This window comes from Coturnix japonica, chromosome 17 (assembly GCF_054131305.1).
Source record: "Coturnix japonica strain WE chromosome 17, WE-NBRP24, whole genome shotgun sequence".
NCBI classification, from domain to species: Eukaryota; Metazoa; Chordata; class Aves; order Galliformes; family Phasianidae; genus Coturnix; species Coturnix japonica.
Window position 1 is genome coordinate 5,567,230 of NC_140679.1, and position 72,089 is coordinate 5,639,318.

At 48.2% G+C, this 72,089-nt stretch overlaps 2 long non-coding RNA genes and 1 pseudogene across 4 annotated transcripts; 1 reads left to right on the forward strand and 2 right to left on the reverse strand.

Moving 5' to 3' along the window:
- Positions 1-31,799: 31,799 nt before the first annotated feature.
- Positions 31,800-32,739, forward strand: LOC146758096 (olfactory receptor 5AP2-like; annotated as a pseudogene).
- Positions 32,740-35,394: 2,655 nt separating this feature from the next.
- Positions 35,395-37,152, reverse strand: LOC146758097 (uncharacterized). 3 transcript variants are annotated; one of them, XR_014935121.1, is made up of 5 exons: positions 37,034-37,152; positions 36,897-36,932; positions 36,298-36,333; positions 35,910-35,978; positions 35,395-35,750 (listed from the first exon to the last, which is right to left on the reverse strand). It is a non-coding gene; the product is annotated as an uncharacterized LOC146758097 (long non-coding RNA). The 3 variants fall into 3 exon arrangements; XR_014935122.1 differs by having other exon boundaries at positions 35,395-35,783; XR_014935120.1 differs by having other exon boundaries at positions 35,395-35,736; positions 37,034-37,151.
- A 1,062-nt stretch (positions 37,153-38,214) lies between these two features.
- LOC146758098 (uncharacterized) lies at positions 38,215-53,808 on the reverse strand. Its single transcript, XR_014935123.1, has 3 exons — positions 52,118-53,808; positions 41,482-41,783; positions 38,215-40,765 (listed from the first exon to the last, which is right to left on the reverse strand). It is a non-coding gene; the product is annotated as an uncharacterized LOC146758098 (long non-coding RNA).
- Positions 53,809-72,089: the final 18,281 nt, after the last annotated feature.

The window sequence follows — 72,089 nt, forward strand, 5'->3', positions numbered from 1 at the left end:
TTGACGTGATCCCTAACTCCAGTGTTTGGTTTGCACAGAAACAGCAAGCAAGGGAACAAGTAAAGGAGTCAGTGAGGATTTTAAAACACAATGGGAAGCGATAAGGCACAGTTAATAAGATTCTGGAGTTAGGCTGGAGGTAGGCAGAGGTTGAAAGGTACCGAAAGAAATTCAATCTTACTGTGTTGGACAAAAAAATCCACTGTGATATTATTCAAATTTTTAACTAAACCAAGTGATAATTCATATTTATGTTTAGATAAGCTGGTGAGGGTTAATCCTCAATGGAGAATTGAGATGAACAAATCAAAAAATGGCGTTTGACAGTCTATAAGAAACGAACTTATTCTAGGAGAGAATCAGAGTTTTCAACTGTTTTGTTCAATAACCAAATAATGTATGATATTTTTATAAGCATTGTGCCTGACCTTCTCAGCTGTTAGAATTTCTTTGACAGTAACTTCTCTGGCTGTGATCAGAAAACCTTTTGTTCTGTCTCTGGCACCATTCGAGGCATGATACTCAACTGGGTGATATGGAATTCACACTGTCAACTCAAGTGACAAGAAAAGTGGCATCTAAGAAGCGTGCAAACACAGAGAATGTTGATGCAGAGTTAAGAAATGAGCTGCCCTTTGCATTTCCTGCTCCAAAGGCCTTTTCGAAGAGCCAGACAGAGAAGCAAGTAGAAGGCATATCCTTTCAGGCGCCTACTTCCAAAGGTATGTTGTATCTAACAAATGGAAACCTAGAACATGTGTAGGTTAGGAATTTTTTACTTTAAATATGAATGCAATACTTGTAGATCCTAAAATTCTGAAAGGTTTCAGTGTGGGGTTTATTTGGTCACAGCACATACAGCTGCCAGCCTGTACATCTGACAGTGCACTGCAAGCGGTTTAACCATATATCAGGGCACGGTACATGTCTGTTAATGATAGAAGTTCTCACAGTTTCACAAGGAGCATGCCTTGAGATGCAGTCAGATAATGAGATAAGCGCTGTGTTCCTAAAACTAGCATGTGTCTCCACTCTCCATCGAGATCTAGTAGATAATTTCTTTAACAATTATGATGAGGGTTTTGTTTTGTTTTTATTTTTTTCTGGGCTATTATTTTGAGTGAAAAAAAAGGGTATGCTTTTATTTAAGCGAGCTTTTGATTGCATCATGCTTCTAAATTAAATGTAACCTACTGGATTCCTCATGATAGCATACGAGTACTTGCGTGTATCTGTTCTCCCTAATAGAGGGAGAAGAGACTCAGTGAACCTGGACAGTGTTACCCAGGGTTGTGAGAACAGCTGAATGATTGTTGAGAACTGGTCAACTCGTGAGCCTGAGACCTGGGATCCTCCATCCTAGGGTGGAACTTTACTGGAGCACGTGGGTGCCACAGCAACAAAAGGACTGTGTACAATAGACTGAGAGTTTGCTGAGTTTCTTGGTTTACAGAAAGCACAACTAACTCAGCAGCAAGTGACGTATTTGGGATAGGAGATGACAGCTGGACTTTGAACCTTAAGGACTGCCAAGAAGGAAGCCATCTGCTCAACCCCTGAGCTGCAAACTGCCAAGGAACTCCATACGTTGCCAGGAATGACAGGAGGGTGCCGACCATGGATACACAGCTACGGACTGATGGTAAACTTTAAACAGCTTGAAGTGAGTAAGGGATATCCAGGGTGCACTGGTGCTCAATATTCAAGAAGCCCATCAATCTACACTGGGCCAAAGGATACCAGTTTTAATATCTCATGCAGTGTTTACTGTATTGGAGGCAAAAAGGGGACATTGGCTTTCACCCCAAAGATTCCCGAAATACCAGGCCATCCTGGTAGAGCAGGGTGATATAGAAATAATTGTAACTACTATTGCCAACCCAGTATCTTTCCTTAGCAGAACTCCCCTGGTGGAGAACCAGGATGACATCACTGCTTTGAAACAACTGATGCTGCACATTACATCCAGTCGGTCGGAGCTGAAGGACGAACCCTTAGAAGATGCAGAAGACGCCTGGTTTACCAGCAGCTGCAGTTTTGTGAGACAAGGAGGCTGTAAGGCAGGACATGCAGTAACTGCTACTGAGCAGGGAATGGAAGCACAACCATCAGCCGTGGGGACTACCCCTCAGAAGGCTGAAATAACTGCCTTGACGAGAGCCTTAATGATATGGACAGATGCTAACTATGTGTTTGGGGTGTCACACGCTCATAGTACCATCTGAAAAGAGCAAGGATTGCTCACACACAAGGAAAAGAGCATGATGTAAATGTACCTATGTTGTAGGGCACAGTTCTCTATCCAGGCCCAAGTCTGTGTGGGTGTCTCCTCTATCCACAAAGCTGCTCACACTGCAGGAGGCACAGGCTGAGAGGAGAGGCCAGAGCAGCTCTCCCACTGTGACATGGAGCAGCAGGATACAAGTAAAGGAAGGCCCTGCAGCTGTACTGGGAAGATTCCACACAGTCATCAATTTTTCATCTGAAAGGTAAAGAGGAATTCCCTTTTCTGCCCCTATCATCATTGGTCGGGTAGGTAGCAATGATGCCCGGTGTGCTTCCATCAATGGAGCAGAATAGGCGGAAGGCTGGGGTGCAGGCTGACCTCTGCTGAGGTGAGTGGGGGCTCAGGGTGTTGCTCAGTGGTAGATTTGTTCACACTGAGCTCTAACAGGAAACTTGCTCAACATCGAAGGCCTTGCAAAAGTCTGGCTGAGTGATGTCAGTTGCTTTTCCTTTCCCTACTGATGCTGTCACTCCACTGTAGAAGGCCACCAAAGCGACCAGGCTGCATGTCTCCGTTTCTGCTGTTTCTCCATTTCCTTCTTGTTGCTCCCTGTAACCAGCAGGTTCAGCCATGCTGCTTTCCTGCCTCCTCTGCTGTGTTTCGTGTGGTCGGGATGGAGCTCAGAGCTCCAGCTCTGAGAAAGGTTTTCTGAGAAAGTTACCATCTCTTTTCCATTCCTTTACCCCTAAAAACAGTTTTCCAGTGTCTCTCATGCAAGAATTCTTTGAACAGCCTGCAGCTGACTCTCCTGAAGCTCAGGGTCCTGACTTTGCTTTTTGCCAGGCCCGCATTCCTTGAGATGAGGAACTCTAGGAGGGCATGGTCACTACAGCCCTGACCACCTCCAGTCTTAACCCCTGCTGTGCAGCATGTCCAGTAATGCTTCCCTTCTGCTTGGTGTGCTTAATGCTTGGCCCACAAAGTTATTGTCAGTGCACTCCAGCAGGCTCTCAGACAGCTTGCAGCAACTGGGATTGGTGCTGGGTGGTTGCTGGGAGGTGTCTCAGCAGAAAAGCTGGGCTGGGGTGGGCGTGCTGTGTTAGTCCTCATCGCAGCTGGCAGAGAGAGTTAGAGGAGGGTGATGGGTGCTGCCTGCTCTCAGTGCTGCTGCACTGAATTTGGGGCACAGCAGCACACTGGTGAGTGAACTGGGAGGGAGACGGACTGCTGCTGTGCATGGCTAGGCCAGAGCTGGAGGATTGTCAAACACGTGAGTCATGCTGGTGCAGCCATTGCAGCTGCAGCAGGAGTAGAAGACAAAGAGGTTTTGTAGAGGACAGAGGGTGGTGATTCATGGTTTGATGTCCAGGTGGAGGCCGATAACAAGTGGTGTCATCCAGGAGTCTGTCTTGGGACCAGTGCTTTTTTACATGGTTATCAGAGACACCAATGATGCAATGGAGTGCACCCTCTGCTGTTTGCTGAGTGGTGCGGCTGACGCAGTGGAAGGAAGGGATGCCATTCAGAGGGAGCTCAACCGAGAGGTTGGCCTACGTGAATCTAATGAGGTTGAACACAGCAAAGTGCAAGGTTTTGCACTTGGGCTGGAGGAATCCCAGGCATTTCTACAGACTGGGAGGAGCAGTCCTTAAGAGAAGCCCCGCAGAGAAGGACCTGGGGGTCCTGGTGGATGAAAAACAGAATGTGAGCCATCAGCGTGCTCTTGCAGCTCAGAGAGCAAATGGTCCCCTGGGCTCCATCAGAAGAGGGGATGGCCAGCAGGGACAGGGAGGTGATTGATCTTCATGATCCTTGAGGTCCCTTCCAACCCGGGCCATTCTATGATTCTGTGATTACATTCGCTGTCAGAAATAACAGCAGCTGTACAGAAGCTGGATATATTTTGGGACAGTTCTTGTAACCAGCTGATTTTAAGACCTTGCCTGAGTCAAGAGTCTAAATTGAGTGTCAGAAGAAAGCTGGTAAAGTGGCTATTGCTCATTCTTTTTCATTTGCTGATTCTTTCATTCGGGTTCTTTTTCCAAAGGAGATTCTGGTGATGGAAGCAATTGAAGAAAGAACCAAAGCAGCTCTTGCCAAGAGTGCTTGAAGTCCCTGTGGAGAGAAGCAAAGAACTTGGGCTTCCTCTGGGATGCTCCCCACCATGTCTCAGGAAGGAGACAACTGCTGTTCCACTTTCTGCTCTGTGTGTGGAAAGGTACGTCTGGGTTTCTTCTGCTTGTTTTTTCTTTTTCTGGCTTTGAAGGAGAAGGGGTGGAGCAAGAGGAGACCCACTGGTCATTTGTTACCTCAAGACAGGATGGATTCTGCATTGACTGTGAAAAACCTGGGCTAGTAGCATGGGCATGTTTCAGGCTGGACTTTTCCTTCTTGGTTTCCTTTTGGCTACAGGGAGACAGCTGTCTAGAGGTGTGTTTTCAGACCCACTCTCCAAAACCATGTTGCATTGTTGCAGGTGGTTCAGTGTGCTCTTGGCAGGGTAGATGCTGTAGTTTGCTGTAGAATCTGAATGGTTTCTGTTCCTAGGGGAGGACTGGGAGGAGGTATGAGAAGAGAATTCAATGCCTGAGGTGTATCTTAGTGAGAAATGTTGGCATGAGGTGCTGAAAGTCTTGAGCTGTCAAAGGCCAGTGAGGCTCAGACTCCTTAACCTGCTGGAGCAGGGTGGAAGCAAGGAGTGGGCACTGCCGTCCCACAAGCTGCACTTGGTTCTGGTCTGCCAGGTCTGTGCTGGCCTGGATTTCTTCTGAGAAGTTTGTTGGAGCTGCTTGGAGTAGTGAAGGGTGGGTAAGAAGTGCTGCTCCAGAGCTATGAGACGTGCAGCTCCTTCTGAAGTGCTCCTGAGAAGGACGGAGCGCATTTGCTGCAGCTTTCTCTGCAGATGTGCTCCTCACCTTGAAATCCTCCTGGTTTGTCCTCAGCTCCTGACCACGGCCTGTTCTCTGTTCTGCAGGCTGATAACATGCAGAAGCCGCAGCTGGTGCGTGCTATGTCATCTTTAAACGTACCAGCGATTGCGGCAGCCCATGTTATTAAGAGCCACGTCACCCAGGGGCCAGATGAGCTCTCTCTGGAGGTAAGCAGTTCCAGGCATTCCTTGTTGTCATGCATAGAAGAGGGCAGTCCTTTCTGCTTTGTTTTCCTACCAGATTTGCTGAATCTGGGATTGATGTTTCAATCTCTTGCAGGTCGGAGATCTGGTGAGCATTGTTGATATGAGGACATATCAACAGGCTGAGCCCCTGGTGGAGAGGCAAGCGTGGCTTTGAGGTAGGCACACGTTTTTGACTAGAGAGCACAACTTCAGTAGAGTTGGGAATCTCAGCTTGGAGCTGCTCTGCCTGCACAGGATGGCTGCTGGATGCAAACAGTTGCCCTGTGTCACTGTCAGTGGACCTTCCCTTTGGCTCTGGGCTCAGGCTAATGCTCACCTGTCTTTTTGTTCTACTTACAGGTTGGGCTTTTCCCTGGTGAGTGCATGGAACTCATCAGCGGAAAAGTTCCCGATTCCCTCCTCAATTCATTGCCAAAGCCAGGTGCGTAATTTACATTTGACAACGCGAGTTAGTCAAATAGGGTCAGAACGTTACTTTCAGGGGGTTTGTTTATGCCCAAGTTCAGCAAGCTTAGAAAGAGAACTACAGTAATCTCCTTGGGCACCTCCAGGGATGGGGAAAATCCATTCTTGCGTGTCCTTGTTGGGAATGTTCTTCCCGTTGTTACATGCTCTGTCGAATGCATTGCGCTCAGCTTCGTCCAACCGAGCCAGGCCTGAAATGAACTGGTTTCTTTGTTTTGTTGCGCAGAGCCAAAGAAATGGGGCAAGCTCATCAACCGCCTTCGTTCTCTGGTGAAGGCCAGCCCCGGGAGAGCGAAGCAGCCTGAGCCTCCAACATTCTCTGGATCCATGTCCTTGCTTGACATCGTTGAGAGGTATTTAGCCTTCAGGACTTGAGGGCTGAGCTGTAGGAATGGAAGCATCCTCTGCTGTTTGAAACAGAGGGCGTTTCTAAGCTGTGTTTCAGCAGAAAGCAGGCAGTGCCCGGAACAGGCAACTTTTGGCCAGGGCTCGGTGCAGCTCTTCCCTCACCCTGCACCACGTCTGACAGCATGCTCTGTTTTCTCTGCAGACTGAGTTCTCCCAGTAAGAGGGCAGAGTCAGCAGCTGGCAGTTGGTGTTCCTGCTTCTGCCTGGGCAAACCATCCCCTGTGGCCAAACGCCAACTGCAGAGCAGTGCCAGGGAGCCCTCTGAAGCAGAAGTCTTGGTCCTGGCAGGTAAGGGTGCAAATCCAGCTTTCAAAACACTGCTTGTCAGCAACACAGGTAGAATTCATGCTTTCAGTGGGCTTGTACCTCCTTCTGGCGTTCAAGCCTGTGCCTGACATCTTCAGTTGACCCCTGTCTTTCCCAAAAGTAGTCTCTTGTCAACACAAGAGCTGGACCTGCACGAGGATCACTTTCAAGACAGTGGCTCTGTTGCTTGAAGCCTATTTGCTTCTTCCTGCCGCCACTCTATTACCAAGTATCAACAACCACTTTCATGATTCAACTTGCAAACGTTTGACACTAACCCTTGTGTTTCTATGCCTTCCTAGGTGATTCGAGCCCTTGTCAACCCCAAACATCCAAACCAAGTAGTGATGTGCAGTGTGTTTCCATCAATGGAGAGTTCTTATTAAGCATGAATCGCTGCAATTCGGATGACAGCCTTCCACATGGTAACAGTGATGGACACAAGGGGCTCATCCACATTCATGATCTCATATCTCCTGGCTCTGCTGAAGATGCTGACCTGAGCCTGCCAGACACAGCAGTCACCTGCCTGGATTGTGACCCAGCGCCTTTGCAGTGCTGCCCATCCCAAGCACAGCCCGAGTGCCCCAGCAGCAGCACCACCATGCAGGAGCAGGTCAGCATCAGTGAGGTGAAGCTGAGCATCTTAGATGGGGACTTAGAGTCAGGCTGCCAGTCCCAGGCACCAGGCAGCAGCACAAGCTCTGAGCCACTCTCATCTTGACAAGAGGAGTCCCATCTTCACCCTTGACCTCTCAAGCCCTCCTGTCTTTTATTGAATAAAGTCACTCTCATGCTCAGTCATCGCCTTGACTGCATTCCGAGTCTTCAATCACAGGGATTGGGATGAATGCAACAAACAGCAAGGCAGCTCAGCTTGCAACACTCTGGCTGTGGGGTTCGTGCAGGCAGAGCTCTGGGTTCCCATTTTGCCTGGCTTTGGGATGTCTGCAGCAAGATCTCTACCATTTTGTATGGGAGCAAATAATCTCTAGCATCCAGGTTGCTGCTCATGATAATCCCAGTCTTCCTGGCTGTTGCTTTGTGATACCTTTCAAAGCCTTTTGATACTCTTTGATGCCTTGGCTGCTCCCTAACACCTCTGTCCTCCTGCCATGTTGACACATGTCTCCCACTTTGAAGCTGGCTTTGCAGATCATCTCCAGCCCTGTCATCATCACGCTGCAGCAGGAGGTGCTCATCTGGCCCAATGTCTGGCAGTACTGATTGTTCTGCAGATGAGCAGCTGCCTCCTCATCTCTTCAGCAACAGTAGTTTTTCTCAGGGAAGTTAGATGCAGTCACGCTCCTCTGGATTTGGTGTGTTAAATCCATGCTGCATGGCAGCAGTCAGTGCAATACAAAGGTGTTCTGTGTGCCACAGCATTTCTCCAGGGGCTGCCAAAGGTAGAAGCACAACACAGCACCATCCTTCTGACAGTAATGTCTGTGAGTGTTAGTCATGTGAGCACTGCATCATCCCCAGCGTGTCAGTGCTTTTCCACACCAACCTGACTCTCACACTCTGCACTGAATGTAACTATGCTCTTGTGGAGACAAATGCTTTCTGTCACATCCTCCATCCCTGCAACCATTTGCCGGTAGGCAGCTCTTGCAGAAGGATCAAGCAGCAGAACCTTTTGCTCACCCTACAGCACGCAAATGGTATGAACGCAGAAATAACCTGGCATGCTCGGGGTCTGCAAGGCTGCACAGATGGGAGAGGTAGATTATGTTTTTGCAGTGGAAGTTTCCAGTATTTTCAGTACATAGTGTAGGCCCTAACTGAATGTATAACCCTCTTGTAAAACAGCTGTATAAGTAGTTTTTCCACCAAGAAAGTTGCTGAACAGAGTTAAGTTCAGACTGGGGGCATTCTGACATGGGTAGAATTGAGACAAGCACAAGATAAATACGCAGGGTGGGTAGAGCCCAGCACAGGACAGAATGAATGTACTGACTTTTGGAAACATTGCCCTTCTCTCTCCGCAGAAAAGTACAAGGCAGACCTAAAAACAAGAGGTTGGTAATTGACCTTATATGGAAATGAATCCTAGCAACAGTCTCGAGGAGTCTGTGAGCCTGAGATGCTCAACCAATGAGAGCCATGAGAGCATCACCTGCATTGGGTTTAGGGCATAGAACAGAATTGATTTCACTGACTGGTGTGCAGTTTCTCCCTTGCCAACAGGGGATGTGCGTGCAGTATTGCAGTAATGAATAAGCACTGCTGCTATCGCTGCCAGCTTTGCCTAACTAGAAATCTTTGACTTTGAGAGTTTCTCACACAAGGGGAGAGGGTAAGAAAGTAAAGAGGCACAGAAAACTAAGGGAAACTGCTATTCTTTATCTTATCTATAAAAATTGATACAATTGATGCTGTCGTGATTTTTTTAAATTATTTTTAATTTTTACCCAATGTCGGTTAGATTGTTTTAAAAAATCCACACACCAAAATCTGACTACCAAGCAAATTTAATGAAAATGAAATGAAGGTGAGTTAGTGGAAAGCACAAGGCCATATTATATTAGGCTCTAGCAAATTTACAGGCAGTCACTGCACAAAGAGGTAGATCTGAGTTGCACATTATATGATTTCCACAAAGACTAAGGAAATCTGAAGCTTTCAATATATTTTTTTTATTCTTTTCTCATTTCATTTTTTAAACACCTGACCCAGACCCCAACTCTCTCAGGAGCTGTAAAGATAACAGCATTAACCCGCAATGTAACTCTAATCCTAACCCTTACCCTGATTCTAAAATCGTCCCTACTCCAAATGTAACAACAAAAATGATGCTAGAAGTTTGTAGCAAAAGGAACCTTAACCCTGATCATAATCCAAAAAACAATCATTAAGGTAACAATAATCTTTACCTTAAGAGTAATATTAATCAGAGCCCAGATGATGCCTGCATCCAATCAGAAGCATGCTTTGTATTATTTAAGAGTTGTATTTTTTCCAATGAACTCTCTCTATTATCACGTCTATAAAGTAACAGAGTCTGTTCTTTTTCTCCTGACACTATGCCTTACTCCTGACATCCCCTGGAAATGACCCAGATAGGGCACCATCAAAGTAATGCTAATAGTAATGTCAATCCTAAGGGTATCTATAGCCTCAGTGTTAATGGGACGCTAACAACAATCCCAACAGCCTTAAACATTCTGGTGGTGTGAAAGAGGTGCTGCCTTGCACATGCTGGGCAGTCCCATTGCCTGTTAAATGCAGGCGGCAGCGTAGAAACATGATGCCCGTGGTCAGAATGCCCTGTGGCAGATCCTGGCACCGGAGAACTGACCGGAGAACCATGAGAGAACTGACAACAAATCACTCGACATCAGAAGCGACCCAGTGGTTATTTACAAGCCTTGGGTGACCCAGACAGGATCTCAGAGTGGTGAATGTAGGTACAGAAGTTGTTACTACTCTGTTTTCTTCTAAAAGCTGCTCAGCTGCTTTGCGTTTCAGACCATCCCTGGCTTCACTGTGTGCATCTGTCCAATTGATACCAGGTGTTTTTTTTTCATCTCAGATGTTGGGGGGAGGGGGGGCGGGGGGGGCGGGGAGATGGTGGGAAAGGGACATCAATTCAATTACTCATTTATTTATTGACAGAGATTCACGTTTGCTACGTTTGGAGAAGTTTTTATTTGTTTGCTGTGGTTTGGTTTTTTCTTTTTTTCTTTTTTTTCCCCCTTCCCTCCTCTTCCATCTTTGTGTTCTTCCCCTATAATCAAAAGAGAACGGATTCCCAGGGTTTGTCCCGCAGACGTTCTTTCCGTGGTCTCTGCTGCCACCTGCTGGCCAATACACGGAACTGCCACTGTTGGGCGTTTGGTGCCGCAGGAAGCACAACACAGATCTGAGTTCTGACCGGTCTACGCAGCAAATCCGCCAATCTTTATTGTGATAAGCCCTCCACATGGCATTGCGCACGCACTCGAACACGCAGCAGGCACAGATTTCTCCTAACTCCTTGAGGAGCAGGCAAGCAGAACAACTGAGCGCAGCACTGCTTGTGATTGGGCCACCCCCATCATAGAGATGTGTGTTAGATCTTTTACCCACCCCTGGACTGGCCTTGTTGTTTAACGATAACCTCTGAAATCTGAGTTACTGGTTCTACCACCTGTAGTGTAGAATAGGTAGCCAATAAATGCTTTTCAACTGTGATATATCTTTATTCTGCTCCATGCCAAACCTGTGACCAAAACCTCATAGGGGTTCACAAAGAACTCTGGCTCTGCCAGAGCCCCCATCCAGACCCTTCTTGAGTTACATTCACATCTAGTTTGGCTGAAAAGGTTGGACTATAAATACTCAGTGCTTGGGCCTGTTTAACAGATATTTTTTCCTGATTATGCTGTCCATTGATCTTTTTAAACTGAACTCCTGCTCTAATCTGGTGTTTAAACATTTGTTGTCTCAAGACCCTAATGGGTCCAGACTGGATTACCTTAGGGGCTGGACGCCTAAGTCATGGCAGCAGATGGTTCTCTGACCTTTCCACCACCATTCAGAGCCTGCATCTGGCCATAGGCACTCTTGTCTCCTCATCAATTGGGCAGCCTGTTGTATTACAGCACCTGAGGGCCACTGGGGGGTTCAGTATGGATAACATAGACCCATACTGATGTAAAGGCGATGGCTGTAGGATGAGATCCCTCGTTCCTGATGAAAAATTTATTGACTGGGCTCTCAAAATCATCTTCATAGATTCCCTCTTTCATGCCTAATTCTCTAATATAATTTTGTTAGTCCTCCATAGAGGACCACAGGCTGATATTTAATGGTATGTCATTCTTATTTGGCCATGTTATATGACACACAGCCATAAATCATTCACTGATCAAATGGCTATCCTCATTATGTTGGACAGAGCATACAGTCTTTGCCTGAGGGCAGGGTGAGTAGTAATGGATGTCAGTTTTGAAATTTCCAGTCCATTCACCACAGCGCTTTCTGCCTCCATGTCCCATAACCAGAGCAGCTATGCTGGCATGCTCTCTTGGTTTCTGTCTAAACCATTGTACTATATCCAACAGTTCAGCTGCTGTATTATGGGCAGCAGGGTTTGGGGGGTTGGACACTGGTCAGGGCACTCCCACCAGCCTATCCTGCATTATTGTTTTTTTTTCATTTTTGGGTTACAATCAGTCAGATCTCAAATAGATATAGTCCAAATGGAACCTCAAAATCTGACCTTTTAGTGCCTTCATTTACAGAGTCCATTTTATACAGATTCCCTGTACAGGTTCCCCATGGTCTTCCAGAGAGATGTTCCTGATCTTCCATAGGAGAATGATTGAATTAGGTTTTTTCCCCATCAAATCTTCCACCTGTCTTTCCAGTTTTTCAACACTGTCATTCAATAGCTGATTTGCATGAGCCTGAGCCTCTTCAGTTATGTTTAGACAGTTCAAGGCCATCAGCAGTGGCCATGCCACCATGAACGCAGCTAACTGTCATTCTCAAGTTGTAAGTATGTCTTTGCTAAGACCATGGAAATACTCAGTCAGGTGGGCCAGGGACTCATGGACCCTCCCTCCGTCCCACACAGGGCCCCATTTTTCAGTGACAGAAGCAGTGCTGCATTTTGAGGATCCTAGGAATCCCAGGACATGCCCTGACAAAAGGTCATTCAAAGGGGTAGTCTTTCCCCATCCAAACCACCCCATTGATATTCACAGAATCACAGAATTGTAGGGGTTGGAAGGGACCTCCAGAGACCATTGAGTCCAGTCCCCCTGCCAAAGCAGGTTCCCTACACCACGTCGCACAGCTCGGCATCCAGGCAGGTCTTGAATATCTCCAGAGAAGGAGATTCCACAACCACCCTGGGCAGCCTGTTCCAGTGCTCCGTCACTCTCACCATAAAGAAGTTCTTGCACACATTAGTGCAGAACTTCCTATGCTGTACTTTCATCCCATTACCCCTAATCCTGTCCCCACGCATTACTGAAAAGACACCAGCCTCACCACTATGACCCCCACACCTCAGGTATTTATTAACCTGGATCCTGTCCCCTCTCAGCCTTCTTTTCTCAAGGCTAAACAGACCCAGTTCACTTAGTCTCTCCTCATAGGGGAGATGCTCCAGGCCCTTCACCATCTTTGTGGCCCTCCGCTGGACTCTTTCCAAGAGATCCCTGTCTTTTTTTGTACTGGGGAGCCCAGAACTGGACACAGTATTCCAGATGAGGCCTCACCAGGGCAGAGTAGAGGGGGAGGATCACCTCCTTCGGCCTGCTGGACACGCTCTTTTTAATGCACCCCAGGATGCCATTGGCTTTTTGGCTACAAGGGCACACTGCTGGCTCATGGTCAATCTGTCATCCACCAGGACGCCCAGGTCCCTCTCAGCAGAGCTCCTCTCCAGCAGCTCTTCCCCCAGCCTGTACTGGTGCATGCAATTATTTCTACCCAGGTGCAAGACTCTTCACTTGCTTCTGTTAAACCTCATCCGGTGTCTTACTGCCCAGCTCTCCAGCCTGTCCAGGTCTCGCTGAATGGCAGCACAGCCTTCAGGTGTGTCAGCCAATCCTCCCAACTTCGTGTCTTCAGCAAACTTGCTGCGGGTGGTCATTGATGAAGATGTTGAACAAGACTGGACCCAGCACAGACCCCTGGGGGACGCCGCTAGTTACAGGCCTCCAGCCAGACACTGCACCGCCAACGACAACCCTCTGCACTCTGCCAGTCAGCCAATTCTCGACCCACTTCACTGTCCGCTCATCTATCCCATACTTCCTCAACTTTGGTATAAGTATGTCATGGGAGACTGTATCAGTTATAGAGGTTATAGAGTTCAATTCCTGTAGTCAATTTGGCGGCCCAGGTGGGACCAGCTCTGTTTGCTGCAGGACCATCTGAGAGGGAGACACTTTTGGCGCACCCTGAGATTTCTCTGAAGGACTCCCTTCCTCACCTGATCACTGCAGAGACAGACAAGGACCACCCGTAGGTGGACCAGGTATGTGTATGGTAAGTGGAGCCCATATGTCTTGAGGAGACATCCTACACAGTTTACAGCCATACGTGCTGCTCCCAGGGAGGTGAGCTCATGGCTTTGGTTGCCAGCTGGGGTAGGAAGACTCCTTGGGTGAGTTCCTATGAAAGGGAACTGTATGTCATATGAATGGAAACAAGAGCAAATACTCTCTCCCAGGTGGTTGGCAATAGGAGGGACCTAGGTTGGTGTCTCCTACAGGTATGGGATATAGTGGATAGCCTGTCAAATGGTAGCCTGGGTTCTCCAAGTTGTAATCATGGGGCTTATAGGTTGTATGTTCAATATTATCATCTGCTTTAAGTGTTTGGTACTGTGTGTCAAGCCGACTCTGGGAAAAACATTAACGTTTGCAACTGGTCGACCAGAGTATGAGTGTTATTAAGATTCCAGCTGGAAAATGTTGTCAGCATTGTGTAGTATGAATTAACCATGGTTTTTGATCTAAATGTCAGAGTGAGTGTGCTGTGAGTGAGACACAGAACAGCTGCAGGGTGAGTGCCGAGTCCCGATCCATGTTTCCTTCCTCCTGTGAGGGAAATGGCCAGACACGGACAAAGTGAAAGACTGTTGTCTGTCCACTCATATGCAGTTTCTGCTTGTATGTAAAAAGACGGGAGTTTGTACTCTGTAGATTAGTAAGATTGCCCTGAGGAGAGGTGTACATTCCACCCGACCAATGAATGTCAACCCATTTATGTAATACTATGTACTGCTTGCGAGGAAGTGTGTGAGGGAGGTGATTCAGTCAGTGCTGGTTCTGTGGCACAGTGTTTATAACTGAAGAATACAGACTGTATTAAGGGAGTTTATGTGAACTGAAGAACTGTACTGTTTGACAAACTGTTTTGATGGTATAAGAAAGTGTAATTGTTAATTATTTATGAAAGTGTACTTGAGGGAATGTGGAAGTGTATCTGAGCATAGAAACAGAGGAAGCATTTACAGAGGAAAAAGGGTTAAAGTGAGTTTACCTGCACTGACATGAGAGCAACACCCTGAACCTCTGCCCTGTGAGCTGAGCAGAGCAGAGCAGAGACACAGTCCCCATGTATCAGGTAGTGTTATTCTGCTTACCAAATGAATGAGTTCACTACAGAAGAGGCAAATCTTCCCCTCTGCTCCATTTGTGGCATACTCTGGAGTTCAAGGCATTGCAAAGCTATGGCACATCTACTTTCTTTCAATGATGACACCTTAGTGTGCTCTGGGCTCTCATTTCAATTGCATCTATAGAAGTCTAGGGTCATGCCAGCTGACAGGAAGCTGGCAAATGTTGTCTCGTTGTAAGGAAGAGCAAGAAAGATGACATGGGCAATTATGGACCTGTCAGTCCAGAGCCTGGTAAAATTATGGAGAAAATGATGGTGGAAGTTATGGAAAAACAGCTGAAGGACAATTCTGTCATTGGTCGCAGCCAACACAAGTTTGTGAGGCGAAGGTCCTGTTTAATTTAAGCTCATTTTGTGACACAGTTATCCATTTAGTTGACCAAGGGAAGCCAGTTGATGTAATCCTTGAGGATTTCAGTGGAAATTTTGATACTGTTTCTCACAACAACCTTCTGGACAGAATGTTCTGCATACGGCTAGACAGAAACACAATGTGGTGGGTGAGCAGTTGGCCAGTAGGTCAGTCCCAAAGGATTATAGTCAGTGGGTTCCATCAGGCTGGTAGATGGTAACTATCAGGGGTCCCCAGGGTTCCATTTGGGGGCCACTTTCCTTTCGTGTTTATGCAGATGACTTGAATGCAGGACTAGAAGACGTTCTGAGCAAGTTTGCTGATGAGACCAGATGAGGAGGTGCTGTTGCCTCCACTGAGGGTGGAGAGGACTTGCAGAGAGATGTGGACAAGTCAGAGAAGTGGGTACCAGTTGGTACTAAGCACCAAGTGCATAAAGTATAACAAGAACAAGTGCCTGATTGTGCACCTGGGTAGGGGCAACACTGGACATACACACTGACTGGATATGGGACACTGGAGAGGAGTCTGACTGGAAAGGATTGGGGTGCTGGTCAGCATCACACTGAATGTGAGTCAGCAGTGTGCCAAGGCAGCCAGGAAAGCCAACAGTCCCCTGGAGTGCATGAAGCAACTTATTGCCAGCTGGGTGAGGGAAAGGATCATCCCTCTCTGCTCTGCATTGCTACTGCCTCACTAGCAGCACTAGGTGCACTTCTGGGCACCACAGAACATAAAGGACATCAAACTCTGGGAGAATGTGCAAAGGAGGGCACTGGAACTGAGAGATGTGAAGTTCAGAGTTTCACAGGGATTGACTGCTTGTTCAGACTGGGCCCTTCTCAAATCCCTTCTCACATCCTGCAATGAAACATAGGTCTCATATGGGACATGAACCTCACAGCGTCCTTGCACCACATGTAGAGCCTGGGATCTTCTGTCCCCATGTCTTTCATTTAACATCATACAAAATTCCAACCCATTGCCCCAGGAAATGCCCGGAGCCAACATGAGAGACAGGATCTCTCTACCACTGGTCTTGTAATCAGGGCTTGTCCTGTTTGCTTCGTAAGGCAAAGGAGAGGTTTCTTAGCATGCCAGTGCCTTTGCCTGCCTGTAGTCATGGCTTCCAGTTATCTTCTCTAACAAGTCCCTTGGGAAGCTTACTTGGTAATGGCCCTCACTGGGCCCATTAATACTCCAAGAAACTTCACTGTTACTTCTGACTTTGTCTTGTTGAGCACTTTGTGCAAACTTCTCTCTGCACTGGAGGCTGATGAACTCAGCATCAAATGCACCCTGGGACCATTATAACCTAAAGAATCTCCTGTGCCTTATGCCATCTTGTTATCTTCTTCAGGTTATCAGAACTTGTTCAGCAAAAAGGAGGGATATCTGGAGAGAGATTAAAGAGATAGAATCCATTATAAATTTATTTTCTCTTTATTTATATCTGGTTTTAAAGCAGCACTGTGCAACTGATACCAATCCAGGATGTCCCAATGAGTTCTGTACTGTTACTGTGTTGACAAAGGTCCTTCTCAACCTCCCCACACGATTTCTGCTCACATTGGACCTATGGGACTTGCATCACTTTTCTTCACATCACTCTTCTCCTCTGCATTCATCCGCTCAGTGTTAAAACTGCTTTGCACCAACTCTCTCTGGCTTTCCTTAGAGAACCAGCTGCACATGGAAAAGGAAAGATTTCTCTTTTTTATCTGGCCAGCAAATGGAAGGAAAGGTGATGCAATTGAATGAACAGTAAAACACAGTGATCAACTGCATGCCATGTTCAAGCTGCATCTACTGAAGTTTGTCTTTCATATGGAATATTTTTAAAAGAAATGATTTATACTGAGGTAGCATAGGATAGATTGAATCACAGTGAAGTAGTTGACAACAGAGGCCATCAAACTCTGGGAGATGGAGCAAATTCCAGTAATCTCCCTGGGATAGATCAGCCAGGTAGTTGAGAGGTATCAACTTAAAATTGATCAGGACTTGTGAGTATTTCACACATTGAGATGGGTTAACACATTCTCATTGATTTCTATCTTTGTCTCCAACTCTGCTTTTCACTTTTACTGACATTAATGAACATCTTTCAGACTTCGTGCCTTAATAAAAAAGAGACAGTGATTGAGAAAAAAAGTATAAGAAGAAAAAGAAAAAGAATAGATAGGAAGGGATAGATCAAATCACAGCGAAGGAGTTGACAACACATTCCATCAGACTCTGGGGAGATGGAACAAATTCCAGTAATCCCCCTGAAAGTCAGAAATCAGACAGATAATTGGGAGGTATCTGATTGAACAAAGAGCAAGGGATGGAGAAATCTGGAGGGCAGTGGGAGTAGTGTGTATCCCCTCTCTGGCCCTCGGCTAATGCCCAGGAAGGAGGTGTCTGTCTCAGGGATTTCCCACACGGTTTACAAGCACTGGCACACATCAGGAGCAGCCCAGGCACCTTGGGCATCACCCAGTGTCTGTGTGTGAGCAACTGCCTCCCAGCTGAAGAACCGAGGACTCAAAGCAGGAGCTCACATGCAGGCAACTCCTTGTGCACTTCTGAACTGAACCAGAGGAATCCCAGCTCCTGTGGGTGTGTAAGGAGCCGAATCCCATTTCAGCTCCAGGATTTCTGTCAAGGGATGAGACTCCTGCACTGCCTCAGCTGGATCACTGCCCTGCACAGGGAAAGTCCAAACCTCGCCTTCCTTGTCTGGGTGCCCTTATTGTTTCATCAAACGAACTCTGGGAGCACTCCCCATATGTCTCCAATCAGTCACTGACCACTGGACATGTGGTGGTTAATTGAGTGGATTTCAAAGCACAGTCATGATGCTGTTGTCTTTCAGGAGCTGTTGGCCATGAAGACCCAGGGATGTGTCAGGGGACATGAGTGGGAAGGATAAAAATGACATCATCTGCTGCTTGCTTGTCCAGGCTCCTGGGACACAGGGAGCTCATAAAAGTGGGCAGAGCTGCAGAGAGACAGCTGTGCCCAGGAGCAGCTCTTGTGCACAGCACAGCCTGCAGGTGACAGAAGGAGAGGAGAGAAATTGGAGAGAGCTTGCAGGATGTGTGTGGTGTGAGCGGGCTGTGAGCTCTCTGCAGGAGCATTGCTCACAGACCATGACAAGGTAAGTCTCACAGCTGACCATGAGCTGCTTTTCATAATTTTTTTAAAATAAATTTTAAAATAAATTTTTTTAAAATAAAAGAAAATAAATTTTCTTAATTTGGGATATTTCATAGCAGATCTGGATGCAGGCACTGCAAGTTTCTTCACTGTGGAAAAAGCCTTCTGCTCCAGCTGAGGGCTTCCATACTGCAGTGTCAGAGCACAGCCCTGAGGGCTGCGTGTCCCAGCACGGCTGCAGGCTGTGCAGCCGGGGCTGCAGGCGGGTGCCCAGGGCTGTCCTGCAGAGCAGGGTCCCTGCTGTGCCCCAGGGGCTGTGTGCCGGGTATGGGACTCTGCCGCCTGCCAGGCTCAGCACTCAGCCTGTCCAGGGAGCTGCCCAGGGCGCTGCGGGGAGACGGGTGGGGGGAAGGAGCCCCCCGGCAGGGCTTGTGCTGCCACAGCTGCTGCCTGGGGCAGGGGATCACAGCTACACTGCACAACAGTATGTTTATGAGGGCACTTTGCAAGAGGAGAGCCAAGGCAGGGGGTTTCCATTTCCTGTTCTGAGGCAAAGAGAATTGGAGTCAGAAATCTAAAAGGGACAATAAGAGTTATGAGAATTTTTTGTCAATCAATTGCTTGTTTTGTGAACAGTCACACATGATGTGCTTTCAGTCTCCCCTTTCTCAAAGGATGGAATTATCATCATTTTCTGTAGGCATGAATAATTCACTTATCCTACAAACAGGCAGCATTTTCTAACTGAAACTGAATGCCACAGAAGCTCGGGTAGGGGGCTCTAAGAGCACTTGGGGTAAAGATATGAGACTTGAATCAGATGAAAATATCCAGGGAGAAGGCATAAGAAAATAAGAGGAAGGTTAGAGCTCCATATGCTGCTTCTGCTTAAGGAATGTTGAAATACATGAAATTAAATGCAAGAAATGGTGCTAAATGTACACTGTTGTAAGAGAATAAAAACATTTCATAATATAGCAGGAGTAGTGTCTCTAAGAATGGTCTGGACTTGTCATTATCTTCTGCACTCTGAGCAGGACTCCAAGCCCAACAACAGCAGATGCCCAACAGCAGCTCCATCAGCGAGTTCCTCCTGCTGCCGTTGGCAGACACATGGCAGCTGCAGCTCCTGCACTTCTGGCTCTTCCTGGGCATCTACCTGGCTGCCCTCCTGGGCAACGGCCTCATCAGCACAGCCGTAGCCTGCGACCGCCGCCTGCACACCCCCATGTACTTCTTCCTCCTCAACCTGGCCCTCCTTGACCTGAGCTGCATCTCCACCACTCTCCCCAAAGCCATGGCCAACGCCCTCTGGGACACCAGGGCCATCTCCTACACAGGATGTGCTGCACAGCTCTTTTTCCTTCTCCTCTTCATGTCAGCAGAGTTGTCCCTTCTCACCATCATGTCCTATGACCGCTACGTTGCCATCTGCAAGCCCCTGCACTACGGGACCTTGATGGACAGCAGAGCTTGTGCCACCATGGCAGCAGCTGCCTGGGGCACTGGGGTTCTCCATTCCCTGCTGCACACTGCCAGTACGTTTTCACTGCCTCTCTGCCAAGGCAATGTTGTCAACCAGTTTTTCTGTGAAATCCCCCAGATCCTCAAGCTCTCCTGCTCAGAATCAAATCTCAGGGAAGTTGTGTTTCTCATTTTTACTATCAGTTTAGACGTAGGCTGCTATGTTTTCATAGTTGTGTCCTATGTGCAGATCTTCGTGGCTGTGCTGAGGATGCCCTCTGAGCAGGGACGGCGCAAAGCCTTCTCCACGTGCCTCCCTCACCTGGCCATGGTCTCCCTATTTGTCAGCACTGCCTTTTTTGCCTACCTGAAGCCCCCCTCCATTTCCTCCCCACTCCTGGATCTGACAGTGGCACTTCTGTATGCAGTGGTTCCTCCAACACTGAACCCTATTATCTACAGCATGAGGAACAGGGAGATCAAGCACGGTCTCAGGAAGGTGTTGCAGTGAGCACTATTCCAGCTTCCATAAAATGGACAACTTCCTCATAGGATTCCCAGTGATGGTTCTTCATGTTTTATTTATCTTTTATTGTTTGATAATGTGAAATATAGCAACGTGCAAAAAAATGTTATTGAACTTATAAATAAAAATGTATTACACTTATTTCCTACCTAATTTCCTTTTTTTCACTCCAAGAGCTCATTTAAACATGTATCCAGATTCCCCGAATACGTTAAAATATACCTAAAAAGGTTTCAAAATAGACTTTTACTTAGCTTTTCTTTTTTCCTACTTTGTCTGGATTTGGGGAGGTACAGCCACAGACAGCAGCTCAACGTGCTCTTTTCATTTCTGATCTCTTTACACCACCACAGTGCTCTCAAGTCCTCTCATTTGTGCAGTCCTGATGGTCTTGTGTGTCTCACGACCGTCCTGTTGCCTCTACAGCAGCAATCCAGGGCTGCAGTCAGTAGCCAGCAATACGAACAGCTGTGTCAGAGCTGGTCTCCTTGCTGGCACTGCCATAACAAGAGGGCCCCTTTAGAGCAGGACCAGAGAACTGGAGGGAGGCCTCTTCCAAAGCTGGTGTAAGGAATATACCTCAGGAGCTGCTCCCTGAGAAAACCTTGAGATCTTCAGGTGCTCTTCACTGTGTGACCAGATCAGAATGAATAGTCCCAAGGAGATCTGTAAGTGCCTCGGGGCAGTGCTGTGGTTTAAGGTTTATGGGTTGAGACAAAGAGAAAAAGAAAAGGACAAATGTATTTATACACATATAATATATTTAGTATATTTTCACACATATACAACATATGCAGTTGCAAACATATATGAACTAATCCCTATGCGCATCTGTTTGCAAGTCCAGGACTAGTTGCAGGGGTTTTAACAGCCACAGGGTTCACTGTAGGAGCTGAAGTGGCTGTCAGGCTGTTGCAGGAGTTGAAGTGACCTCAGAGTTCATTGCCAGAGCTGGAACCACCACAGGACCTGTGACTATGTTGGAGCAGCCACTGGGCTCATTGGAGGGGTTGGAGCCACCGCAGGGCTGTACTTCCTCCCTTGGGAGGAATTTGTAGCATTTTCTTATTACCATACTTGGAACAGCTACAGGACCCGTAGCAGGAGTGACTGCAGAGCTCATTATGAGGGATGGAGTGACAGCGGGATCTGTCCCAGAGCTTGGAGCAAACGCAGGACATGTGGCAAAACCTTAGAGCTGCTGCAGGGTCTGTGCCAGGAGTTGCAGAGGCTGCAGCACTGTCAGCATTTCCAGCTCTCTGGATCTGGCACACTGCAGTCATGTGTGTTTCTTGGGGGATACCAGAGCCACAGCAGACCTGCCCCCAATATTCTACCAGTTTCTCAGAATCCTGCAGTTGCTCAGAGATGAAGTTCCAAAGCCCTGGGGGTGCCCACCACTCCAGGCAGCTGCCCAGACCATCCCACACCCCCTGCCATGCAGAGCCTTCTCACCTTGGGGCAGATCTCTCACTGATATTTCTGAATAACTGTTTAATCTGAAACATAAGCTGAAACACATTAATGACACGTAACAGTGGGAGTGTGCTGGTGTGAGCACCCCACGGATAGTGAAAATTTTCAAGAGCTATTGGAACTAGCTGTCAATCTCCAGGACAAAACGAAGTGAGAGTGAGTCTGAGGGACTACTGGAAAGTGTCATCCCTTCTCTCCTCCATAGCAAGACTCCCTGAGGAGTCCAAGTCAAGGGTGTAATTACTAATCTTATCAACAGTATAACTTCCATAACTCAAAGATGACATCAGAGATGAATGTGCACAAAGCTTCATTTTGTCAGCTGCCAATTTTATCATGATATAAACCAGAGTCAAACAGCATACCAAAATAAATACCCTAATCCAGCATCCCGAGTTGACAAATGATGCAGCAGGGAAAACAAGCAGCAAGCAAGGAGCTGTGCAATGCAGCTTCATGAGAAGACTCATCAGTCTCCACAAATAGGGAAACTATCAGCATCATGGCCTGCAGTTTTCCAGCTCCCACAAAGCCCTGTGTTATCTCGCTCTGGACAGATGTGCTGTTATCTCAATCGTTGGAGTCTCACATCGGGCACCAAAATGATGGTGGTTGTTGAATCCAGCATGTGGCTCAGCAGCTCACAGTGCTTTGTGCACTGCCCCATTCCCAGTGGGATGGGGAAGAGAATTGGGGAAAAAAAGTACAACTTGTGGGTTGTAACAAAGCAATTTGAAAAAAGAGATAAAAGCAGTGGTGTAATAGTTATCACTATATATCTATTTATACGGAGTAGTATGTAACAACTGATGCACAAGCGCTTGCTCAGTATCACCAGACTGATGCTCAGTTGGGCACTGGGAAGAGAAGAGAGTGAGATAAACTGCCACCCCTTTCAATACAATTTCTGCTTGCTGTCAGGTGCTACAAAACGTCCCTTTGACCACTTCCAGTCAGCTGTGCATAGTCTGTTCCCTCCCAGCTCCTTGAGCCCTCCACTGACCATGGCCTTGGCTCTGTACAATGCTGCTTAGCAGCAGCTGTAAACATCAGAGTGTTATCACCGTTGTTTTTCTCTTATAAACAAAAAACTGCACCATAGTAGGCAGCCTGAAGAAAACAATTCCATCCCAGCTGTAACTCAGATACCTGCTTGTTCCCCTCCTCCTCTTGTCCTTCCTGATCAGGAAGCAAGGAACAGAATCTGCTGCTCTCCTCTCTGAGCCCTTTCCATCAGTTCTCAGCTGGCTCCTCTGCCATCCCCAGGCAGAGCTCAGTGCACTCTCACAGATGGCAGCAGCCTTTCCTAATTGTCCTTGGCCATCCGTCATAAAGAATTGGTATCTGCTCTGCTACAGTTCAGAGGTGAGAACCATTCCACCATGTCTCTGTGAGACAAACAAGACCCTAGGCCTGCAAAGGCACAGAGATTTGGAGTTCGCTGAGTGAATGTTTGTGGTTGTCTCATTAGTGTAAAGACCCTTCAGAAAGCATCCCCTTCCAGAAGCATGTTTTGATTTAGCCTGGCTGGGCCTTGCATCTACACTGTGGTACTGGTGTTCAGGGCCTTGCTCAGAAGCAGAAGCCTGCATGAAAGGAAATGCTCTGTGGTTTTCTCTTGAGTTGTCCCATTTATTTCTCATGCTACCCGCACTGGTCTACAGGCAATTTTGGGCAGCAGCAGGTTGGGGTTACCCCCAGAGGGTACACAGTAAGATTTAGGACGGGGTATTGGCAACAAGACCTTCTCTGAGGAATCCTCCCACAGTCCTATGGAACAACTCAGAGGCTTTCCCTGCAATCTCCAACACCAACATCATCCCTCAGCCCTTCCCTGTCAGATCCAGTTCCCCTCCCTTCGCCCTTTGGACCTGGTTTAAAGCCCTTTAATCAATCAGTGCAGGAGCATTTCAGATGGGGTCATGGAGGAGGCAGACTGCCATTCTTGGGGTGGCCATTTTCCCAGGAGGGCATGGTGTGAGAGCTTGTCCCATCCAGTTCAACCAACACTTGTATCCACCCAGCAGAAGGCTGTGCCCTCTGTGTCCCACTTGACCTCTGCATGGAGCTTACAGTTGACAGGGACATGGCTGAGAAGCTCTGGGCATGGACTAACGGACAAGGAAGTAAAGTGGGAGTCGACTATAAGCCACTCAGCCAGGAGGATGATACCAGTTAATTATTCTTTTAGGAATAAAAGCATATGTCTGGAACAGCATTACTTGCCCTAGGCACTGAAGTCCAGCCGTGCTGGTCCCTTGTTAAGAGGCATCTTGTCAGGTTTATAGGAACTTCAAGTAAGACTTGAGCTAGTAAAAACAATTAGAGGTAGCAAAAAAAAAAAAAAAAAAAAAAAAAAAAAGGAAGAAGGGGAATTAAAGGGGGTGATGAGATCACCAGTGCTGAATCCAGCACCAAGCCTACTGATAGGGATGTTCCACATAGCATAGAGTGGAAACAACTACACCTAGAAGCAGGGCCAGCAGTTGAGGCAGGGCAAATCCGACCTCCCCACCAGCAACTAGTTATAATATCAAAGGAAGCAGATCAGATACCATCAGCCCCTATTTGGAACTGGAGTTGCCTTAATTCCTGGACACTGGGCTATATCCAAATCAAAGGAAGTCACACCAGGCCTTGTTCTGAAACCTGACCATTTCAGAGCTGTTGTTCAGGACTCTTCCAGGAGTGGCTGATACATCAATCTAATAAAGGGAAGGGACACCCAGCTGCTCCATGTGACTTAATTGTCTCTCAGGGCATTGTTCCAGCTCACATGAACAGACACTCACATCTCATCCCATACACCAACCTATGGTTCAAACATTCTGTGGTTTCCTTCCATAATGGTGATCTGCATGTAGCAGTTAGCAGATGAAAAGAAAGAGAGATGAGAAGGTCTACCATTAGAAACAAAAACCCACACCATATCCCAAGACTGATATTCACAAGCCATTTCTCCCACCCTCCGCATCCCAATGATTTCAGCAGGGATGTGATCCACGGCCAGCGGATCAGTCCATCAAATCAGTCATTTTGCTGCATCACTCGAAAAAGCACTCCAGTCTTTTTGGTGATTGCCTTTGTGTCTTGATGGGACTCAGTTATGGTAGTGGTGGCACTGTGGATGATGATACAGCATTCTCCTTCAGCTCAGTTCAACGTCCCTCACACCCCATATTCTTTTAACAGAAAAAGTCTAGAACCAGTTGGTTTTGCAAGGCCACCTTGGGTACTTGTTAAACCTGTCTGTTTGACTCTCCAAAAACATGTTTTGTCCAGCTCCTTAGCACATGGACCTGCCAAGGTAGATTCTCCAGGGCAAGCTGGTGTCATCCAGGTGGGGTCTGATGATGAGTTTGGTCCCCCAATCCCTATCTTGAAACCAAGGCTCTTCCGCATCTTTATCAATGAGGCAGACAGCGAGATTCAGTGTTTACTGATGGTATCATGCTTAGCGGTGCAGCTAGTAGAAGGAAGGGATGCCACCCAAAAGGACCAGGCCAGGCTCCAAAATGTCACCCACATAAACCAAATGAAGCTCAGTGAGAAGAGAGGACTGCAGGGCGATCTCACTGTAATTTTTCAGTACTCAAATGACTGTAAAAGCTTATAAGCTTTATCTCCCATCTCCTCTGAATCACTGGAAACAACCCCACAGTGCAGGGAGGGATCATGGGTCCAGAGCTGTTTAAATCACACGAAGCAGCCTCAGTGTCTGTGGGCAATGCCTGTCCCTGCCCGGTGGGGCAGATTCTTGGGGAAAGAGAGAAAGGGAGAAACCAACCAATAACCAACAAAAAACATTGCGTTCATTTAACACTTCCTTGAAGCACGCGACTTTGCCAGCAGACTAGTACCAGAAGAGGCTTAGACCAGACATAAGAAGGAACTTTTTGTGTCAATGTGGTCAGGCACTGGAATGGCTGCCCAGGGAAGTGGTGGAGTCATCATCCCTGGCAGTGTTCAAGAGGTGTCTGGATGAGGAGCTACAAGATATGGTTTAATGCTTTGTTGTAGCTACAGTAATGGGAGGATTACTGTTGGACTAGGTGATCTTGTAGGTCCTTTCCAACCTCGTGATTCTTTGATTCTATGAGAGGAAATGAACTGATGAGGAGAACTGTGGATGATGGGTTTCCATTCTGTGCAACCCCAGATCCAACTGTACATTCAGAATCTGAAAGGCTGAGGCTGGTAGCTCATTTGCATATCAGAAGCATAGATTATAATCCACTTAAGCAGATATAAACATAGGATCATAGAATCACAAGGTTGGAAAGGACATAGAAGACCATCCTGTTCAGCCGTCCTTACATCATCATTACTGCCATTGAGCTACTGAAACATATCTCATAGCACCTCATCCCAGTGCCTCAAAAACCAGCAGGGACAGTGATCCCACTACTTCCATGGGCAAAGAAGAAGTCAAGTAGGGCACCACCCCTGGTAGGCTCTCCATCTTAAAATCATTCATTGGATGGGACCTCAATGTGGCACTTTGTATGGAGAGACCAATGGAGATGGCTTCCTAACCCTAACCCTAACCCTAACTTTAACTATAACTCTAACAATTACCTCCATGGGTAATTATTTCTCATTACAATCTGATTCTAATGGCAAAACACAACTGCATCCCAAAGACCACCCACCTCTCAGGGGCAGCCAGCCCTCACTGAGCCCCAGCTCTGAGTCATTATGGCTGGAAAAGAACTTCAAGCGATCCCCTCATCCAACCACCCACTGCCCACCAGCACTGCTCGCTGCCCCACACTGGTGGAACACCTCCAGGGACGGTGACTCCACCGCTCCATGGGTGGAAGCCTCAACTGCAATGCAAAGGGGCTTTGATTTTCTATCATTTTCTAAACAGCTTTTCTTTACCCATGAATGCAATGCCTGGTTGAGATTCATGTAAGGCAAAATAAAAGATAACAATAAGTATTAATGAACAGTTGCTATCGGACAAACATCTGATGACTTTTATTAAGGCCCACAGGAATCAGAGCTGTCAGCACAGCTGCGTGACGTAATTATAAACCACCACCATTGGAGCCAAACAAACACTGCAGTCTCAGTAATCCCTTAAAGAGATAAAGAATCCCAAGAGAGCACAATTGGGAGGATATCTCCATCCTCTGCCACGCAGTGATCCGCCCCTATCAGTGGGGCAGTGCCAGCTGTGGACTGATCCACACATGGAGGGAGATGTGGCTGTGAATGAGTCCAGAGCTTAGCAGTCATCAACTCTGTGCACAGCACTGCTGAATGCATGAGTGTGTGGGAAAGGAAGAGAGAGAAGGCTTCAGAGCAGGCTGATGGACTGCCCACAAGGTCCTGAAAGGGAGGTATGTATTGAAGCTGATGATGCATGTCTGCATGGGATGGGCTTCAGAAAGCGAGCTCAGTGAGGAAGGAAAGTGCCTCAGGCTGTGCTGCTCTCCCAGCACAGGACAACGGTGTGGATGGATCACTTGGAGGCCCTTTCCAACCCATGCCATTCTGTCAGTACCTTTTCAACCTAACCCAACCCAATCCAGCTGTTCCAAGGCTCTATGATCTTTAAGGACCATTCCAACCCAACCTTTCCGTGGTTCTGTGATCCTTACAAACCCTTCCAACCCAGGCAATTCTGTTGTTCTGTGATCTGTAAGGACCCTCCAACTGCAGCCCAAACTCCAACACTGTGGGTCTCTGTGGGTCTCTATGGGTTTCTGTGGGGTAATCAATTCCAGGAATCAACTCAGAGGTGCATTTAATGCAATTAATCCGCTTAAAGACAGAGTTGGGAGTCAGTGCGACATTCAGAGCAGAGCTCAACTGCATAAATACAGCATTCGGTGTTGCCTAATTATCTTAATTATCCCATGATTAATTAAAGAAGGAGATGAGCTTGTCCTTGAGAGCAGCTCAGCACAGAAAGACCTGGGGGTCCTGATGGACAAAAGACTCAACATGAGCCAGCAGTGAGCTCTGGCAGCTCGGAAAGCAAATGGACTCCTGGACTCCATCAGGAGAGGGGTGGCCAGCAGGGATAGGGAGGTGATTATCCCTCTCTACTTGGCTTTTGTGAGGCCCCATCTGGAGTACTGTGTCCAGGTGTGGAGCCCTCAGTACAAAAAAGACATGGTGATTTTGGAAAGGGTCCAGAGGAGGGCCACGAAGATGATCAGGGGGTTGGAGCACCTCCCCTATGAGGACAGGCTGAGGGAGTTGGGTTTATTCAGCCTAGAGAAGAGAAGGTTGCGGGGTGACTTCATTGCAGCCTTTCTGTACTTGAAGGGAACTTATTCCCAGGAGGGGAGTAAACTCTTGGAAAGGGCTGACAATAGCAGGACTAGGGGAAATGGTTTTAAGTTACAAGAGGGAAGATTTAGGTTGGATGTTAGGGGGAAGTTCTTTACTAGGAGAGTGGTTAGGTCCTGGAACAGGCTGCCCAGGGAGGTTGTGGATGCCCCGTCCTTGGAGGTGTTCAAGACCAGGTTGGACAGGGCCCTGGGCAACCTGATCTAGTAAAGGTGTATGTTTGGTGGCCCTGCTAGGCAGGGGGGTTGGAACTACATCCTTGAGATTCCCTCCAACCCGGGTCATTCTGTGATTCTGTGATTCTTGATTCTGTGATTCTGTGATTCCCCTTATGATCAGTTCTAAGTTTTTTTTTTTTTCGTCAAGTGAAAGGACAATAATAGACAAATAAAACTATTACGTCACCCCCAAGCACTTGTAACTCCTTGGATCTGCTGGAGTTACTCTGCCCAGCAGAGAATACTGTGATCATCATTAAAGAAATGGAAGGAATGCTCCCCAGCACAGCAAAGTCTGAAGCACAAGTCCAATTGGTGACAGGTGGACAGGTGGCCTGGGTGATCTTGGAGATCTTTTCCAACCTTGGTGATTTGTTATGGTTCCATGAGTAAATCGATCATTCATTTCAGTTTCAAAGAATATTTTTAGTGGAATCACTCCAAAATCATTATGTGAATATATAAAAATTCCAACATTCCACACTCTGAACACAAAATACTACAAAGACACTTGTATTCTATGTACTGCCAACCTCTGGTGTAGTTGTGCTGGTGGCTGTACACAGGGGATGAATTGGAACAGGTGGGCATACCCAAAGGTCTGCACATGCACAGCAGGACAGGCCTGTGGTTTCTCAACCTAATTCTGCAGGAGAGCCGTTGCAGAAGTTACTTTTGCCCCATTACATGCAGGCACAAGACCAAGGTAAGGTGGTTGGAAAACAGTGATAAAGACTTTGTAAAGGTGACAGAAGTGTGGCTTAAAGAAATCAAAACTCTGTACTCATGTGATACATAAAATTTCCACTATCTGGAGTGGTCCCTGAGGCGTAGTGGTAAGGACCCATTGAGAACGATGCCTTCTATTCCCTTGTACTGAAAGTAGACTCAGGTACGGAACTGCAGCTCAATGGGAATGTTCTACAACACCCAAGTAACTGGAATCCAAAGATTCAGGGCAAGGAAGTTGTTTTATTGCATTGCCACATCCCTGCAACTCTTTGCACTCTTAAAGTGCCTTGTATGTGTGCCCAAGAAAACCTCAGAGACACTCCTCCCTAGGTACACCCCCAGCATATAATTATGACACCTTATTGATGAAAAGACACTTACTCGTGCACATGGGCTAGAGTTCTGGCTGATGCTCATGTGTCTTTTAAGGTCTCTTCCAATACAAGTCCATCTGTGACTCTACGTGAGAAAATTCTTTTTCTACTAAATCAGGACACAGCTCTTCCTTAATAAACTGGTGCTCTGAAATCTCCCGTGGAATCATTTTTCTGTCACACAGATCTTCTAACTGGATGTAGAAAGGAACAGAAGGACAGGCAGGTTTCCTGGAGGTGCAGACTGCAGTATATCACCTGTAATGAACCCCTCATTGCAGTGAGTATTTCCACGTGGTTCTCACAGAATCACAGAATGACCCGGGTTGGAAGGGACCTCAAGGATCATGTAGTTCCAACCCCCCTGCCTAGCAGGGCCATCAAACATCCACATTTACTAGATCAGGTTGCCCAGGGCCCTGTCCAACCTGGCCTTGAACCTGGCCTCCAAGGACGGGGCGTCCACAGCCTCCCTGGGCAGCCTGTTCCAGGGCCTAACCACTCTCCTAGTAAAGAACTTCCCCCTAACATCCACCCTAAATCTTCCGTCCTTCAACTTGGATCCATTTCCCCTAGTCCTGCTACTGTCAGCCTTTCTCACTGTATCCTACCTAACTGATTTCCCATCTTTCCATTTAAATTGGTGATTTAAAACACCATGAGCCTTTTATTCCTGCGTAAGCATTTTTTACGGCATTTCAGTGAATTTGGTATCAAGGAAGGAGGTGCTCGTGCTGCACTTAATCTCCCTCTAGAATGACTGTGTAAGTTATTATGAGTTATGCTTAATGTTGCAATATGCGCCGAGTCTTCCTAGAGGCCTCTGAGATGGAAGGCAGAAGTACAACACCCAGCTAGATCCTAAAAGTGCTAATATTGTTATGTCTTTATCTTCAACTCTAATGATCTCCAATCTCAGAAAAGTTAAGCTTTTTGATTCATCACTTTACACTTAATATTATCTATATCTATATTATCTCTATCTGTGAGAACAGCCTTGTTTTTCTTGCCAGTTCTGCTTCACAAGACACACTGGAGTCATAATAGGCTGCTTTTATCTTTGTACCCATCAGATGCAAGGACTTCTTCCTCAGGTTTCTCATATATTGTTTTGGATTAGAGTGCACCAAGGTGGAAAGTTGCTCACTGTTGCATCCCAAAAAATGGAAATCCACCAAACTGGGGAAAAACAACCGAGGATCAGCCAAAAGCCTCTGTGATGAGGCTGAGGATGGAAAAATGGGGATTAAGAAAATGAACATATGACCTCACAGATGCAACTGAGCGTGTCCAGAAGGATATTAGCATATATGAATAATTTCTTGGAAAAGAATGAATATGTATGCCCGTGTACTGCTTGTGCATGTTGGAACAGTTCAAAAGTTCAAATGTAGAACCTGAACTTTGAGAGAGCATGCTTGCTTGTCACGTATCTGGGGAATAAAGGAATACCACTCTGTGACACCACACTGGAGTTAGATAGTTTTATTCCTAGATTTTAGATGATGGAACATCAACACTTTTCTTTATTTCTTTATTTATTTATTGCATTTAGGGGCATCTCTGATTGTGATCAACTTTTGTAAGACAGCAGATATCTGTCTCATTTCAGTGCTGTACAGGATTGGTTTTCATCAGTCGGATGCCTCTAGCCCTGTCTTGGTGCGCCTTTGTGCTTTTCTCTGAGGTGTGCTCCAGTTTTTAAGGCTGGACAAAGGAGGAGGGGAAGTCAGGAAGGATGTGGTGGAGACCTTGTGGAGGAATGAGTGCCCAGAGTGAGGGAGAAGTCCAGGCACAGAGACAGGCATTCATCCTGAAATGCAGACTGAACAGGTCTGTGGTCAGGAAACAGAGCTGCCTTCCAATCCCTGTTGTAGAAGGGCTGTAGGGTCAGGAGTTCTTCAGGCTTTTCCACCTTGGAGCACTATAGGATACTTCAGACTGAGATTGGGATTCTTGTCACCTCTCTTCCTCTGAGCTGATCTCTGTGACAACTTTACAGGACGTTTGCCTGGTTGCTTTCAATATGAAACCCCTGCAACTTCTCAAGAGGTGACAAGTTTTCTGGCAAGTGTGATCTTATCCCAGCTGCTGGAACGCTGTCCTGAGGGAACGAATTCTCTGAAATGCATTTTGTTTTCCATCCCCACATGATAAAAAGAAGATCATCATAGTATCATAGTCTCATGCGGGTTGGAAGGGACCTTAGAGATCATCGAGTCCAACCCCCCGGGATTCGAGCCTCCTGTGTAGCAGACCGGCACTTCTACCACTTGCGCCACAGGGGGGATTCGAACTCAGGGCCTCCGGTGTTGCAGTGCGGCATTCCTACCACTTGCACCACCGGGGCACACAAGATAGGAAGAAAGAGGACAGGAAAACAACTTCTTATTTTTTTAACCTCATCTACATATTTTTTAGTGCCTGAGATCTCTATTTATTTACTTTCCCATCAAAGAGTAAGACTCCGATAAGGAGTATTCTGCTTTGCTCACTGATGTGTCTGCTTGCTTCCAGCTGTGTACAGTGTGCCTGACAGGGATGCTGGAGGGAAATCTCACCGAGGTGGCAGAGTTTGTTCTGCTAAGCTTCACTGACAACCCTCAGGTATGAGCCCTCCTCTTCACTCTGCTGCTCCTCATTTACACTGCCAGCCTGGAGGGGAATTTCACCATCATCATGTTAACCCGAGTTGACTCTCACCTGCAGACCCCCATGTACTTTTTCCTCTGTAACCTGTTCTTCATTGACATCACCTACTCCTTTGTGATTCCTCCCAAGACACTGGCCAATCTGTTAGCAAAGAAGAAAGTAATTTCATTTCTGGGCTGGACTGTGCAATTTTTTCTTCACTCTTTTTCCATCAGTGCTGAAGTTGTGCTCTTAGCCGTGATGGCGTACGATTGGCTTGTGTCTGTTTGCAACTCACTGCGGTATGCAGTCCTTATGTCCAGACAGAAGTGTGCTCAGCTGGTCTCTGTCTCATACCTGTGTTGATGCATCAGTTCAGTTGCCCACACAGCTTCCCTGTTCAGCCTGTCCTTCTGCGGGTCCCGTGTCATCGATCACTTTTTCTGTGACATCTCCCCACTGCAGCAGCTCTCTTGCTCTGACAAGCGTTTTGCACAAGGGTTACACGTGGCCTTTGCTGCAGTGGCAGGCTCGGGCACTGTGAGCATCATGCTAATCTCTTACCTGTGCATCATCTTTGCTGTCCTGCAGATTCATGGTGCCCGAGAAAGGTGGAAAGCCTTTTCCACCTGTGCCTCCCACCTGTCTACTATCACCCTGTTTTATGGGACTCTCTTCTTCATCTACTTAATACCCGTGCTCAGCAGCTCTGCTGATCAAGTGCAAAGTGGCAGCTGTGTTTTACACACTGGTAATCCCTGTGGTGAAGCCCCTGATTTACAGCCTGAGGAACAGGGAGGTGAAGGATGCCCTGAGGAGGTTGATACAGAAAGCATTTGTCAATAAGTAAAATCCTCTCATGGAACAAATCTGAAGGTATGTAAGATTAGGAGGTGACTACACAGAGTATAACTTGCATCTTGTCGAAAACAGCAGGGAACCTCAATGAGACAGCACGCTGCTCTTTCATTTCCCTTGGCATAGAACTCCTCAGAAGTAAGTCAGCAGAGAGAAAGTCCAGCCACAGTATTAACACCCATCAGTTGTCTTCACTGTCAGAAAATGTCAGTTGGGGTCCTGAGATACAGATCCCAGTTTCCTCCCACAGGCTCACTGCAGTCTCCACAACTCCCACAGGCTGTTGAACATCCAGCTATGCTCCTGAGGAACACAGCAGAAGAAATAAGGACTTAGGGTGAAAAACCTTCCTGATGTCTTATTGTAAGCCAGATGTTGTGATATCCAGTGTTACTAAGCATCTTTGAGGTGAAGGGCTGGAAAGGAGTAGCTTTCTGAAGACACCCAAAGCAGAGAAAGAAATGTCAGGTAAATAGAGATGATTTTCTTGTACTGAGAAGAAATTGTGTATAGGATATGGCAGGATTGTACAGAAAGTCATCAAGCAGCTGTAGCAATAAGGCAGAAGTCCATTCCCAACTCAAGAGTATGATCCCCATCACTGTAATCTGCTTTGTGAGGAATATTCCAAAAACTAATAATGTAAGAATGACGGTATACTAAGTTGTACCAAGCAGTTGCATCACTAGCTCAAATGAAGCAGCACCTAACCTTTGTAGAAGTTCGTTCTGCATTTGTATGGCCTCATCCACAAAATGCCCAGGTCCAGCCACCCGTCTAGGTTTCCTTGCTGGTTGTGTAGGAAGAATTGTGTCTCTTGAGAACTACTCCCTCTCCTCAGGCACCTTTTTTAGCAAAGGTGCTTTCTTTTTGAAGGTTTCTGCCTGCCACAGAATGTGAGCAATGACAAGTATGGAGCAAAACACGTGTCACCCAGCTTTGCTTTTCCTGAGAGAAATAACACTGTGCTCACATTCCTCATTTCCAAGCTCTGCTTAATGGGTTCTGTTTATTCCTACGTAATCCTTTCAGCTTTGCACATTAGTTAAGCATCTCCCAGCCAGTAGAAATAATAGTAATGTTCTGCTAAAAGATAAACTTTTTGCGGAATTTATCTCCAGAGCTTACTGTGTCTTGCCTTGTAGTCAGCTGGGATTTCAGAGATGTTTTGGGTAGCCTGCTCTGCAAGCAGTTAAAATCTTTTAGACTGGGCTATTCCTAATGAATTACAGACAGTCTAGAAAGTGGAGTTTTTATCTCCAAGGCTTATATCTGTAAAGGCTGTGCGGAAGGAGAATGTCTGCTCCTAGAAGGTATTGGTCAGGGCTCTTTACCTTTGTCCTATCCCTACAGACCCCCTTTAGATATTGAAAGGACACACTCAGGTCACCTCACACCATTCTCCAGGCTACACAGCCCCAGCTCTCAGCCTGTCCACGTAGCAGAGTTGTTTCATCCCTGGGTTCCTATTTGTGGACCTCCTCTGGAGGCACTCTAACAGCCCCATGTCTCTCCTGCACTGAGGACTCCACATCTGAACACAGTGCTGCTGGGGAAATCTCGCCAGCACAGACCAGAGGAGCAGATCCCCTCCCTCTCTCTGCTGAGACAAGTCCACCCATCTTATTACCAAGGAAAGCCTGCTGGAGAGAGTTGAAAAAGCACTAGGAACACACTCTCAGCGGTATGATTTGAGCTTTGAGTGGTCCTGCACGAAATCAGGAGTGGCAGTTAATGATCCTCATTAACTGTTCAGGTTCAGGTTGTGCTATGATTTCATGATTCTACAGACTTGCAGGATGACTGTCACTTGTTCTTGGGACTGCTGTCAGTTTACATTGGCCTTATGGCTGTGGTGATGAGTTAGCTACATAGAAATTTTGGCCCTAGTACAGGCAGAGCTGATGGCAGGAGTCAATGCCCAGCCAGGTGTGCCCGACCCAGCCCAGCTGGGCAGGGATAACAAGGTAACCCACAGGGCCATTGGCTTAGGCTGCAGCTATCTAACACTGCTGGAAGATGTTCCAGCCTTGTCTCTGTGCCTCTTCTGGATCCCGAGCTCAAGGTGGGCGAGCAGAACCTCTGTGGGAGTTGTGTTTTAATCCAGCAGGTGCTTGAGCAACATATGCTCATCTGCTCACTCCCCACTCTTCCTAGTGATCACTGATCAAGAGAGGGTGTCACTGGTCATCAGGGGGCTTCATTGGTCATCAGGAGATTTGAGGCGTCCATGGGAGGGGATGTGCAGACCTTGTTCTGGGAGATGGGGCACTGATGCAAGAGGACTAAAGCAAACCCAAAGGAGGGACAAGTGGCTGCAGTAAGACTGGGGGTAAAAGGAGGGTGATGTAGTCACACTGTGTCCATGGGTCAAAGTGTAACGAGTTTGGGATGAATTGTATGGAGGAGCTGAGAGAGAGCAGAGGGAGGGTACTCGAACTGCTTGGCAGCATGAGGATCTCCATCCTTTAGGACTTTGAGGCAGATGATGAGAGAGGGTGGTGAAGCCCACAGGGGTGCAGGACATGGTGTGCATGGCATGGAGCTGGGGAAGCTTCCCAGCACTTTGAGGTGACCACTGCCAGGCAGGGACAGATCCAAGCAGTCCGTGCTGAGCATGAGAACAAGGACACAGACACACAGAGTGTAGCTTTGCTGAGGGATTTATTGATCATCAGAGGGTGTCATTGATCATCAAGGTCTTCATTGGTCATCAGAGGGCAACGCTAGTCATCAGTGGGCAGCAATGGTCATCAGAGGATGTCAGAGGGCATCACTGGAAAGGAGGAGCCTTGTCCCTGCAGGGTTTGTCCCCAAGGACTTAGGGCAGGAGAAGGACTGGCAGCAGCCAAGAGACCCAGGGCAGGATGTGGGTCCCCTGGGGACAGAAGCCATAGCCCCTGTCCCAGCTGCATGGTGACTCTGGGCCATCCATAGGGCACCCTGAGCCTGCCCCCTCCAGATCTGTTCCTCTGCACATCTCTGTAGACTGCAAGCGAAAGGCTGGAGGTGAAGAGTGGCCAGGTCCCCCTGGAACTGGTCAGGGACAGTCCCCTCCATAACATCAATTCCCAGCACCTGATGCCCAGTCCTCAGGGCTCCAGATACAGCCAGGGTCCCCTAAGTCCCCCGTGGGGTTGTAAGCATCCCCGTGCTGCTCACCTAGACATGTAAATCCAGGGCCACACGTCTCATGCGTGGGGGATTCTCCTCAGTCCTGCTGAGCACATCCTGGGGAAAAAGGGGCCGTCAGGGATACACGGAGGGTATGGGGAGAATGGAACACACTGTGGGCAATAAGACACAGTGGGATACCCTGAAGGTGCAGGGACCCATTGTGGGCACAAGAACAGCATGGCCAAGGCATGGTCCTATAGCCAGCTCAGCCCCAACTGCCCCCCATTGCCTCCTTCCCCTGACCATTGCCCTCCCACATCTGGAGGGAGCCCAACAGCAGCCTTGGGGCGGCAGGAGGGTCCCCAAGTCTCAGGGGAACTGAGAACAGCAAGACATCTCAGCCCCATCCTTGCCCCAGGGTCACCCAACTCACCAATCCAGGAAGGGCAACAGCAACAGGTGGTGGCACCTGGGGAAGAAGAGCCATGAGGCAGCAATGAGGGAACTGTGAGTCTGGGGGATCACAGGGTGACCCCATCCAAGCAGCCTGGTTGGTCCCAAGGCTGCCCCCAACCTCATGGTTGCCAAGGTCTTTGCACCTCTGCCCATGGGCAGGAGCCCAGGGCTGGGGTTGGGCATAAGGACAGGGCAGGGCTTTGGGGGGCCCAAAGGAGGGGAATAGGGGTGCCAAGAGTCTTGGGGGTGCTAAACAGCGAGGAATGGAGAATGAGGGAAAATGAAACACAAGGGATTGGGGACCTAAAGAGATGAGAATTGGGTTGCCAATTAAAGGAGATCTGTTGGTGCAAAAAGGATGGGATGTGGGGACCCAAAGAGATGGCATTTGGAACAGCCAAGAAAAGGGATTTGGGGGAGCCAGAGAAAAGATGACTAGGGTGCAAATGGAAGAAATTTGGATGTGCCAAATATAGGGGCAGCCTCTGCCAGGCAGGGACAGACCCCACCTGCTCCTTCAGAGCTCCCTGCAGGGCCATCCTTGGGCACAATCAGCATGACTGCCCAGGCACTCACCACAGCAACTTCTGAGTCCGGCAATTGCACAAGTGACTGTGGGGAGAGGAGTAGGAGAGAGAGTGAGAGATTGCGTCGGGGGTCCCCAGTAGCCAATCACCTCCAGCCCCAGCCCACATCCCCCACAGATGCTTCACCTGAGCTTCCACTGTGCAGCACAGGGCAGCAAGGAGCATCACGAGGCTGAGCACAGCTGCCTTCATCTTCCTCTGTGCTCTGGGAGCTGGGTGAGGCTGCAGGAGGCAACGTCTGCATTTATCCTCCCAGAGCCCCTCCCACTCCCCAGATGCCCCTGGGCTTGGCAGACTCCCCTGACATGGACTGAGCCCAGCATGCAGCCGTCCCCTTCCTTGGCCCCAGGAAACATGAGGAAGCCAGGGATCAGAGGAAGAACACTGAGTGCTGGGATCCTGATGGCACTGAGCCCAAAGCCCTCAGGTCCCAGCACTCAGCACACACAGCCTTTCTTTCACCCAGGACCACCCAGAGATAACACTGTCCTCATATCATGTCTTTGTCCAAGGACTCATCCCTGAGTTCTGTCCTGTCCTGTGAAACTACAAGGTGTGAGGCTGATTCTTTTTGGGAACTAGGATACAGCATTTGGGGAAACTGGGAGGTGAGAGGGTAATAGGGACATGGGTAGTGAGGAACTTATGGAGATATTTGGAAGGCAAGGGGACACAGGGATATGAGGACATGAAGATATGAGAACATCATGTGATACGAACACATCATGGGAACATGAGTATGTCACGGCAGTTTGGGGAAGTCATGGAGATATGGGAAAATGGGGACGTGCAACCAAATGGGAACTTCTTGGTGACAGGGATCTGGAAGTTTGTAGGTGGGGCCATCATGGCCAGGCTGGATGTAGCTCTGGGCAGCCTGGTCTGGTGGTTGGTGACCCTGCACATAGCAGGGTGATTGAAACTAGATGATCATTATGATACGTTTAACTCAGGCCATTCTATGATTCTGTGTGGGCAGTGGGGACAGTTGGGTGATAGGGAAACATAGACACAGGAAGGTTGGCAGTGTTCACTCAGTTGCTTTGTCATCATGCTGGAGATCAGGAGTGAATAACAGAACTTGGCTATGGCTGATTGGTTTCCTCCTCATTTATTGCTTCAAAACCCAAAGACCATGCCTTTTAGAATCATGGAATCTCAAAATCATGGAATACCTGAACCATGGAATCACAGACTAGAATCAGCGAGTCATGGAATCACAGAGCCATGAAATCACAGCACCATAGAACTATAGAATCATGGCATCATTCAGGTGGGACAAGACCACTTAAGTCACGTCAGGAGATGTGTCATGCATTTTCTGCTGTCTTTACATAGCCAAGAGCAGAAGTCCCCATGTTACATCCAGATATCTGCATTGCATGTCTGAGATGGCAGTAGTGCTGCCTCTGTCCATGAGGACAGTTTGCCATTAGGACATGCAGGCACAGAATCCAAGGCTGAGGGTGAAAATTGGCTGAAGGTACCTGAATAAGATCTGAAGTCACTGGGCTGTGTGCCTGAACTTCAGAGAACAAAGGTGTCCTATGGGTTTTGTTCCCATGATGGTCCAGCCTCCTGTCATAGCTTCAAAGAAAGTGAGTCTTGTTGTATCTGGATGAAAGGAAAGAAATAATAGAGAGCTGATAAATGGCTTAGAACTGCAAACAACTCAAGGATTCTACAAGGAAACATGATATGCCAATTTGAAGTGCTTCATCTGACAGAACAGCCAGCTGGTCACAGCTTTCACGGGGCATTTCCCATAAACAGGAGAGCTGCTGTAGGTCAGCTCTGAGAAGAACACTTGAATGTTTACGTTGGAAATTGCCCAGAGAGCAGCCAGCTGGAAGAGTTTCCTTTGGGCTGCTTCTGCTCTGTGCAGTATTTGTCAGAGCTGATCAGTGCTGCCTCATTCACTACACTTAAATGTAACGTGGCATTATCCCTACTCTGGGGTGCTTTTGGAAAGAACCAACCAACTGCCCGTGCTGCCATCAGTGAGGAATCTTGACTGAGGTGAGGTACAGGCTGTCTTTGAGATCAGTGTAAAGTAGGTGGGTGACATTTGATAGCAATTTTATGTGAAAGGTTCTCCTTGGGAAAACCCCTCGGCTGGTTTGATGATATCTAAAAAGAAACACTCAGGCTTTTGTAACAGTCAAACACTGAACAAGTGAAATGTGACATGGTTGGAGTTCTCAGGCTGCTCATCCAACAGCCTCCCCTGCAGTGAACTCCCCATCATGGCATCATTTAGGTTAGAAATGACCTCTCAGGTCAACCAACTGTTACCTCAGATAAGAGCTGCATCAGAAGTAATGCCTCGTCTTATGTTACCTGGGCTGTAAAATCAAAGGCGGATGCTGGAGATGTGACTGTAGGGGCTGAACCTTCCCAACAGCATCTCATTACGTGTTGCTGCCAGGAGACAGTTGTCAGCAGATGGGCAGCCTGACAGAATGGCATCTGACGTGGAAGTGCATATGAAGCAAAAGTGTGTCATTCAATAACTACAAGTGGAAAAAAGTTACATTCATTGACATTGACCAATACTTGCTGAATGTTTCTGGAGACCAAACAGTGGATGTGAGCAGAGTGAGCGAGAGGGAGGTGTGTTTCAGCAGTGGTAATGATGACAGACAGAGCGACTGCATTTCCTTTATTCTGTTAAGGTTGACAAAGAGCCTAGTTCATTATGTACACTGTGTTTGGGCTACACTACAAAGGGTTTCAATTACGACTTAGTAGTGAAAAGATTGCAGTATTTTTTAAAAAAGGATAAGAATAAATTACACATATAAAATGGCACAAAAAAAAACCAACAATAAAAGAGAGCTTGATTCAGTAAAAAGCTGCATTACAAGCCATGAATTCCACAAGATGGGCAGTTCACTGCTTTTGAAAGAAATTGGTCATCGCTTTCCTCACTGCATCCTTGACCTCCCTGTTCCTCATGCTGTAGATGAGGGGGATCACTGCTGGAGGAACCACTGAGTACAGAAGTTCCACTGGCAGATCCAGGAGTGGGGAGGAAATGGTCGGGGGCTTCTGGTAGGCAAAAGCACCAGTGCTGAGAAACATGGAGACCACAGCCAGGTGAGGGAGGCACGTGGAGAAGGCCTTGTGCCGTCCCTGCTCAGAGGGCATCCTCAGCACAGCCATGAAGATCTGCACATAGGACACAACTATGAAAACAAAGCACCCAAAGAATAAACTGGAACCAAAAAAGAGAAACACAACTTCCCTGAGGTAGGAGGCTGAGCAGGAGAGCTTGAGGATCTGTGGGATTTCACAGAAAAACTGGTTGACAACATTGCCTTGGCAGAGAGGCAGTGAAAACATGCTGGCAGTGTGCAGCAGGGAATGGAGAACCCCAGTGCCCCAGGCAGCTGCTGCCATGGTGGCACAAGCTCTGCTGTCCATCAAGGTCCCGTAGTGCAGGGGCTTGCAGATGGCAACATAGAGAGACATGATGGTGAGAAGGACATGATGGTGAGAAGGGAATACTCTGCTGAGATGAAGAAGACAAAGAAAAAGAGCTGTGCAACACATCCTGTGTAGGAGATGGCCCTGGTGTCCCATAGTGTGTTGGCCAAGGCTTTGGGGAGAGTGGTGCAGATGAAGCTCAGGTCATGGAGGGCCAGGTTGAGGAGGAAGAAGTACATGGGGGTGTGCAGGCGGCGGTCGCAGGCTACGGCTGTGCTGATGAGGCCGTTGCCCAGGAGGGCAGCCAGGTAGATGCCCAGGAAGAGCCAGAAGTGCAGGAGCTGCAGCTGCCGCGTGTCTGCCACGGCAGCAGGAGGAACTTGCTGATGGAGCTGCTGTTGGACATCTGCTGTTCCTGGGCTTGGAGTCCTGTTCAGAGAACAGAAGGTAATGACAAGTCCAGACTATTCTCAGAGACACTCCTGCTATGCTATAAAATTTTCTGTTCCCTCTGGAAAATGATCATTTAACACCATAACTTGTATTTATTTCCATGAGCTTCACCATCCCATTAGGAGAAGATTAGGGAGCTCTTTCTCCTCATTTCCTAATCATACCCCAGCCTCCAGGATATTTTCCTCTTTACTGCAGCTGTTCTTCGACACCCCAGCCCCAGCCTCTGTGCACTTCAGTTTGTCTTAGAGAAATCTGCCTGTTTGCAGGACAAGTGAACTATTAATATCTGCAGAAAACAAAGAAACTATAACCTAAGCTGGTTATATCCTTTTAGGTAGATGAGGCTGACTCATAACCTGTGTGACTGATTACAAAACAGCCAACTGACTGGAGAAATATTGGGGAGTCTCAGAGCCTGGCAGGCAGCAGAGTCCTTGTCCCAGCACAAAGTCCTTGGGGCACAGCAGGGACCCTGCTCTACAGGACAGCCTTGGGCACCTGCCTGCAGCCCCAGCAGCACAGCCTGCAGCCATCCTGATGCTGCAGCACAGAAGCCCTCAGCTGGAGCAGAAATCTTTTTCCACAGTAAAGCAAGATGCAGTGCCTACAGACAGATCTTCTATGGGATGTCCCCAGATTGGTGATCCCTCCTGAAAAAGCAGCTGTGCTGCCTACTGCAAGAGACTTACCATGTCGTGGTCTGTGAGAAATGCTCCTCCAGTGAGCTCACAGCCTGCTCACACCATACACGCTTTGTAAGCTCTCTCTCCCCTCTCTTCTGTCCTCATATCACCTGCAGATCATGACCCAGCCCTGCTGTTCTGTGCACAAGAGTGGTTCCTGGGCACAGCTGTCTCTCTGCAGCGCTCCCCACTTGTAAGAGCTCCCTGTGTCTCAGGAGCCTGGCCCTGCTCAGCAGCAGAGTATGCCATGTTTATCCTTCCCACTCGTCTCCCATGAGATGTCCCTGGGTCTTCATGGCCAACAGCTCCTGAAAGACAACGGCATCATGACTGTACTTTGAAATCTGTTAAGTTAAACACCATATTTCAAGTGGTCAGTGACTAATTCCAGACATGTGGTGAGTCCTACCAGAGTGTGTTTGCTGAAACAAAAGGGGTACGCAGACAAGGACAGGGAATCCTAGAATCATAGAGTCACCAAGGTTGGAAAAGTCCTAAAAGATCATCCAGTCCAGCTATTCACCTATCACCAGTAGCTCCCACTAAACCATGTCCCACAACACAACATCCAGTCATTCCTAGAACACTTCCAGGTGGCTTGCAGAATCAATGGGGTCAATGGGGCCCATATGGGGTTGTGGGTCCTTTATGGGGTTGTGTAGCCTGAATGGGGTCAATGGGGCACATATAGGATTGTGGGGCCTATATGGGGTCTTTGGGGCCGATATTGGTTGTGGTGCCAGTATGGGGTGTATGTGGCCCATATGGGGTCTATGGGACTCATATGTGTTTGTGGGGCTTATATGGGGTTTTGGGCTTATATGGGGTTGTGGGGCCATTATGGGGTCTATAGGGCCCATATGGGGTTGTGGGGCCTGCATGGGGTCCATGGGCCCATATGGGGTTGGGTGGCCTGTATAGGGTCTATGGGGCTCATATGGGGTTGTGGGGCCTGTATAGGGTCTATGGGGACCATAAGGTGTTGTGGGGTCTGTATGTGGTCTATGGGGCCCATATAGGGTTGTGGGGCCTGTATGGGGTCTATGGGTCCCATATGAGGTCTATGGGGCCTATATGGGTTTGTGGGGCCCATATGGGGTTGTGGGGCCTTTATGGAATCTATGGGTCCCATATGGGGTTGTGGGGCCTGTATGGAGTTGTGGGTCCTGTATGGGGTGGTGGGGCCTCTAACGAGTCTTTGGGGCCCATATGGGATTGTGGGGCCTGTATGGGGTCTTTGGGGACCATATGTGGTTGTAGTGCCTTTATGGGGTCTATGGGGCCCATATGTGGTTGTAGTGCCTTTATGGGGTCTATGGGGCCCATATGGAGTTGTGGGAACTATATGGGGTTGTGAGGTCTGTATGGGGTATATGGGGGCCCATATGGAGTTGTGGGGCCTGTATGGGGTTAATGGGGCCCGTATGGGGTTAATGGGGCCCGTATGGGGCTGTGCGGCATTTATGGGGTCTATGGGGCCCCTATGGAGTTTTGGGGAATGTATTGCCTCTATGAGGCTCATATGTGCTTGTGGGGCCTGTATGGGGTCTATGGAGCCCCTATGAGGTCTATGGGCATATATGGGATTTTGGGGCCCATATGGGTTTGTGGGAAGTATATGGGGTTGTGGGGCCTGTATGGGGTCTATGGGGCCCATATAGGGTTGTGGGGTCTGTATGGGGTCTATGGGGCCCATATGGGGTTTTGGGGGCTGGATGGTGTCTATGGGGCCCATAAGGGGTCTATGGGTCCCATATGGGGTCTATGGGTCCTATATGGGGTTGTGGGGCCCATATGGGGTTGTGGGGCCTTTATGGAATCTATGGGGCCCATATAGGGTTGTGATGCCTGTATGGGGTGTATGGGGCCCATATGGTGTTTTGAGGCCTGTATAGGGTCTATGGGTCTTATATGCTGTTGTGGGGCCTTTATGAGGTTTTGGGGCCTGTATGGGGTCTATGGGGCCCATATGGGGTTGTGGTTCCTGTCTGACATCTGTGGGGCCCATATGGGGTTGTGGGACCTGTATCAGGTCTATAGGGCCCATATGGTGTTGTGGGGCCTGTATGGAGTTGTGGGTCCTGTATGACGTGGTGGGGCCTCTACGGAGTCTTTGGAGCCCATATGGGATTTTGGGGTCTGTATGGGGTTGTGGAACCTGTATGCTGTTGTGGGGCCCACATGGGGTTGTGGGGAATATATGTGGTTGTGGGACCTGTATGGGGTCTGTGGGGCCCATATGTGGTTGTGGGGCCTGTATTGGGTCTATGGGTCTCATATGGGGTAGTGGGACCTTTATGGTGTTTTGGGGCCTGTATAGGGTCTATGGTGCCCATATGGGTTTTTGGGGCCTGTATGGGGTTGTCTGGCCTATATGGGGTTTTGGGAACTGTATGGTGTCTATAGGGTCCATATGGGGTTTTGGAGCCTGTATGGGGTCCATGAAGCCCATATGGAGTTGTGGGGCCTGTATGGGTTCTATGGGGCCCATAAGGGGTTGTGGGTCCCATATGGGGTTATGAGGCCCATATGGGGTTGTAGGGCTGGTATGGTGTTTTGAGGCCTGTAAGGGGTCTATAGGGCCCATATGGGATTGTGAAGCCTGTATGGGGTCTCTGGGGCCTATATGGGGTTGTGGGGCATATATGGGGTTGTGTGGCCTGCTTGGGATTGTGGGACTTGTATGGGGTCTTTGGGGCCCATATGGGGTTGTTTGGACTGTATGCGGTTGTGGGGCCTGAGTGGGGTGTATGGGGCCGACATGGGGTTGTGGGGAATACATGTGGTTGTGGGACCTGTATGGGGTCTATGGGGCCCATATTGGGTTGTGGGGGCATTTATGGGGTTGTGGGGTTTGTATGAGGTTGTGCGGCCTGTATGGGGCCTATGGGGTACATATGGGGTTGTGGCGCTTGTGGGTTTGATTTAGGGTGAGTTTATGATTTAATGTGAGTGATTATTTTCAAAAAATTAAAGTTCTGATTTAAGAATCACTCTTTATCCTTTCAAAAATATAATTTACTTACCAAAATGATGTTTTTAATCCCTTAGAATTGCACTGTATCCCCAAAATACATTCATATTCATCATAAAGATGACATTATCTCCACAAAATGATATATGGCAGCAAAATATGACACACTACTTTTAGAATACCACAATTCCTCTACAAAATAAGAGCGTTTCCCCTGAAATACCAGTATCAGTTACAATTTTTGATTTTAACGCACGCCGTTCAATACATATAACAAAACTAAAAAAATCTCCTTGCAATGATTTGATTTTGTTTCCAAAATATTACTTATCAGGCCTAAAAATAGCATTTTCTAAACAAAATACTGGTATTCATTTGCAAAATAAGACATTTTCTTTACAGAATGATGCTTTCTAGCAAAACATCATAGTTACACTTCCACATAACCTCTATTACTCTATTATTATTATTATTAATCTTATACATACCCTTAATAACAATTCCACATACATTTGCCCAATAGACCCCATATAGACCCCAAAACCCTATATGGGCCCCACAGGCGCCATACAGGCCGCATAAAACCATAGAAGCCCCATAAACCCATATGGGCCCATAGACCCCCTACTAGTCCCACAATCCCATATGGGCCCCATAGACCCCATGTAGACCCTACAACCCCATACAGGCCCCACAACTCCATATAGATCCCATAGACCCCATACCAACCCCAAAACCCCATATGGTCCCCATAGGCCTCATATAGGTGCCACAACTCCATACAGGCCCCATAGATCCCATACGGGCCCCAAAGACCCCATACAGTCCCCACAACCCCATGCAGGCCCCATAGACCCCATACTGGCCCCACAACGCATGTGGGCCCCAAAGACCCCATACAGGCTTCACAAACCCATATAGGCTCCACAACCCCATATGGGCCCCATAGACCCCATACAGGCCCCATAGACTCCATACAGGCCCCATAGACTCCATACAGGTGCCACAACCACATCTAGGCCCCACAAATACATAAAGGCCCCACAACCTTATACAGACCCCACAACCACATATGAGAGCCACAACACCATATAGACCCCATAGACCCCAAAAAGGTGCCAAAATCCCATATGGGCCTCACAAAACCATACAGACCCCACAAGCCAATATAGGGCCCACAACCCCATTTGGACCCCATAGACACCATACAGGCCCCACAACTTCATATGGGCCCCATAGAGCACATAAAGGCCCCACAAAGCAATATGTGCCCCATAGACCCCATGCAGGCCCCACAACACCATACAGGTCCCACAACACCATACAAGCCACATAGACCCCATACAGGCCCCACAACCACATATAGGCCCAACAAACCCATATGGACCCCATAGACCCCATAAAGGCCCCACATACCCATACCGGCCCCATTCCCCATAAAGGCCCCACAAACCCATATGGGCCATTTTGATCCCATATAGGCCCCACAACCCCATATTGTCCCCACAGACGCCATACAGGCCCCACAACCCCATATGGGACACATAAACCCAATATAGGCCCCACAACTCCATATAGACCCCATAGACCCCATACCAGCCCCCAAACCCCATATTGGCCCCATAGGCCTCATATTGGCCTCACAACCACATACAGGCCCAATATATTCCATATGGGCCCCAAAGACGCCATACAGGCCCCACAACACCATACAGGCCCCATAGACCCCATACAGGCCTCACAACCCCATATAGGACCTACAACACCATGTGGGCCCCATAGAATCCCATACAGGACCCACAAACCCATATAGGCCCCACAACCCCATAAAGGCCCCGCAATGTTCTACAGGCCCTACAACCACGTAAGAGACACAACACCATATAGGCCCCATAGACCCCAAACAGGCACCACAACACCATATAGGCCCCACAATCCCATATGGGCACCATAGATGCCATGCAGGCCCCACAACCCCATACAAGCCCCATAGACCCAATACAGGCCCCACAACCACATATAGGCCCAACAAACCCATACGGACCTCACAGACCCCATACAGGTCCCACAACCACATATATTCCCCACAACCCCATGTGGGCCCCACAGCAGCATACAGGTTCCACAACCCCATACAGACCCCAAAATCCCATATGGGCCCCAAAGACTCCGTAGAGGCCCCACCACGTCATACAGGACCCACAACTCCATACAGGCCCCACAACCCCATATAAGACCCATAGACCCCATATGGGACCCAGAGACCCCTTATGGGCCCCATAGACACCATCCAGCCCCCAAAACCCCATATGGGCCCCATAGACCCCATACAGGCCCCAAAACCTCATAAAGGCCCCACAACAGCATATAAGACCCATAGACCCTATACAGGCCTCAAAACACGTTTTTAAGCCCCAAATCCATTGCCCCCCCACCCTATGTTATATAACCCCTTTTGAAGCACAAAAAAAGACCCCAAAATGCCGTTTTTAAGCCCCAAATCCACCCTCCCCCTTCATATTAAAAACCATATTTGAATCCCACAAAAAGCCCCATAGACCCCGTTTTTAATCCCAAAATACACCCCGTGATGACCCAAAGTCGCTGTTTTTCAGCCCCAAAATACCGTGTTTGAAGACCCGGATGAGGAGGGACTTGTCGGCCTCTGTGTCCCACCAGGACGTGGGGGGCTCCAGTCAATCCAGCAATGGATCAAACTGTCTGCAATTCCCCCTCTCTCTGACCCCCTTAACATAAACTATCTATCTGTAACTGAACTTTGCCTTAGTGAGGCCCCCTTTCCCTTTCTGTAGCAAAGTGTTCCCTTTTCATCTACTATGGGGTCCTTTTTCACTATTTACTGACACTTCATGACGGATGGGCAAGGAAGATGAGGAAAAGCTGCTGCCCTTTGTGAGAGTGCACTGAGCTCTGCCTGGGGATGGCAGAGGAGCCAGCTGAGAACTGATGGAAAAGGCACAAAGAGGAGAGCAGCAGATTCTGTTCCTTGCTTCCTGATCAGGAAGAACAAGAGGAGAAGGACAGGCAGGAATCTGAGTTACAGCTCAGATGGAATTGTTTTCTTCAGACATTCCGCTATGGTGCAGTGTTTTAGTTCTAGGAGAAAGCCATTGATAACACTCTGATGTTTACAGCTGCTGCTAAGCAGTGTTGTACAGAGCCAAGGCCATGGTCAGTGGAGGGCACGTGGAGCTGAGGGGGAACAGAGTGAGGACAGCTGACTGATAGTGGCCAAAGGGACGTTCTCTATCAGCTGACAGCAAGCAGAAATTGTATTGAAAGGGGTGGGAGTTCATCTCAGTCTCTTCTCTTCCCAGTGCCCAACTGAGCATCAGTCTGGTGGTGCTGAGCAAGTGCTTGTGCATCAGTTGTTACATACAATTCCATATCAACAGATATATAGTGATAATTATTACACGTCTGCTTTTATCTCTCTTAGTAATTTGCTTTGTTACAACGCACAAGTTGTACTTTTTTTCCCAGTTCTCTTCCCCATCCCACTGGGAATAGGGCAGTGCACCAAGCACTGTGAGCTGCTGAGCCACATGTTGGGTTCAACAACCACTGTCATTTTGGTGCCCGATGTGAGGCTCCAAGGGTTGAGATAACAGCACAACTGTCCAGAGTGAGATAACTCTGAGGGCTTTGTGGGAGTTGGAAAAGTGCTGGCCATGATGCTGATTGTTTCCCTATTTGTGGAGCTTGCTGAGTCTTCTCATGAAGCTTCACTGCACAGCTCCTTTGTGCTTGGATGCTGGATTAGGGTATTTATTTTGCTATGCTGTTTGACCTCAGTTTGTACCATGATAAAATTGGCAGCTGACAAAGTGAAGTTCTGTGCACTTTCAGCTCTGTGGCCATTTTTGGGTTTTAGAAGTAATATTGTCAGTATGATTAGGAATTACACAATTTACAGTGTCGCCCCTGTGAGCCCGGGGGTGTTCAAGGAGTGACTGGATGTTGTGTTGAGGGACATGGTTTATTGGGAACTATTGGTAATAGGTGAACGGTTGGACTGGATGATCTTTTAGGCCTTTTCCAACATTGGTGATTCTATGAATCTATGACTGAGATTAAACATTTATTCAGGAATATCAGTGAGAGATCTGCCCCAAGGTGAGAAGGCTCTGCATGGCAGGGTGTGTGGGACAGTCTGGGCAGCTGCCTGGAGTGGTGGGCACCCCCAGGGCTTTGGAACTTCATCTCCGAGCAACTGCAGGATCCTGAGAAATTGGTAGAATTTTGGAGACAGGTCTGCTGTGGCACTGGTAATCCTAAACAGGCACAAATGACTGCAGTGTGCCAGGGCCTGGCCCACACCTACTGAGCTGTGTTCAACACTCTTCAACATCATCAAGGGGAAGAGAGCTGGATCTGCTGACAGTGCTGCAGCCTCTGCAACTCCGGCACCGACCCTGCAATAGCTCCAAGTTTTTGATAGACATCCTGCAGTTGCTCCAAGCTCTGGACAGATCCCTCTGTCACTCCACTCCTCATAACGAGCTCTGCGGTCACTCCTGCTACAGGTCCTGTAGCTGTTCCAATTATTGCTACAAGAAAATGAAACAAATGCCTCCCAGGGGAGGTGCACTGTGCCAGGAGGTACAGCCCTGTGGTCACTCCAACCCCTCCGATGAGCCCAGTGGGTGCTCCAACTTCAATCACAGGTCCTGCGGTGATTCCTGCTCTGGCAATGAGCTCTGCAGTTGCTCCAACTCCTGTAATAGGAAAACAGCCTCTCCAGTTCCTACAGTGAAACTTGAGGCTGTTAAAACCCCTGCAACTAGTCCTGGACTTGCAAACAGATATGCATATAAGCTATTATCATCTATGTATGATATGTATGTGTATTAGTATATGCATAAATGTTAGCAACTGCCTGTATTGCATACATGTGAAAATATACTATATATATATGTATATATGCATACATCATATTTATAATCGTTTTCTTTTTATCTTGACCTTAGACCACAGATTCTAAACCTCAGCACTGCCTTGAGTCCCTTACAGATCTCCTTGGGACATCTGAAACTATCCCTGCCAGTCAGTGAAATGCACCTGAAGATTTCAAGGTCTTCTCAGGGAGCAGCTCCTGAGGTATATTCCTTACATCAACTTTGGAAGAGGCCTCCAGTTCTCTGGTCATGCTCTGAAGGGGCCCTCTTGTTATGGCAGTGCCAGCAAGGAGACCAGCTCTGACACAGCCGTTCATATTGCCGGCTACTGACTGCAGCCTCAGAGTGCTGCTGTAGAGGCAACAGGACTGTTGTGAGACACACAAGAGCTTCAGGACTGCACAAATGAGAGGGCTTGAGAGCAGTGCAGCACTGGAAATAGAACAGGAATGAAAAGAGCACGTTGTGCTGCTGTCTGTGGCTGTACCTCCTCCAAATCCAGACAAAGTTGGATAAAAGAAGGGCTAAGGAAAAGCATATTTTGAATGCTTTTTATTTATCTCTTACCCTATTCGGAGAATCTGGTTCCATGTTTACATGAGCTCTAGGAGTGAGAAAATGGAAATTAGGTAAGAAAGAAGTGAAATTATTTTTTATTTATAAGTTCAATAACATTTTGTTGCAGGTTGCTATATCACGCAATATCAAACAATCAAAGATGCATAAAACAAAAAGAATCATCACTGGGAATCCTGTGAGGAAGATGTGCACTTTATGGAAGCTGGAATAGTGTGTACTGCAACACCTTCCTGAGAGCGTGCTTGATCTCCCTGTTCCTCATGCTGTAGATAATAGGGTTCAGTGTTGGAGGAACCACTGCATAAAGAACTGCTACTGTCAGATCCAGGAGTGGGGAGGAAATGGTCAGGGGCTTCTGGTAGGCAAAAGCACCAGTGCTGAGAAACATGGAGACCACAGCCAGGTGAGGGAGGCACGTGGAGAAGGCCTTGTGCCGTCCCTGCTCAGAGGGCATCCTCAGCACAGCCATGAAGATCTGCACATACGACACCACTATGAAAACAAAGCACCCAAAGAATAAACTGGCACTACAAATGAGAAACACAACTTCCCTGAGGTAAGAGGCTGAGCAGGAGAGATTGAGGATCTGTGGGATTTCACAGAAAAACTGGTTGACAACATTGCCTTGGCAGAGAGGCAGTGAAAATGTACTGGCAGTGTGCAGCAGGGAATAGAGAACCCCAGTGCCCCAGGCAGCTGCTGCCATGGTGGCACAAGCTCTGCTGTCCATCAAGGTCCCGTAGTGCAGGGGCTTGCAGATGGCAACGTAGCGGTCATAGGACATGATGGTGAGAAGGGAATACTCTGCTGAGATGAAGAAGACAAAGAAAAAGAGCTGTGCAGCACATCCTGCGTAGGAGGATGGCCCTGGTGTCCCAGAGGGCGTTGGCCATGGCTTTGGGGAGAGTGGTGGAGATGCAGCCCAGGTCGAGGAGGGCCAGGTTGAGGAGGAAGAAGTACATGGGGGTGTGCAGGCGGCGGTCGCAGGCTACGGCTGTGCTGATGAGGCCATTGCCCAGGAGGGCAGCCAGGTAGATGCCCAGGAAGAGCCAGAAGTGCAGGAGCTGCAGCTGCCGCGTGTCTGCCAACGGCAGCAGGAGGAACTCACTGGTGCAGCTGCTGTTGGGCATCTGCAGTTGCTGGGCTTGGAGTCCTGTTCAGAGGTAATGACAAGTCTAGACCATTCTCAGAGACACTGTTTCTACTGTATTATGAAATGTTTTCATTCTCTTACGACAATGTTTATTTAGCACCACAAATAGAATTGAATTTCATGAAGTTCAGCATTCTATAATTAGAAGAAGCATATGGAGCTTTAACCTTCTCTTCATCTTCAAAATTATCTCATCTCTTTGGATTTTTACAACTGTTTCTTGTCTCATATCTTTACCTTCACTGCTCTTAAAGCCCTCTGTCACAACCTTTGTGCCCTTCAATTTCCGTTCAGGAAACCTGCCTATTTGCAATGTAAGTGCATTATTCTTGTCAAAAAAATTGATAATTTCAACTAGTTACACCCTTGGAAATGTTCCTCTCCATGAAAGGAGAGGCTGAAAGCACATCGTATGTGACAGCTCAGAAAACAAGCAATTGCCTGAAGAAGAGTTTGGGAGTCTCAGATCTGTGTTTATATTTGACAGCCCCTTTTAGATTTCTGCTTCCAATCCTTTCCCCTTCCTTCCAAACAAGAAATAGAAAATTGTTACCTTGTCTGTCCACTCGCAAAGGGCCCTCACAAACATTCAGTTGTGCAGTGGAGCTGTGATTCCCTGCCCCAGGCAGCAGCTGTGGCAGCACAAGTGCTGCTGGGGGGCTCCTTCCCCCCACATGTCTTCCTGCAGCGCCCTGGGCAGCTCCCCGGGCAGGCTGAGTGCTGAGCCTGGCAGGCAGCAGAGTCCCATACCCGGCACACAGCCCCTGGTGCACAGCAGGGACCCTGCTCTGCAGGACATCCGCCTGCAGCCCCAGCTGCACAGCCTGCAGCCGTGCTGGGACACGCAGCCCTCAGGGCTGTGCTCTGACACTGCAGTACGGAAGCCCTCAGCTGGAGCTGAAGGCTTTTAACACAGCAAAGGAATATGCAGTGCCTGAAGCCAGATCTGCTACGGCATGTTCCCGATTAAGTTAATCTTCTATGAAAAGCAGCTGCATGGTCTGTAGTGAGACTTACCTTGTCATGGTTTGTGAGTAATGCTCCTGTTGTGTGCTCACAGCTTGCTCACACCGTACACATCCTGGAAGCTCTCTCCCCTTTCTCTACTCTCATTTTGGGAGCTGTAGTTTGTGCTGTGTACAAGAGCTGCTCCTGGGCACAGCTGTCTCTCTGCAGCACTGCCCACTTGTATGAGCTCCCTGTGTCCCAGGAGCCTGGCCCAGCTCAGCAGCAGAGGATGTCAGTTTTATCCTTCCCACTCGTGTCCCTTGAGATTTCCCTGGGTCCTCATGGCCATCAGCTCCTGAAAGACAACAATATCATAACTGTTCATTGAAATTTGCTCAATTTTCCACCAGTCAATTCCTGACATGAGGTGAGTTCTACCACAGAGTGTTTGATTAAACAAAAAGGGAACACAGACACGAACAAGGAGGGTTGGATTTCCCTGTGCAGGGCAGTGATCCAGAGGAGGCAGTGCAGGTGCCTCATCCCCAGATAGAAACCCAGGGGTTGAAATGGGATTCAGCTCCCCACAGACCCATGGGAGCTGGGATTCCTCTGGTTCAGCTCAGATGTGCACAAGGAGTTGTACAGTGCTGCTTTAGTATCTTCTATTAACCCAACTATAAATAAATAGACAATAAATGTATTTCGGAGTCTTCCTCTTTAAGCTCTCTCCAGATACCTCTCCATTTCGCTGAACAAGTTTTGAAAACCTGAAGAAGAGAACAGGAAGGCACAAGGCACAGGAGGCTCTTTAGGTTATAATGGGCCCCAGGGCGCATTTGATGCTAAGTCCATCAACCTCCAGTGCAGAGAGAAGTTTGCACAACGTACTCAGCAAGACAAAGTCAGAAGTAACAGTGAAGGTTCTAAGAGTATTAATGGGCCCACTGAGGGCCATTATCAAGCAAGCTTCCCAAGGGACTTGTTAGAGCAGATAATTGGAAGATATGCCTACAGGCAGGCAAAGGCACTGGCATGGTGGCTCTGATGTTAAGAAACCCCTCCTTTCTCTTACAATTCCTGACCCCCAGACCCTTGGTAGGGAGATCCTGTCCCTCATGTTGGCTCATGACCCTTCCTGGGGTGATGAGATGGATGTGTGCATAATGTTAAATGAAAGACATGGGGACAGAAGATCCCAGGCTCTGCATGGGGTGCAAGGATGCTGTGAAGTTCACTTTCCCCGTGTGCCCTGTGACTCATCTCATGATGTGGGATGTGAGAAGGGCCAGTCTGAACAAGCAGTCAAACCCACAGAAACTCTGAACTTCAGATCTCTCAGTTCCAGTGCCCTCTTTTGCACACCATCCCATAGTTTGATGTCCTTTCTATTCTGTGGTGCCCAGAAGTGCACCCAGTTCTCCAGGTGAGGCTGCAGCAATGCACAGCAGACAGGGACAACCCTTTCCCTCACCCAGCTGGCAATAAATTCCTTAATGCCCTCCTTGGGACCGTTGGTCTTCCTGGCTGCCTTGGCACACTGCTGACTCACATTCAGTTTGATGTTTACCAGGATCCCCAATCCTTTTCAGTCAAACCTCTCTCCAGTGTTCCATATCCAGTCAGTGTGTATGTCCAGGGTTGTCCCTACCCAGGTGCACAATCAGGCACTTGTTGTGCTTTATGGACCAACTGGTGCTCACTTCTCTCTGCAAGTCTTCTTCACCCTTGGTGGAGGCAACAGCTCCTCCTAAACTGGAATCATCAGCAAACTTGCTCAGAACATCTTTTAGTCCTTGTCATGGTTTTGTCATCTTTGCTATTGGTATTCTGCATCATAACATCACGTGGAGCACAGAGAAGAACAACTACATGTCCCAGAGGACCTCACGGTCAGAGAGGGAAACAAGTCACAGAAGTGACGCTAGCTCTCTCTCTCTCACTGGCTGGCAGCGAGTGGGAAACCTCTCTCTTTCTCTTTTATTTTACTTGATTGATTAGCCTCAATTTCAATTAGATTGTAATTAGTCAAATAACTTTTCCTCCTTAGATCATTGCCACTTCTCTGTTTGTTTCCCTGAGCCCAGCTCCCATTTTTCTACCTCTTTCCCTTATTCCCTTCCCATTTGTCAGGGGCCGGGGGGCCCACAGGCCTACTGCCCCTCTGCCATGGACAGAGACTGATCTAGATAACACTGTGACACCATGCAGTGTTCTCAAAGGTGATTCAGTGTCTTGAGAACTTTCCACTCGAGCATTTCCAAAGCAGTTCAACTGCTGAGAGATAGAAATGCTGGTTTGGAATTTCAACAACTGTGGTGGTCTGCTGAACTTCTCACAAAGCAGTGTGTAGGACACCCCACAGTAAGAACTGTCGCGGGGGGGGAGGGGGGGCGATAATCCCACGAACACACACATCTCTTACCAACACTCAGACCATTTCCAACAGTCACATTTTGGATGCTGCTCCTGGACTGATGTGACACTGAACAGCGTCAGTGCCAAGGGCTTTACGAAGCGCTTCTTTTCTGAGCACACCTAACAGATATCAGATGGGTCCCTTGGCTCATTTCCCAGTTGGTTGGCAATTTGGAAGCACCGTGGATGAGTTCCACCCAAATCATCACCAGTTTGACCAAAAGGGGTGACAGAAGGGCTCAGAAGGGATGGTGTCACTGTGCAAAGAGCACTGGAAAGACAGGATGAGCTGAAAACACCCTGAGCCCAATGATGGAGTTGAGCAGATGCAAGGACTGATATAAATCACAACCCACAACCACAACAAACCAAGACATAATACTATGACGCCAGAACATGTGACACAGAGGTATATTCAGGATTCCGGCACGGTCACATCTTCGGTTTTTCTGTCACAAAACACAAATATGTAAAGGCAGCTCTCAGCCATTCTGTGTTCAGTCAAGGTCCCGCGGGGATCTTCTTTGAAATAGAACAAGACCCCAACTCGCCCTTTTGGGGGCTTTGTTCATATGGTTAAAATGAGGGAATAACCCAGCAAGTGTTAATTTTAGATTCCTTTTGGGGGGTGTCCTTAGCCTTCCAAAGGTATTTGATAAGGGATTAAGGTGACAGAAGCTGGCCTCAGGTTGGCTGGATCAACTGGATGGTGACTCACAGGGGCAAGTGGCAAGGGTGGGATAGAAGGTGTTAGATCGAGGATCTTCTCCTTTTGTTGTAAGCTTTCTGATACATCCTTTTGATCACCGAAGTCGCCTGACTCGGAGCCGTCCCGGACCGATCAGCAGTGACTGACCGCGTGGTTCAAGGGGGATCTCGGGCGGTTCCTTCAACCAGGAAACCCCTGGGTAGAGGAGAAGCCTGGCAACTCTCACGGGAGCAGCTGATGCAGCCGCTGACGCAGAGTGTGGGTGTTCCCTGGCTACGGAGGGAGATTTAAATGGGCACAGAGAGGGCAGCAACTAGTCGCTGCCCACCAGTAGACGGACAGGAGGAGGCAGGGCTCGTGCACCTCGTGACTTCCTGTTTTAGTTCTGGTAAGTATTCCGATTGACATGGTTGCTCCCCGGCAGAAGGCTGCTGCCAGAAATACTGAGGAGGCCCAGACAAGGGTCCCAATCCCTCAGAAATGGGAGACAGCAACCAAGAAGACTGCAGAGACCCAGACTGAGGTCTTGCACATGCCTTATAGGAAGGCTGCTGCCAAAATGTCTGAGGAGACTCAGACTGAGCCCCCAACCCGTGATGCTGGTGTGCAGGTCTCTGGCTGTACTGAGTGCCAGAGCCTGGCCCTTGCAGTGCTGGGTGAGGGAGGCAGTGACTGTGTTCACTGCGACCAGGTGAACTACTTGCTCAGCCTCGTAGTTGACCTGAAGGAGGAAGTGGAGAGGCTGTGGACTATAAAAGAGTGTGAGAGGGAGATTGACTTGTGGTGTCAGTCCCTCTCAGCCTCAAGTTCTCAGCATACAGCCGAGGCTCCTAATGGAGCATGTCAGCCCCTGCCACCTCACAAACAGGTGGTAAAGGGGAACCAGCCAGCTGGCAGCACTGCAGTGAGCCCCCTGTCCTCTCTTCCCCCCAGCAGCAATTTGAGAAGGGATGAGGAATGGAAACGGGTACCTGCTGGGCGGAAGGGGCATCCCCCATCCCGACCATCCCCGGCTCCCCAGGTGCCTCTGTGAAACCAGTTTGAGGCCCTGAAACTTGAGGGGGGGACTAGTGAGAGTGTGGAGACAGGTTCACCCATGAGGTTGCCTCAGGTGAAGCGGTCACCCTGAAGCCTCAAGACTGCTTCTACACGTAAGGACAGAAGGGTGATTGTTGTAGGTTACTCCCTTCTGCAAGGAACAGAAGGCCCTATATGCCGGCCCGACCCTACCCGCAGAGAAGTGTGCTGCCTTCCTGGGGCACGGGTCAGGGACATTTCAAAGAAAATTTCTAGGTTGATTCAGACTTCAGATTACTACCCACTTTTAATAATTCAGGCTGGCAGCGAGGAAGTTGGCAAGGAAAGCCTGAGGTCCATCAAGAAAGACTTCAGGGGAATGGGGTGAATACTTGAAGGAGCCGGGGTGCAGGTGATCTTTTCTTCTACACCCGTGGTGTCAGGAAAAGGTACAGGGAGGATCCAAAAAAACCAACTCCTAAATAGATGGCTTAAGAGCTGGTGCAGACAGAAGAATTTCGACTTTTTTGACCATGGGGCAATCTACACTGCACCTGGCATGATGGCTGCTGATGCAAGCAGCCTGTCCCTGACGGGTAAGAGGGTATTAGCTGAAGAATTAGCGGGACTCATTGACAGGTCTTTAAACTAGGAACGAAGGGGGAAGGGGGCAAAATAAGGGCTACTGGGGTTGAACGGTTCATTCGTTGAACAAGCAGGAGGAACTGGAAACTGTGATACACTCTGAAAGTTATTACATTGTTGCTATCACAGAAACATGGTGGGATGACTCCCACAATTGGGATACTGCCATCGACGGCTAAAGACTATTTAGGAGAGATAGGCGAGGTAGGAAGGGTGGGGGAGTCGCTCTCTATGTCAGAGATTGGATAAACTGTGAGGAGCTCCCCATGAGAAACAGTCAAGAACAGGTTGAGAGCCTGTGGGTTAGGATTAGAGATGGGACTAATAAAGGTCAGCTGGTATTTGGGGTATACTACAGGCCACCTGATCAAGGGGAAGCTGTTGACGAGGCTTTCTTGCTCCAGATGCGTGAGGCATCTGGCTCACGGGCTCTCATCCTGGTGGGGGACTTCAACCATCCGGACATCTGTTGGGAAAACCACATGGCGAGCTGCAAGAGCTCCAGAACGCTCTTGGAATCCATTGATGATAGCTTTCTGGTTCAGGTATTGGACAGACCAACCAGAGGTGAAGTGTTGCTGAACCTGCTGCTCACCAACGCTGAGGAGATCATCAAAGGCGTCAAGGTTGGAGGATGCCTGGGCTCCAGCGATCATGCCCTGGTTGAGTTTGTGATCTCAAGCGATGTGGGCCTGGCAAAGAGCAGGACCAGGACACTGAACTTTAGAAGAGCAGACTTCAAGCTACTCAATGGATTGCTGGCCAAGTTCCCCTGGTGTGCTGCCCTCAAAGACAAGGACGTTGAGGAGAGCTGGCTGCTCTTCAAGGATGCCCTCCTGGCAGCACAAGAGGTCTCCATTCCCCTGATTAAGAAAGTGGGCAGGAGAGATAGAAAACCAGCATGGCTCAGCAAGGACCTGCTGAGAGAACTGAGGGCCAAGAAAGGGGTGTACAAGCTCTGGAAACAAGGCTATGTCACCTGGGAAGAATACAGGGATGCCATCCAGACTTGCAGACGTGGGATCAGGAAAGCCAAGGCGCAGGCAGAACTGAACTTGGCAAGGGACATGAAAAACAATAAGAAAACCATCTACAGGTACATTGGCCAGAAGAGACGGGTCAAAACGGGCGTACCTACTTTGGTAAATTTAAAAGGAGAAATGGCTTCAACAGATGAAGAGAAAGCTGAGGTGCTGAATGAGTTCTTCACCTCGGTCTTCACCGGTGGCCAGGATTCTAGTCTTTTTCACGTCCCTAAGTCTTGCACCCCCATACCTCTATGTGGGGACCATGGAGGTAAATCCCTCCCCACTGTAAGGGTAGAGAAAGTCCTAGAGTGCCTCCTTAGACAGAATGAATACAAGTCTATGGGGCCAGACAGCGTGCATCCCAAGGTCCTGAAGGAGCTGGCTGAAGGAGCTGGCTGAGGCTGAGCCGCTCTCCATCATATTTGAGAAGTCGTGGCTGTGAGGTGAGGTCCCAGATGACTGGAGGAAGGGTCAAGTCACTCCCATATACAAGAAGGGGAGCAGAGAGGACCCGGGTAACTACAGGCCGGTGAGTCTCACCTCCGTACCTGGGAAGATGATGGAACAGATCCTCCTGGACAACATGCTTGATCACATAAAGAACGAGCACGTAATCCTAGACAGCCAGCATGGCTTCACTAGGGGAAGGTCATGCTTAACTAATCTTGTGGCCTTCTATGATGGAGTGACAGCGTTGGTGGACGAAGGGAAGGCGACTGATGTCATTAACCTGGACCTGAGCAAGGCCTTTGACATGGTCTCCCATCACATCCTCATCTCCAAATTGGAGGACAACTCCTCCCAGCCTGTACAGGTGCCTGGGGTTCTTCTGGCCCAAGTGCAAAACCTTGCACTTTGCCGTGAGTAATCCTTGAGAGCAGCTCGGCAGAGAAAGACCTAGGGGTCCTGATAGATGAGAAACTTAACATGAGCCAGCAGTGCGCTCTGGCAGCCCGGAAAGCAAATGGGATCTTGGGATCCATCAGGAGAGGGGTGGTCCGCAGGGATAGGGAGGTGATTGTCCCTCTCTACTCGGCTCTTGTGAGGCCCCATCTGGAGTACTGTGTCCAGGTGTGAAGCCCTCAGTAAAAAAAAGACATGGAGATTTTGGAAAGGGTCCAGAGGAGGGCCACGAAGATGATCAGGGGGTTGGAGCACCTCCCCTATGAGGACAGGCTGAGGGAGTTGGGTTTGTTCAGCCTGGAGAAGAGAAGGTTGCGGGGTGACCTCACTGCAGCCTTTCAATACCTGAAGGGAACTTACTCCCAGGAGGGGAGTAAACTCTTGGAAAGGGCTGATAATAGCAGGACTAGGGGAAATGGTTTTAAGTTACAAGAGGGAAGATTTAGGTTGGATGTTAGGGGGAAGTTATTTACTAGGAGAGTGGTTAGGTCCTGGAACAGGCTGCCCAGGGAGGTTGTGGATGCCCCGTCCTTGGAGGTGTTCAAGACCAGGTCGGTCAGGGCTCTGGGTAACCTTATCTAGTAAAGGTGTATGTTTTGTGGCCCTGCTAGGCAGGGGGGTTGGAACTGCATAATCTTTGATGTCCCTTCCAACCTGGGTCATTCTGTGTTATGGTTTTGCAATTTGGTTGGAGTTGGTATTCCACATCAGAACACCATGCCTAATAATGGGAGTAAAGGGAACAAGTTTTTTTTCTGTGGTCTGCCTTAAATGGGCATGTGGGGAGGGACACCGGAAGGGAAGTGGGGAAGGGGATGGGGTTGCTGCCCCGGCTCCCTGCGAGGAGACAACGTGGTCGGAACTTCCTGCCTTCCACAGCTCCATCGGTGAGATTGGGGACTTGGTATTCTCTTTGTTGAAACTCTCTTGTTGTTGTTTAGCGTTATTAGGTTATTAAACTGCTGTTCGTTCTCAGATCACGTTTTTCTCCTTCATTTTTTGTTAGACTCAATCGCAATCTCCCTTCCCTTCCCCTCTCCCTAAACGCAGGTGGCTGGGCCGCGCTGCGCAGTGACGTACAGTGCCGCTAGAGAAAAGGAAGGGGGGGGGGGGTGTTTATGTTCCTGCTCCCCCGCGTTTGTTCCCACTGTCCCGGAGTGAGCTCTAGAGAGAACTCCATGACATTTTTGGTGGAGGATGCGGGCAATGCTCCGGGCAATGTTTTGGGCAGTAATTAGGTGGCTTTTTTCAACAGCCCTGTATGTAGGACTGAAGGTCCTTAGGTTCCTTAGGTCCTGGCTTCAGAACATCCTGATGATGGGGGTAGGGGTAGATATATTAAGCCGACGGCTGGCAGGGATAGAGATACCTGCCTGGCTCCCTTCCAGACTAACGAACATCACAGGCACTGTGCTCGAACTGGCTCACGAATGCTCTGAATTCCTTAAGTATGACTGGAGTGTCAAATGGGATACTGTGTTGTTAGTCTCTCTAATTGTAGTAGTTTACTATAACATGCGGAGAGACTTGCAAAGAATAGTGCAGAGAGACTCAGGAAAAGGGACAGAAGCATCGGAACCCCCAGTATCAGGTAATCTCACCCCTGAACACCAGAGGGACCTTGGGAAATTAATAGAACTTTTGAATGAGAGATTAAAAGAACTGGTGAGTGAGGGTGGGAGATCAGGGGGATCTCAGAACGAACAGCTTATGAAAAAGATAGAGAGTCTCGAGAATGAGATCCAAACCGTAAAGGGAAGGTGCCAAGTTAATCCCAGCCGACCACAGGAAGCACCAGCATCAGTGTCAGTCACCCCAGTGGAAGGCCTGAGATGGGAACGTGTGTCCTCACGTCTGGAACGGATGGAGGAAGTAGAGGAAGATCCTGGCGAGGGACCCTCCCCAAAACCACCAAGGAAGGCAACTCGGAAGACTAACAGACACGGAGAGGATAGTGATGATGAGGGAAAAGTCACCGCTTCCTCTACTCGTAAACCTCTTAAAATTACTGAAATCCAAGGTACGAGAAGGGAGTTTGCCCGACTCCCAGGTGAATGCCTTGTCACTTGGCTGCTCCGGTGTTGGGACAATGGGGCCGCCTGCATGTCCCTAAGCTGCAATGAGGCTCGTCAATTAGGAAACATTGCTCGAGACTCATCTATTGATAGAGGGATCAGCAGATGTCTCGATGGAGTCGCCACTCTCTGGGAGAGGATGCTATCAGCTGTAAAGGCAACCTGTCTTCTCAAAAGTGATTTGGAGCCTGTACTGGAAAAATGGAGTACAGCTGAGGAAGGTATCCAGTACCTGAGAGAAATGGCTGTGGCAGAAATGCTGTTCGATCCCACGTTTGTCCCTGGGGACCCAGAGGATGGCCATGACCCAGAAAAGGTGAGCTGTACTCAGGAAATATGCAAGAAACTCATACGGTCAGCACCAGGGAAGTATTCCAGTATACTGTTAACGAACTCTAACAGGTATGATGATCTGGATAGAAGACCTGCAATTTTTGAGCTCATCCTTTCACTGCAAAATACCGAAAACACACTACTGCCACACCGTACCACCATCGCAGCCATCTGTCAAATGGTGGATAGACTGGACCGAATGGAGAGAAAACAAGACAACATGCAGAAGAGCTGGTCTGCAGCAAGGAACCACAGTGAACCTGTGGCAGTCTGAGTCGTCAGACGCAAACGCACACCTGTCCGAGTGAATGACCACAGTGAGCCTATGTCACGTGGCGCCATGTGGAACTACCTGTGTGACCATGGAGAGGATATGAGGAAGTGGCATGATGAACCCAATTTTGCACTGCGAGCACGGGTAAGAGAATTACAAAAGAGGTCAACCACTACTGAGATTGCCTCTACCGCTTCAGACAACCAATAGAGGGACCCTGCCCTCAGCCAGGGAGGGGAGAGGGATAATAGAATGTATTGCACTGTGTGGATTCGATGGCCTGGCACATCAGAACCACAAAAATATAAAGCACTGGTGGATACCGGTGCGCAGTGCACTCTGATACCCTCAGGTTTCAAAGGAACAGAACGGATACATATACATGGGGTGACTGGGGGTTCGCAGGAACTATCTGTGTTGGAGGCCGAGATAAGCCTCACTGGTAGAGACTGGCAGAAACATCATATAGTGACTGGCCAGGGGGCTCCTTGCATACTTGGAATAGATTACCTAAGAAGGGGACATTTCAAGGACCCTAAAGGATACCGATGGGCTTTTGGAATAGCTGCTATAGAAACAGACAACATTAAGCAGCTGTCTGATTTGCCTGGCCTATCAGGGGACCCGTCTGCTGTGGGGTTACTACGGCTGGAAGAACAACGGGTACCAATTGCCATGAGAACAGTACACAGACGACAGTACCGTACTAATAGGGATTCCTTGCTCCCTATCCATAAGCTCATTCAACAACTAGAAAGTCAGGGAGTAATTAGTAAGACCCATTCACCTTTCAATAGCCCCATATGGCCAGTGAGCAAAGCCAGTGGAGAATGGAGGCTGACAGTGGGCTATCGTGGCCTTGAGGTCACACCCCCATTGAGCGCTGCAGTGCCAGACATGTTGGAACTCCAGTATGAACTGGAATCAAAAGAGTCAAAATGGTATGCCACCATTGATATTGCCAATGCATTCTTCTCTGTCCCTTTGGCCACAGAGTGTAGGCCACAGTTTGCCTTTACTTGGAGGGGTGTTCAGTACACTTGGAACCGTTTGCCCCAGGGGTGGAAACACAGCCCGACCATCTGCCATGGGCTGATCCAAGCCATGTTGGAACAGGGCGGTGCTCCAGAGCACCTGCAGTATATAGATGATATCGTTGTGTGGGTTGATACAGCGACGGAGGTTTTTAAAAAAGGAGAACGGATAATCCAAATCCTCCTGTCTGCTGGTTTTGCTATTAAGCGAGACAAATTGAAGGGTTCTGCCCAAGAAATCCAGTTTCTAGGGGTGAAATGGCAAGATGGGTGTCGCCACATCCCAACAGACGTGATGAACAAAATTACTGAAGTGTCTGCGCTCTCTGAGAAAAAAGAGACACAGTCCTTCCTGGGTGTAGTAGGCTTCTGGAGGATGCACATCCCAAATTATAGCCTCATTGTGAGCCCTCTCTATCAGGTGACCCGAAAGAAGAATAGCTTCGTGTGGGGCCCTGAACAGCAGCAGGCCTTTGAGCAAATCAAGCAAGAGATAGCCCGTGCTGTGGCCCTGGGGCCAGTACGGATGGGACAGGATGTGAAGAACATCCTTTACACGGCTGCTGGGGAGAAAGGTCCCACTTGGAGCTTGTGGCAGAGAACCTCAGATGAGACCCGAGGCCGACCCCTAGGATTCTGGAGTAGAGCATACAGGGGGTCGGAAGAGGGCTACACTCCAACTGAGAAGGAGATCCTAGCCGCATATGAAGGGGTCCGGGCTGCCTCTGAGGTAATTGGCACCGAAACACAGCTTCTCCTAGCACCTCGACTTCCAGTGCTGAATTGGATGTTTAAAGGGCAGGTTCCCTCCACTCACCATGCCACAGACGCCACATGGAGCAAGTGGGTTGCACTAATCACACAGTGGGCCCAGATGGGGAACCTCAGCCGTCCAGGGATCCAGAGAAGTGATCATGGACTGGCCCGAAGGTAAAAAGTTTGAAGCACCACCAGCAGAAGAGGTGTCACGCACCCAAGAGTCTCCCCCATACAATGAACTTCCGGAAAACGAAAAGAAGTTTGCCCTGTTCACTGATGGATTGTGCCGCATTGTTGGGAAACATCGCAGATGGAAGGCTGCAGTGTGGAGCCCCGCACGACAAGTTGCAGAGGCCACGGAAGGAAGAGGAGAATCGAGTCAATTTGCGGAGGTAAAGGCTGTCCAGCTGGCCCTAGACATTGCTGAGCGGGAGAAATGGCCAGTGCTTTACCTCTATACTGACTCATGGATGGTGGCCAATGCCTTATGGGGGTGGTTGCAGCAATGGGAGCAAAACAACTGGCAGCGGAAAGGTAAACCTATTTGGGCCGCTGAACTATGGAAGAACATTGCTGCCCGAATAAAGAACATGGTCCTAAAGGTGCGTCACGTAGATGCCCACGTGCCCAAGAGTCGAGCGACAGAGGAGCAACAAAATAACCACCAGGTAGATCGAGCTGCCAGAATTGAGGTGGCTTAGATAGACCTGGATTGGCAGAATAAGGGAGAGTTATTCCTAGCTCGGTGGGCCCATGAGACCTCAGGCCATCAAGGCAGACATGGAACACATAAGTGGGCTAGAGACTGAGGGGTGGAAATAACAATGGACGCTATTGCGCAGATCATCCATGATTGTGACACCTGTGCCATGATCAAACAGGCCAAGAGGATGAGACCTCTCTGGGGGGAAGGGCGATGGGAAAAGTATAAATATGGGGAGGCATGGCAGATTGATTATATCACCCTGCCAAAGACTCGTAATGGTAAGCATTATGTACTCACCATGGTGGAGGTAACCACCGGGTGGCTTGAGACATATGCGGTGCCCCATGCCACTGCCAGAAACACCATATTAGGCCTAGAGACACAAATCCTGTGGCGACATGGCACCCCAGAGAGGATCGAATCAGACAATGGGACTCATTTCAAAAATTCACTGGTAAGCACTTGGGCCAAAGAACATGGCATCGAGTGGATCTATCACATCCCCTATCACGCACCAGCCGCTGGTAAGATCGAGCGCCACAACGGTTTGCTGAAAACCACGCTGAAAGCGATGGGTGGTGGAACATTTAAGAACTGGGAGAAACATCTAGCCGAAGCCACCAGGCTGGTAAACACCCGAAGATCAGCCAACCGAGACGGCCCTACACAATCCAACTCCCTGCAAACTGTGGAGGGAGACAAGGTTCCTGTGGTGCATGTAAAGAATATGCTGGGAAAAGCGGTTTGGGTCCTCCCAGCCTCTGGAAAGGGGAAACCCCTCCGCGGAACTGTCTTTGCACAGGGTCCTGGGTGCACCTGGTGGGTGATGCAGAAGGATGGGGATGTTCAGTGTGTGCCACAGGGAAATTTGATGCTGGGAGAGTGCAGCCTGTGATTCCATGTGTGTGTATATATATATATATATCTGTATGTACATATGTAATGCATGTTAACTACTGTTCTGTTTATATGTTGATAAAAGTTAGGCATGATGTGGTGATGTGTAATAAGGGGTGGAATGTTATGGTTTTGCAATTTGGTTGGTGTTGGTATTCCACATCAGAACACCATGCCTAATAATGGGAGTAAAGGGAACAAGTTTTTTTTCTGTGGACTGCCTTAAATGGGCATGTGGGGAGGGACACCGGAAGGGAAGTGGGGAAGGGGATGGGGTTGCTGCCCCGGCTCCTTGTGAGGAGACAACGTGGTCGGAACTTCCTGCCTTCCACAGCTCCATCAGTGAGATTGGGGACTTGGTATTCTCTTTGTTGAAACTCTCTTGTTGTTGTTTAGCATTATTAGGTTATTAAACTGCCGTTCGTTCTCAGATCACGTTTTTCTCCTTCATTTTTTGTTAGACTCAATCGCAATCTCCCTTCCCTTCCCCTCTCCCAAAACGCATGTGGCCGGGCCGCGCCACGCAGTGCCGTACAGTGCCGCTAGAGAAAAGGGGAGGGGGGAGGGGGAATTTTGTTCCTGCTCCCCCAGGATTGTTCCCACTGTCCAGGAGTGAGCTCTAGAGAGATCTCTGTGACATTCTGTGATTCTGTGATCTACAAGAAATCATTGGCTGCACTCCCCCAACATCAAATTCCCTTGTGGTACACATTGAACATTCCTATTTTTGTGCAACACCCACCAAGTGCACCCAGGTCCCTGGGCAAAGACAGTACCCTGGAGAGGTTTGCCCTTTCCAGATGCTGGAAGGACCCAAACTGTTTTTCCCAATACGCTCTTTAGTTGTACTACAGGAACCTTATCTCCCTCCATGGTACGTAGGGAGCTGGATTGGTTAGGACCATTATGATTACTAGATCCTTGAGTGTTGACCAACCAGGTAGCTTCTGCTAAATGGTTCTCACAATTTTTTTACGTTCCGCCACCCATTGCTTTCAACATAGTTTTCAACAACCCGTTGAATCGTTCAGTCTTACCAGAAGCTGGTGCATGATAGGGAATATGGTAAATCCACTTAATGCCATGATTTTTGGCCCAAGTGGTTACAAGAGAATTTTTGAAATGAGTCCCATTATCTGATTCGATTCTTTCCGGAGTGCCATGCCGCCACAGGATTTGCTTCTCCAACCGTAATATGGTGTTTCTGGTGGTAGCATGGGGTACTGCGTATGTTTCGAGCCACCCAGTGGTTGCCTCCACCATGGTGAGTACATAACGCTTACCATTGCGAGATCGTGGCAAGGTGATATAATCAACCTGACATGCCTCTCCATTATTTATACTTTAGCCATCGCCCTTCCCCCCAACAAGGTTTCATCCTCTAGGCTTGTTTAATTATGGCGCATATTTCACAATCATGAATAACCTGAGCAATAGCGTCCATAGTAAAGTCCACCCCTCGGTCTCTGGCTCACTAGTATGTTGCATCCCTTCCTTGATGACCTGAAGTCTCATGGGCCCACCGAGCTAGAAATAATTCACCCTTGTTCTGCAAGTCCAAGTCTATTTGAGCCACCTCAATTCTGGCAGCTCGATCAACCTGATGGTTATTTTTATGTTCTTCAGTAGCCTTACTTTTAGGCACGTGAGCATCTACATGGCGCACCTTTACAACAATGTTCCTTATTCGGGCAGCAATGTCTTTCCACAGTTCAGCAGCCCAAACAGGTTTACCCCTTTGTTGCCAGTTATCATCTTCCCACTGTTGCAACCACCCCCATAAGGCATTTGCCACCATCCATGAATCAGTACAAAGATGAAGCATTGGCCACCTCTCCCATTCAGCCACATCTAAAGCCAGCTGAACAGCCTTTACCTCTGCAAATTGACTTGATTCTCCTTTACCTTCAGTGGCCTCTGCAACTTGTCGTGAGGGGCTCCACACAGCAGCTTTCCATCTGCGATGCTTCCCTACAATACGACATGATCCGTCTGTGAATATGGCAAATTTCTTTTCATTTTCTGGTAGCTCATTGTTTGGTGGTGCCTCTTTAGCACGTGATACCTCTTCTGTAGGTGGTGTTTCAATTTTTTTTACTCTCAGGCCAGTCCATGATCACTTCTAGAATTCCAGGAAGGCTGAGTTTTGATATTCGAGCTCGTTGAGTAATTAATGAAATCCACTTACTCCAAGTGGCATCAGTAGCATGATGGGTGGAGGGAACCTGTCCTTTAAACATCCAGTTTATTACTGGCAAGCGAGGTGCTAGAAGAAGCTGAACCTCTGTCCCAACTACTTCAGAAGCAGCCCAAACCCCCTCATACACGGCTAAGATTGCCTTCTCAGTTGGAGTGTTGCGCTCCTCAGACCCTTTATATGATCAACTCCAAATTCCTATGGGTCGGCCTCGGGTCTCTCCTGAGGCTCTTTGCCACAAATCCAGGTGGGACCTTTCTCTCCAGCAGCAGTGTAGAGGATGTTCTTCACATCCTGTCCCGTCCGTACTGGCCCCAAGGCCACGGCACGGGCTATCTCTTGTTTTATCTGCTCAAAAGCCTGCTGCTGTTCAGGACCCCATGGGAAATTATTTTTCTTCCGTGTTACCTGATAGAGGGGGCTCACTATGTGGCTGTAGTTTGGGACATGCATTCTCCAAAAGCCCACTACACCCAGAAAAGATTGTGTCTGTTTTGTTGGTGGGCAGAGACATAGCAGTGATTTTGTCAATCACATCTGCTGGGATGTGACGACGTCCATCTTGCCATTTTATACCTAGGAACTGGATTTCCTGGGCAGGCCCCTTCACCTTGCTACGCTTAATGGCAAAACCAGCTTGCAAGAGAATTTGGATTATCTGTTTTCCTTTCTTGATAACCTCTGCTGCTGTATGGCCCGACACCACAATGTCATCAATATACTGCAAGTGCTGAGGAGCATCACCCTGTTCCAAGACGGCTTGGATCAACCCATGGCAAATGGTTGGGCTGTGCTTTTACCCTTGAGGTAAACGGTTCCAGGTATACTGAATACCTCTCATGGTAAAAGCAAACTGTGGCCTACATTTTGCAGCCAATGGGATGGAAAAGAAGGCATTAGCAATGTCAGTGGTGGCATACCACCTAGCTTCTTTTGACTCCAATTCATACTGGAGTTCTAGCATGTCTGGTACAGCAGCACTTAATGGAGGTGTGGCCATATGGGGCTGTTAAAAGGCGAGTGAGTTTTGCTATTCACTCCCTGATTCTCTAATTGGCGAATTAGCTTGTGAATGGGGAGCAGTGAGTCCCTATTGGTGCAGTACTGCTGTCTGTGAACCACTTTGGTGGCAATTGGTACCTCTTGGTCTTTTACCTGGAGCAACCCCACAGCAGAAGGATCATCTGACAGACCAGGTAAAGCTGACAGCTGCTTAACACCGTTTGTGTTAACAGCAGCTATCCCAAAGGCCCATCGATACCCCTTGGGATCCTTAAAATATCCCATCCTATGGTAATCGATTCCCAGTATACATGGAGCCTCTGGACCAGTCACAATTGGTTGTCTCTGCCAGTTTTTACCAGTGAGGCTTATTTCTGCCTCCAACATAGTCAATGCTTGGGAACCCCCAGTCACTCCATGGATATATACTGGTTGTGTCCCTTGGTGACTTGAGGGCATTAAGGGTGCATTGTGCACCAGTTTCCACAAAGGCCTTATATTTCTGTGGTAGAGATGCACCAGGTTACTTAATCCACACAGTCCAGTATACTCTATTGTCCCTTTTCCCCCCCCTGGCTGGGGGCAGGGCCCCTCTATTGTTTACCTCTGCGGCTTGCAGCAACTGGAATTTTCCCCCTTTTGGAAGAGTTCACCTTGGTGTTTGTTTTGCATTGTAATTCTTTCACTCATGCCTGAAGTGCAGAAGTGGATGAATTTACACCACTTCTTCATGTCCTCCCCATGACTACAAAGGAAATACAACAAAGGCTAGACGTGCAGTCTTATCGTTGTCATTTGCTTGAATACAAGGTGTTTTATCGTTGTCATTTGCTTGAATACGAGGACGTCTCTTTTTTATGGTTGAGATTTTCGATGATACAGGTCGAGAGGAAATCATGTTGTTTAGCTTTCTCAATAGGCGATCGTGGAAATCCTGGTCTCCATCATCTGGTATCACCATGGATTCATCTACATCAGGCACATTTGACAATTTGTCAATAATATCACTTTGTGTTCCCTCCATTTTGTTTAATCTTTCCACAATGGCTGAAGTGTAAAGATTAACTTCTGTAGCGCTTATAAATAATTCAAATTTCTGAAATCTGCTAATTAGTTCATTCACCAGGGGTTTCCTTTCCCCTTTGCCATATACAAATGCAGGTGCACTGACATGCTTTTCTGGAGCCGCCTTTGTAAAGTCATGCCACATTTGTCGTGGAACACGGACTGCTTCAGGATCATGTAATTGGTTTGGATCGCTACAATTGAAGTGGGAGCTGTATAGCATTTCCACCAGAGCACTTTCTCTCAAAAAATGGATACCTTTCTCTATATCAGTCCATTTCTTTCTCTCAGGCTCCAAGTGCCGTTTAAAGGGGAATCTATCTCTTACCACTATCAACATCCACTTCCAGAGGGTGTAGGATCTTGGCATGTGCCAGTACCTCTGTCCACACGTGAGTCCCTGGAAATGCCACCCAGTTTGCGAGCTTCACTACCATCTAGCCACGCACTGCTGGCACCATTTCCCAGCTTCAAAGTAATCAAGTGACCATATGTTCTTTTGGCTGACGTGTGAAATCCTTTCTTAGATCCCGAATTTCACTCATTTTAAAAGATCAATCAATAATGGTTGTAATAGTTTGCTCGCCTTTTGCTCTATCAAGAGTCCCAGGTGTTGATGGTGACAACTGTGTTGATGAGGCCACCCCATCTAAAATTTTGGACTTAAGAATTTCTCGTAAAGAAAATCTAGCTTTTGGCTCCTCTTCTTCTTTTGACTCTGACTCTTCTATTATTTCCTTCTGGTAAACCTCTTTTTTTTTCCTCTCTCCTAACTTCCTCTGCTCCTCTAACATCTCTGCTCCTCCAACTTCCTCTGCTCTTCTGACTCCCCCTGCTCTTCTGACTCCCCCTGATCTCCTAACTCCCTCAGCTCTTCTAACTCCTTCTGCATTTTCTCTGACTGAGTTGAAACTCGTTTTGTTTTTCGCCCTCTTACAGGGGCAACCAACATTGTATCTGGTGCCCCCGATGGTTGGATAAATTGAACTACATGTGCCCCCAGTGGCTGTTCAAATTGGACTACATGTGCCCCCAATAGTTGGTTAAATATATTCAGCTCACCCCAGAGGGCACATAGCTGGTTTTGGAGAGTGTTCCGCTCATACTGGATGGCACTGAGCTCAGTCTGGAGGCTGTCGTAGTTGGACTGGAGGGTGTCGCACTCGGATTGGATGGTTTTACACTCGAACTGGAGGATGTTATTCTTAGACTGGAGGGTGTTGTGCTCAGTCTAGAGAGTGTTGTACTCGGTCCGGAGGGCATTGTGCTCAGTCTGGAGAGTGTTGTGCTTGGACTGGAGAGTGCTGTGCATAGACTGGAGGGTGTCGAGTTTGGATTGCATACACTCATTCTCGGCCCTGAGACTCTCTCTCTCAACCTCAAAATCTTCCCTCTCAGGAATGGTATTGAATAAGGCCCGATAAGCATTAGCTAGGCCCCAAGTCATTTGTGCCTCCTTAGATCTGCCTGAGCCACAACATTCCTGTCTCAAATATGCGGTCAAACTCTCAGGATTCTTTAAGTGTTCAGGAGTAAAGCTCCATGACACTAAAGATGTCTGTCTTCTAAAAGTCTCTCCAAAGTCTCTCCACACTCCCTGCCACTCAGTATTCTCTGATTCTAGGGAAGACTTCCTCCTGATGTAACAAATGTAATAAATCCAAGAACCAATAAGTTAAAAAGTCAACAGTAAGTTCAGGGAGATTGACAGTGTGTTCAACTGGGCCAAATGGTCATTCGAAGACTGCTTAAAGGGTGCAAAGAAAAAAGGAGGAGCACGCTCAAAAACCACCATTTCTGTACTATTAGTTGCATTAGTTGCTCCCTCTGGAGCTGTATACAGATACCAAGTAAGCATTGCTAACCATGCTTTCAATCGATTATACATTTCTATAGCTCCATAGGAAAAAGTGGCTAGCTTAAACAACATCCAATATGTTTGGAGCATCTCAAAAGAGGAACTAATGAGACGCAGTCCCTTGTAAAAAAAATTTAATAGAGGAAAATAATTTTTTTTTTCCTTTTTTTTTTCTCCAATATAGAGGAAAAAAAGTAAAAAGACATAGCTCAAAAGTGTTTACTAATAATCCGAGGTATTGGCCATCCGCCCAGATTCAGGAATTTAAAGTTTATAAAACTTTATATATATATATACTTTATATATAAAACACCCTTGCCATTTGCCCCCGTGAGCTACCATCCAGTTGCTGAGAAGCCAGGGAAACACTTCTCTCCCTGGCCAGCCTGTGTGGATTGATCCAGCCAACCTGAGGCCAGCTTCCCTCGCCTTAATGAAATCCCTTAACAAATACCCTTGGGAGGCTCAGGACACCCCCAAAAAGGAATCTAAAATTAACACTTGCTGGGTTATTCCCTCATTTTAACCATATGAACAAAGCCCCCAAAAGGGCGAGTTGGGGTCTTGTTCTATTTCAAAGAAGATCCCCGCGGGACCTTGACTGAACACAGAATGGCTGAGAGCTGCCTTTACCCATTTGTGTGTTGTGACAGAAAAACCAAAGATTTGACCGTGCCGGAATCTTGAATATACCTCTGTGTCACATGTTCTGGTGTCATAGTATTATATCTTGGTTTGTTGTGGTTGTGGGTTGTGATTTATATCAGTCCTTGCATCTGCTCAACTCCACCATTGGGCTCAGGGTGTTTTCAGCTCATCCTGTCTTTCCAGTGCTCTTTGCACAGTGACACCATCCCTTCTGAGCCCTTCTGTCACCCCTTTTGGTCAAACAGGTGATGATTTGGGTGGAACTCATCCACGGTGCTTCCAAATTGCCAACCAACTGGGAAATGAGCCAAGGGACCCACCTGATATCTGTTAGGTGTGCTCAGAAAATAAGCACTTCGTAAAGCCCTTGGCACTGTCGCTGTTCAGTGTCACATCAGTCCAGGAGCAGCATCCAAAACGTGGCTGTTGGAAATGGTCTGAGTGTTGGTAAGAGATGTGTGTGTTTGTGGGAT